The sequence below is a fragment of the Anoplophora glabripennis genome, unplaced genomic scaffold, assembly GCF_000390285.2.
Source record: "Anoplophora glabripennis isolate ALB-LARVAE unplaced genomic scaffold, Agla_2.0 scaffold17, whole genome shotgun sequence".
NCBI classification, from domain to species: domain Eukaryota; kingdom Metazoa; phylum Arthropoda; class Insecta; order Coleoptera; family Cerambycidae; genus Anoplophora; species Anoplophora glabripennis.
Window position 1 is genome coordinate 681,196 of NW_019416231.1, and position 60,948 is coordinate 742,143.

The 60,948-nt window shown below is 37.8% G+C and overlaps 7 protein-coding genes across 16 annotated transcripts in view; 4 read left to right on the forward strand and 3 right to left on the reverse strand.

Moving 5' to 3' along the window:
• The window catches only part of LOC108917842 (probable JmjC domain-containing histone demethylation protein 2C), a 322,212-nt gene extending 298,190 nt beyond the window's left edge, over window positions 1–24,022 (forward strand). For 2 of the 8 annotated variants that reach the window (XM_023455245.1, XM_023455254.1), the window contains 12 exons: window positions 8,260–8,820; window positions 11,715–12,133; window positions 14,942–15,294; window positions 15,358–15,562; window positions 15,734–15,895; window positions 16,239–16,908; window positions 17,138–19,167; window positions 20,527–20,677; window positions 20,736–20,866; window positions 20,919–21,240; window positions 21,918–22,363; window positions 22,433–24,022. In XM_023455245.1, the coding sequence (XP_023311013.1) occupies window positions 8,260–8,820; window positions 11,715–12,133; window positions 14,942–15,294; window positions 15,358–15,562; window positions 15,734–15,895; window positions 16,239–16,908; window positions 17,138–19,167; window positions 20,527–20,677; window positions 20,736–20,866; window positions 20,919–21,240; window positions 21,918–22,363; window positions 22,433–23,605 (6,623 nt within the window). In that variant the 3' untranslated portion in view covers window positions 23,606–24,022. The remainder of the gene's footprint in view (window positions 1–8,259; window positions 8,821–11,714; window positions 12,134–14,941; window positions 15,295–15,357; window positions 15,563–15,733; window positions 15,896–16,238; window positions 16,909–17,137; window positions 19,168–20,526; window positions 20,678–20,735; window positions 20,867–20,918; window positions 21,241–21,917; window positions 22,364–22,432) is intronic. The other 6 variants (XM_023455246.1, XM_023455247.1, XM_023455252.1 and 3 more) reach the window with 6 other exon arrangements.
• Window positions 24,023–28,865: 4,843 nt separating this feature from the next.
• LOC108917844 lies at window positions 28,866–40,748 on the reverse strand. 3 transcript variants are annotated; one of them, XM_018724626.2, is made up of 6 exons: window positions 40,620–40,748; window positions 39,688–39,899; window positions 39,447–39,632; window positions 37,300–37,431; window positions 33,387–35,162; window positions 28,866–32,521 (listed from the first exon to the last, which is right to left on the reverse strand). In XM_018724626.2, the coding sequence occupies exons 3-6, from the start codon at window positions 39,624–39,626 to the stop codon at window positions 32,171–32,173; spliced, it is 2,439 nt and encodes an 812-aa protein (XP_018580142.1). In that variant the 5' UTR covers window positions 39,627–39,632; window positions 39,688–39,899; window positions 40,620–40,748; the 3' UTR covers window positions 28,866–32,170. The 3 variants fall into 3 exon arrangements, with proteins under 3 accessions (XP_018580142.1, XP_018580143.1, XP_018580144.1); XM_018724627.2 differs by lacking the exon at window positions 40,620–40,748 and adding an exon at window positions 40,333–40,549; XM_018724628.1 differs by lacking the exon at window positions 37,300–37,431.
• Window positions 40,749–41,239: 491 nt separating this feature from the next.
• LOC108917885 (mitochondrial proton/calcium exchanger protein) lies at window positions 41,240–47,400 on the forward strand. The gene is made up of 4 exons (XM_018724686.1): window positions 41,240–41,500; window positions 41,611–42,375; window positions 43,158–44,341; window positions 46,598–47,400. Exons 1-4 carry the CDS (start codon window positions 41,443–41,445, stop codon window positions 46,937–46,939), a joined length of 2,349 nt encoding a protein of 782 aa, XP_018580202.1. The 5' UTR covers window positions 41,240–41,442; the 3' UTR covers window positions 46,940–47,400.
• A 536-nt stretch (window positions 47,401–47,936) lies between these two features.
• LOC108917810 (INO80 complex subunit B) lies at window positions 47,937–49,160 on the reverse strand. The gene is made up of 3 exons (XM_018724570.1): window positions 49,093–49,160; window positions 48,619–49,031; window positions 47,937–48,568 (listed from the first exon to the last, which is right to left on the reverse strand). The coding sequence occupies exons 1-3, from the start codon at window positions 49,094–49,096 to the stop codon at window positions 48,173–48,175; spliced, it is 813 nt and encodes a 270-aa protein (XP_018580086.1). The 5' UTR covers window positions 49,097–49,160; the 3' UTR covers window positions 47,937–48,172.
• An 80-nt stretch (window positions 49,161–49,240) lies between these two features.
• On the forward strand, window positions 49,241–50,519 carry LOC108917891. Its single transcript, XM_018724703.1, has 2 exons — window positions 49,241–49,339; window positions 49,528–50,519. The coding sequence occupies exon 2, from the start codon at window positions 49,538–49,540 to the stop codon at window positions 50,123–50,125; it is 588 nt and encodes a 195-aa protein (XP_018580219.1). The 5' UTR covers window positions 49,241–49,339; window positions 49,528–49,537; the 3' UTR covers window positions 50,126–50,519.
• Window positions 50,254–54,359, reverse strand: LOC108917892 (myosin light chain alkali). The gene is made up of 7 exons (XM_018724704.1): window positions 54,188–54,359; window positions 53,050–53,077; window positions 51,849–51,989; window positions 51,623–51,790; window positions 51,441–51,527; window positions 51,061–51,114; window positions 50,254–50,516 (listed from the first exon to the last, which is right to left on the reverse strand). Exons 1-6 carry the CDS (start codon window positions 54,188–54,190, stop codon window positions 51,089–51,091), a joined length of 453 nt encoding a protein of 150 aa, XP_018580220.1. The 5' UTR covers window positions 54,191–54,359; the 3' UTR covers window positions 50,254–50,516; window positions 51,061–51,088.
• Window positions 54,360–58,043: 3,684 nt separating this feature from the next.
• LOC111691805 lies at window positions 58,044–60,633 on the forward strand. The gene is made up of 2 exons (XM_023455168.1): window positions 58,044–59,589; window positions 60,377–60,633. The coding sequence occupies exons 1-2, from the start codon at window positions 58,044–58,046 to the stop codon at window positions 60,631–60,633; spliced, it is 1,803 nt and encodes a 600-aa protein (XP_023310936.1).
• Window positions 60,634–60,948: the final 315 nt, after the last annotated feature.

Sequence of the window (60,948 nt, forward strand, 5' to 3'; positions counted from 1 at the left end):
GTTCGCGATGGAGGAAACGTGACTCGATCATTTTTCGAAGGGGTCGACGACGGGCGGTTTTCGAACGAGCCGAGTGGATGGTCTTTACGATCGAGGTGACTCACCGGGACATTGTGTGTGTTTCACAGTATGCGAGCGCGACGGGTGATAAGAGCGCTATAAATTATGTAATTGTGTTTGTTTAATAAAGCCATTGTGTTCAGGTCCCCCTCGTCCCCAGTGTGTATCCGTGGCTGTATGTAGTATGTACACGCCTAAGTTGTAATTTTTTTTGTTTGGCATCTCCAGAATGTGGTTTAGATACAGTTCGAGGTTCGAGGTAAAGGTGGACAGAATAAGATCGTTACCTTAGATTCCAAAAATTGAATTTGCTATTACTTTTCAGTAGTAAAAGTTTATATATTTAGTTTCATTGACTTACATTTCTGAAAAAATGGATCACAAACGAACAATATCGAAATAAAATTTAAACATTTTCTGTCCTATCTAAAATGATTGTCTCTCTTATTGTGACGTCAACTCGTATACATGCGCAATCGAGACATAAACAAAAATACACAGAAAACGAATGGACATTTTGATTCATGACAGTTCTGATACTTTATAATTTGAGGTTAATATCACAAACCTAGTAGATCTGTTATTTTTTATTTATTATATAGTGACTGTGGCAGTGATAACTGATAAGTATATTGTAATTTCCCATTCTCTCCATGTTAATTAAAATTATAATAAGCAAAAATAACACACAAAAACACAACCGGTCATCAGCACAACAAATTGTAAATGGTAAATGACATAAAACGTGGCTGTTCCAGCAATGACATAATAGCCAACTTAATTTGTTATAGCAACTTAAATTTAAAGCGTAATGCGCATGCGACATAGTTGACGTCACAACTCCTTATAGAAAAGGACGGAAAATGTTCATATTTTAAAGTTATATACATACTCAGTTAATATTAGTAAAAACAAAATTCTGAAAAAAGCTACATATATTAATTTTGAAACATGCTGAATTCAAATAAATAAAAAGAAATATATGTGAAACGACCCTATTGCCAGAAGAAATAGAAAATACTGTTCACTACAAGAAAATCACTTGTTTTACCCATACGATAAATTAGCATGGTAATAGATACATTAAATTAACTGTGTATTAATAGTAAAAAAAATATAGGAAGGTAATTAATTCGCCTATTAATTTTGTGTGTTAACTATAAATAACTTAGCGTTAAATTTAGGAAAATATAATTTGAAATTGTACCAAATATGTTGTTACATGCAATTTTAATATTTAATCGTACATAGTTAATGAGCAATTTTCTGAAAAAAAAAGGTTTAACATACAGGGTGATTCACAAATGGAACCTCGCATTAGGACAATTTTAAGGGGAGTCTTCCCTTTCGAAAAACATAAAAGAGTAGTAATTTGTAGAAAATTGAAAGACGAATCCGAATATATCAGCGTTGTTACCGTAAAGCAGTGGCGTACTATTTTGTTTAGAAAAATATGCCACCGGTACCCTGTATCTCCGCCACTGGAGCATGTAAATTTTAACAAAAGTCCTCAGATTTTGGAAAATGTTTACATAAATACATGCGCCCAATACCAAATTATTTCACTTACTAGTTTTTAAATTATTTAAAAAAATTAAAAATATATTTTTAAGTTTAACACCCTGTATCTTTTTAACGAAGCGTCCTAGATAAAAACTTTATAGGAAAGACTTAAAATTCACCAACGAGGTTTCATTTTTGGGCACCATTTGTGAATCACTGTATAACGCGTAAAACTAGAGATTACAATTGCATATCAAATCCGCAAATACACTTGATTTTTTTTTTAATATAATAATAAAGAGGATAAATATCGCTATGGCGTTTTTCTAATATCGAAAAAAATTCGAATTTCCAGATAGGAGTTTTTGGATTAGTTGTAAAAAAATTTATTTTTTTTTAAGAAAGCTTAAGTATGTAAACAACTCGGTAAAAATTCAAGATTTGTGGAATGAACCAAGGCAGTTACAGTGGTCAAAAAAATCAACTAAAATTTGTTTGACGATTGTGAATATGTTAAAAAATATATATTTTTTTACAATTATTAACGTTTTTTGTTGATTTCATTGCTTAAAAAAAACACTTTCAACTTACGTTACATCAATTTTGAGCAACAACCACAAATTTAAACAATCCGGGCACTAGGAAAAAAATCACAGGGTTTTGAAACTATCACGGTTTTTTACGATATTTTAAGTTTGAAAAGTTACAGTGAATATTCTTAGTTTATCTATTATGTATTTGCAAAGTTATGCCAAGTTATTCAAATATGAAATTTTCTACCTTTTCCAATCAATATATTCATTTCGAATTTTTTTTTTATCAAAAACCAATAATTACGACCTGTTGAGAATACTCTCCAGTTTTCAAAACCCTACTTGGTTCTTATGTACGATCAATATTTTCCGAGTAATTGGTTACCAAAGTCAAAAATTACTTAAATTATTTAAAAGAGCTTTACGGTGAAATTACCAAAAAAAAAAGTATTATTTAAGTCCATAGAACTTTTTAAAGACAAACAAAAATTTGGAAAAAAAATTTCTGCTGGTTTTCTTATGATCACTCAAAAACTCCAGATCCGAAAACTAGACACTGAAGCTTCAATTTCCTTTATTTTTATTCTCTTTACGACCATTTCCCTCCAAGTTACAGCTCTTTGAAAATCAATAAAAAATGTGAGATTTTTTTAACATCCGTCAGTTTTGTGACTAATTTATAAGACAAAAAATGTCGTCCAAGGTGATAGAATACATTGTTTATATTTATTATGTTTCACACAACGTTTCTTTTTTGTCTCCATCCTCAGGTACTACGTTTCTGAGGCTGAAAACAAAAAATTGTCAAACAGAAGTTTCACTTACACTCACAAAATAAATAATCTGCAGCCTAGATTTAATCCTCAAACTGACCGTGCGCGTTGCGAATATTTTTGTAACTCGTGGCTGCCTGCGATTTATTCGTTAACACTCGCTCGCGAGTTGCCGCTTGCATAACTCGTTTTACGACTTCCGGCTTATCGCTGAAATATGTCATTGTTTGTTATGCTGTTTGAGAATATTATATTGTTACGCGTTTGTTTTATTCACTAAGGTCACTTTGGAAATATCTGTACCCGAAAATTGCTCTATTATACCCTAAAAATATGTATAATGGGCGTTTTTATATGAAGGGGCACAAATGCTTCCCGATAACGTTGAGGTCAAAATGTTATAATTGGGCCAAATGCACCCCAGTCCAAAATTGTTCAACAAATACGAAGTAGGCTTGGATAACCGAACAAAAATCCAACATCCTTTTTTAAAGGGTGGGTCGCACTTTATATTTCAAAAAATTAATCTAATATTACGAAATAATTGAACCGTTCAAGTGAACCGAAAGTAAATGCAGCTGTTGTTATACAATTACATGAAAAAAAAAAACGTCCAAAGCAGGCCCTGAAAATAGTAAAGCACACGCAACACTGTCGACCCAGCCCAGACGGCGGCGGGCGCTCGGTGGGTGGGTAGCGGCAACCAGTTACCCGCGTATCGGGTATCTTTTGTTCCGGACAGGAGCGAACGCGGCAATCGCCGGCCGCCATCTTGGAGAGAAAGAAAGAGGAAAAAAATCACGACTTAAAATTCCGCACGTAGGTGAAGCCTCACAATGGGACGTGTTTTTACAATGCTATAACCTGATTATCCGGCCACCTACCCGCAATTCCGTTAATATCGCAGCGACCCACGCCTGTCACGGAGTACACGATGTCGAAATTAATGTTCGACGCGTCTCTGAAAACGTTATGCGTTTTTTATGGTCCCTCGCCCGCCCGTAGACGTTGAGCGGGGTGGTTATTTATGCTCGGGACTGTTATTTCCGAAGTTGAATTATGACGGCTCACGGTCTTTCTTTAGGCCAGGAAAATAAGCTGGGAAATTACCATTTCGCAACTTTTTATTTCGGCAAGCTGAATTTATCACTATAGATGCTAAATATTATGTACAATAACATCTTAGTTTCCGCAGTCATAAAAATGGGGGGGGGGGATTGTTTACAGGGTGGTTAATTGTATAATTTTTACGTAAATTCACGTTTTTCGCTTATAACTTTTTTCCGTTCATTTCCACGAGAAAACGGTACAGCACTTTTTTTTCGTCTTCAAAAGACTTACAAAAGTAGCCCTCGAGCGTCAAAAAATATTGATTCGATCAAAAGTTATAAACAGGAGTTTATTTATGACTTTTGAATTAAAATAAACTGCGTTTTGGCATCGTATCCTTATAACTGTCTCATAACTCACACGAAATCTGGAATCGGTAAGTTGAACAGTTTACAAGTTATGGCCTTATAAACAAATTAACTAATTATTAGTCTGGAGGATCCCGAGCATCTTCCATAATCGCACTGAATTTTTTCATGGTAGATTTCATAATAATAGATTGAAATCTATCATTTCTTTTTTATTTTCAAATTTGCAACCTGCAATTTTTTATTTTTTAGCCTTAGTTGCAAAATGAAATATACGACGCACAAGCGTGATATAGTTATATGTTATTACATATTCGGAAAACTTATGAAGAGTTTTAAGTAAAAAAAAATCGTCAAGATTGGTTGAAAAACAACGGAGTTACAGACTGTCAAAGTTGACGGCCTATTGTTAAACAAATTAGATTGGTAGCGGCAAAAAAAATACTGTCATATCCGGCAACCCGAGTACTTTCCCAGATAAAAATATTTTATTTGTGGAAGTATGTTAAGTGCATAAGAAATATTGTCCAAAGTCAGTGGGTCGCTTGATTTTCGGCGAGCCGTGGCGCGGCGGAAGGGTGGGGGGAAGCGAACGACAGCGAGTCCGAAGAAAATGACGATAATATCCATAGTCCTGCCGTTAAATAAGCGAAATTCGCTTGAAAATAATATATTTGACAGTCTGTAACTCATTTTTCAACGAATCTTGACGATTTTTGTTTTTAACTTAAAGCTCTTTTCATAAGCTTTCCGAATATGTATATATGAATAATATATAACTATATCACGCGCGTGCGTCGTATATTTCATTTTGCAACTAACCTATTTTAATTTAAATCATGACAGGCGGTTCTAATTCGTTGTTGCAGCTGTTCACGTGAGGTGATCACACTTTCATATACGCCACTGGCTCTTTCTGTCGAGCTGAGATTTTGTGTATTAGTACTAGTGCACTGTGGCATTCACCACACAAAATTTGAGAACAGTTGGTTTATAACTCTAAGAATATTATCAAAAAATAAAAAAAAATCAACTTTAACACCCTGTATTTCGGAAATGGTTCAGATCTCGAAATAAGTTTATAAGTATAGCAAAGTCCCTTTAATTTTATCGGATCTACCTTTTCCTGAATTTTTTCAGAACAAAAATGGGACACCCTGTATAAATTCTCTTTTCACTAACAGCGATCTCCGAAACGGTAAGAGATACGACTAGCTTAAATGGGGGAAAAGATGCGGAATCAGGAGACCAACATTATGTTTCTAAAAAAATCAAGGGTAACAAAAACCGAAATTTTGGAAATCCGTTTTTGTTTCATTTCAGCCTTGTTTGAGGTAATATTGAAAAACTTTTTGCCCTCTATCGATTGGCATAATCAACTTTTATATGTAACGTTTCATCTCTCCAAGACCATCATCAACTTCATTTTTTAAATACGGCCCTCGAAATTTTATTACATTTTCCCATGGCTTCCCAGGATAAACGAAACTTTTTATCAACATACTTTTTCTTTTCTTGAAAAATCAACAATAAAAAAGTTCACAAGGGTGTGGTGGGGACACACTATATATTTGTTTTCTTATTTTCGTTTTAGGGACTGAAATAAACCGAAAATAACCGGAAATCTTGCTTCGCCACGGACGACCTTGATCGCGTTGAATTCCCCAACCGGCGCATTACGATTATCGTCTTCCAAGTTCCAACTATTTCCCTGTCGGTCGCGAATAATCGCACCCAAACCCACTAATTATAGTTACAAAACGAGTGCCAACGATTTTAACGATGGAAAGCAAGCGCTAGCCAACTTTCACTCTACGACGTTGCGTCAGTCTTTTTGCCGTACCTCGACCGGGGGCTTACTCACGGCCGCCTAATCGAAAGAGGAATTGCCACCGCATTTTTTGCCGTTTCCACCAGATATTGCGAAGTCCGTTCGGCGATTACTGGTGTTGTGATACGGCTGTGTCATTCTTGCGGTCACCTTATGTAACGAATCTGTAGAAGTAGGCGATACGCTCGTTATAATTTCTTCGACAGTTGCGACGGTTGCAGCAAAAACCGATGGGTAGTCGTGGAAGTAATTTCGTCTAGTTTTTTTTGCAATTCGGTGCACTGACAATGAGTCACCGGACTAGACAGATGATGCTACGGTCAAATTTTTTCGATAGATTATTTTCTAAACCCAAATAATTTGCAGAGTTACAGAAGGATCCCTCTTAGGTGCAACACCCTGTACAATACAGAATTCCTAAATTGTGATATGGACTTATAACGAGCGTTCAAATAAAAACGTGGTCAAGTTGGTTCTGAAAATTTGGACGTAGGGCGTAGCGTATAGCAAATGAACTTAAACGTCATCTGTCAAAGCGCTATATTGCCGCTATCAATTTGGATATTTTCGTTTTAAAAAGCGTTTAAAATGGTGTTTTCTCAAGAACAAAAAGTGTTTATCATAGAGTCCTACTTTAGAAATGGACGCAAGATTGATGGAATATGGAAGTATTCTATTGAGGAATGTTTCATAGAATTTCAAAATCAATTTCCCGGCGTTGTTGAGTACAAAATTTTTCAAAGTGCAGTTCAGCGTTGTGTTAATGTTTTTCGTGAAACGTGCAGTGTAACAAGAAAAGAGGGAAGCGGCCGACCTAAAAAGCGGACTGAAGAATTAAAAGAAAATGTCCAACAAATAACGGAAAATGCGCCAAGAACTTCTGTACGTGTTTTATCACAAATGGTGGGAGTATCAGTCGGTACCTGCCACACAGTGTTAAAAAAAGATTTGCGTTTGTTCTCCTATCGTTTAACTTGTCAGCAAGAACTTCATGAAGTTGATTTTCCGCGACGGGCTGTATTTTGTGAATGGATTTTAAACAACTACGGTGAACTTCATAATATCACCTTTTTTTCTGATGAAGCATGGTTTCATTTAAGTGATTACGTAAACTCACAGAATATGAGAATGTGGTCTTCTGAAAGACCAGATAACTTTTTTGTCGAGGGCCCTCTACACGCCCAAAAAATTGGAGTTTGATGTGCTCTCAATCGAAGGAGGATTTATGGACCTATTTTTTTTTAATGGTACTCTTACTGCGCAAAGGTATAGAGAAGAAATTATCGCTCCTTTTGTTAACCAGCTGGAAGAAAACGAAATTACAAACTTTTACTTTCAAGAAGATGGCGCAAGGGCACATACGGCAGGCGAGACGACAAATATGTTGAGGGAAGTTTTCCAAAATCGACTAATAAGTCTCAATGCTGAACATGAATTTACAACGAGGTCATGTGATATTACGCCGTGTGATTTCTTTTTGTGGCCTTACCTTAAAAACACTATTTTTGAACTGCCTATTCTGATTTAAACCATCTGCAGGCTCGACTTATAGACAAGATTCGTGAAATTAACAATACCCCGAGCATCTTAGAAAATGTCTTTAATTCTTTGAGGAACAGGTGTGAAAAGTGCTTGGAACAAGGAGGGGGACACTTTCAGCAGCTGCTTTAATTTGTTGTTATAACAAGGAGGGGGACACTTTCCGCAGCTCCTTTAATTGTTTTTTATTGTTATCACGATTATTCTTTAAAATAAAGTTATATAGTCATTAACGTTATTGAAACTGAAATGAGGTTAAGTTGGTCGCTATAAGCTACTCCCTACGTCCAATGTGTCAGAGCCAACTTCGACCACGTTTTTATTTGAACGCTCGTTAAAACATATGTATGTGATTCTAGAAAATATTTTGCATAAAATTAATAGATTATACTATGTCACACCCAATTTTTGTAAACCCTCTTCATTGTTTTACCTTGAAATGTTTCGGGAAAAAAACAATTTTCAAGGGCTTAAGTACCTTTAAGCTGTCTTCTAAGGTTACAATTCAAAAAATCCTTTTCGCTATTTGTAGCCTTAGAACGTACACGTGCAAAACAACGCACGCTAATTTTCTATTCCTCACGCATGGTTTCTTGTTGCAGGATCAGCGGGCAAGTCGCGCAAACGGAAACCCAGCGAGACAGACGCCCCCTCGACCGCCAAGTCGCGCATAAGCAGCTTCGCCGGCCCCAAGGAGGACTGCGAGAACAAGCAAACGCGCACCAGGAAGAACTTAAACCAGCGCGGCTCGAACAAGAAGAAGGTCTTGGAGGAGGCGAACAACAGCAAACTCCGGGAGATCGAGGTTAGAGTCGAGGACTGCCTGCAGAGCAACCCGGCGCTCTCCGAGCTTTGTAGGCGAAAATTAGAGGAAAGCGGCGCCGAGGAGGAAGAGGAGGAGGACGAGCGGCCGGAACACCACGAGGAGCCGCCGGCCGACGGTCCGGATCCGCGTCCCATCGAACCCGCCGAGGACAGTAATGGCAGCAGTGTCGAGTTAGTGAGTGTCGTTGTGCGAAGTGACGATGCGACAGTGCAGTGTGGATCTATGCCTGCGTCACAAGTGGTGAACGGTGGTCTCAACGGTGAGGAAGACTGTGTGATAGTGGCTCAAAGAACGAGTACCCCCAGTAAGGCTGAGGAGCGGGATTGCTCTATCAGAGGTGAGGGAGGTAATGCATGTCTATTAAAATAACGATTGTGTGCATAAGAACTGGTACACACTCATAAGCGGGCTTATTTCATTAATCCTTTCCTAGTATAGCAATTGTTATTTATGACGGAGGTTTATACAGGGTGTAACTTTAATTGGGGGTCAGTGTTTTTAGGGGTAATGTGTATGCCGACACTAATTATGTGTGGCAAATACATACATGAATTGTAGGCAACCTACAGTGCATTTGAAGGAAGATAGTGCCGGTAAACAGTAACAAATTGAGGATTCATATTTAAAACGTGCTATACATATTGCAACTGGCACACTACCTACCAAATATAGGCTAACCAATACAGCATCATGTATTTCCTTTTGAAAAATACTTAGTAATCGAAACCCAAGTGATTTCCCCAGCAAATTCATGAACAATTTTTTTTAAACAATAAAAACTGCAAAAAATGACATGGTTTTTTTTATAATATCTCCAAAAATAATGATGGAATCGTCTTACTCCCAATAGGACTTTTGTAGAGAATAAAAAAAACTATAAAATGGTTTTTTGTGCGACCCGACAGGTTCATTATTTACAGAGAAAATCCGGAAAAACCTCTAAAATAGACCTTTTTTCAAAAATTCATAAATCTGTCAAATTTTAAGCTAGAAAAACAATCTTGCAGAAAATGACAGATAATAATATGTAGTTTAATCGTGCGCAAGATGGTTTCTGTCCGATGCATAGTTTTTGCACAATTACATTATAAATAAATTCACAGAGTCGGGTAGCGGTAGTGGGGGAAACAGCGAGCGGAGGACTCATTTTTACAATATTTCCCATCACCCAAGTGAAAATCCGAGATTTACAAATTGGAGATTTTGTCGTCTATTTTCAGATGCCATTTTCAGAATTTAAATCGGACCATTTTTGATAAATCGCCACGCTGTGCAAAAAAACCCTAATTTGTTTATAATGCAATTGTGCAAAAACTATGCATTGGACAGAAACCATCTTGCGCACGATTAAACTACATATTATTATCTGTCATTTTCCGCAAGATTGTTTTTCCAGCTTCAAATTTGACGGAGTTATGAATTTTTTTAAAAAAAAGGTCTATTTTAGAGGTTTTTCCGGATTTTCTCTGTAAAAAATGAACCTATCGGGTCGCATAAAAAACTATTTTATAAGTTTTATTATTCTCTATTGAGAGTAAGACGATTCCATCATTATTTTTCGAGATATTATATAAAATACAAATGTCATTTTTTTGCAGTTTTTATTGTTTAAAAAAAATTGTTCACGACTTTGCTGGGGAAATCACTTGGTTTTCATTTACTAAGTATTTTTCAAAAGGTAATACATGAAATTTGCTGTAATATTTACTCAAGTGTGCCAAAAAATCTCTATTTGGTTGGCCTAATAGGAAATATCAGAACCGAGATCAGAACTAGATGTAAAGTTGTCCTTATCAAATATCGCCTTTTCATAGGTCGTTCAACAATTTTTATTTAGATAGACTTATGACGCAGATAAGGGCCTCTTCTATGTAACTGGATATAGAAAATAAGCTACTATATAGTATATCCTGACAACTAAACTGATGCCTAGGCCACAGACAATAATAAGTATACCAAATTTTTGATTGATCATCATAATTGTCGATTGCTGTATTAGGTAACAAAAATTTGGAAAATTTTCAGTGAATATTAAGAAGTATTTAACACAAAAACGTATTAGCGGGATATTTACGGGAAGAAAAGTCTGGGAAAAAATTAGGCAAAAATTTAAGCATGTGATAGTAAGACGAAACAATCTAAGTGTATGAAACAGAAGATAACTTTTTTTTTTATTGTCACAATTTTAGGGAGATACCTACATGGAAAAAAAGTAATATTTGTGTGTTTATAAACAAATTTAACGAAGGTTGGCATTTTATATACGAGAACTCGCAAGACAATGATAGAATAAAAATATCTATATATCTAACCTATAGAAATGTTGAAAATACAAGAATTACGCTTAAAAACGCCCCTTTTAACAGAATTTAAAGTATAACTATGCTGTTTTTGCAATGTCGTTGTTTTTTGCCGATGATGTATTTACTGTGTATTTGCTACTCTTGAAGTGCTATGATGTAAACAAAACGCTGAGGCAACCATTGCAGTAATATAATACGATATACATTCAATTGTATTCGCTACAGAGGTCGTTCCAATTGCGAGCAAAATTAATTAACGTTCTATTCCTTTGTAGTTATAATATAATAAAAAATATTCGGTATACAATCCTGGGATGCTTTGCTATTGTATTTTTAATGAAACGCGCAATTCTTCACGAAGTTATTTCTCACGGTCTTTGATTATTTAAAAAATTGCGTATCGGGTTTGTCGAGTCATCAACATTTATTGTTTTCGTACTAATTTATTGACCGAGGTCAGTTAACGTAATAGAAATAGTCCGTGGTTCAATTTTCAATTCAAATTTCCGTATAATAATGACACGACTACTTCGACATTGAACAGTTGCGATAAACCATATTTTTCCATTTACGTTTTTAACATCAATATGTTTATGTAGATATGCGAGTAATTGTTAGATACTCATTTAAGTTATTATAAATTAACGGAGCTGGCAAGTTAGGTAAATCAAGTTTGCTTAACTTGATTATATACAAGGTGACTCAAAATTAAAGACTGCTTTAAGAATAGTTTAGGAGATAATGGCCTAAGGATGGGGTTGCGCAAAAATACGGCTTGCATGAGGGAAAACTTTTGTTATTTAGATTTTTTTAAATTAAATCCGTAAATAGGTTTCGCTTAAAGGAATCGCCCTGTCTATTGTGAGTAAACGTTCTAAATGTTGGACGGAATTCAACCACCGTAGCTACAACGGCGTTTTGCCCGCAGGTGACGATGACGGACCACTGGTGTCGTCCTCGCCCTACAGCAGGATGGAACTCAACTCAGAAACCCCAACCAGCCTCCTCCGCTTCCCAGACGACCGCTCCGACTCGGGCGTGAGTTCGCTGCGTTCGGGCAGTGGCGATGAGCGGTCGGGGTCGCGGTCCAGCGCCCTGAGTTCATCGGACGAGCCGAATCACACCTCGTCGTCGTCGTCGTCTTCGTCTGGGCCGGCGGTCCAGGCCATACCCGCGCAGAACAGGTCGCCGCTGTTCATACCGGCGCCATCGTCGTCGTCGGCTTCAGCGGCGCAACAGCAGCAGAGGCACGACACCGAGCCGGTGCGCGTCTGGAGGGACCCCAACCTGCTGCTGGAGGAGCCCCACGTCCGACACATCCAAAGCGTTCAGCACCAGGTAGGTCAAGTAAGTGGTTTTTCTCTATTTTTTTTTGGGGACACGGTGGATGGGAGCAGGTTTAGGCGAATATATTTAAGCTTATGGCTATATATATTCGCTAGTGCACTTATCTGCATTAAATTTTAAAATCGCATGAGAAGAATTTGTAGGTTAGTGCGGGAAAATTTGATTTTATTATTGTAATACAAAGATTTCTTGGGAAGCCGTTTTGTGAAGAATAATTTTACATAAAAGCTTTGATAATAAGAATTATCTATACCTACTTTAACAGAATTTAATTGATTAAAAGAAAAAAAAAAAACAATTTAGCTTAGAAAGCAGTTGACCTTGGTACAGTCAATTGCGTTTTACTCGGATTCGGTACATTTTCGTAATTTCAACGTTAGTATGAGTACCTTTTTTGTATAAAATTAACTTTATTTAACCTTTAATAGGTATCTAACATGCAAATCAGAAAACTTAACCTCAAAAAAAAAAAAATATTCTAACCTCTGACGCAAATCCATGGCATTTTTCTTCAAAAAAACCGTATCAAAATAACAGCGATAGCGTTGTCACAATCATAAGTATTTGGATATACTTATAAGAATCGCAAAATAAATATTCGGTATACTTGCTGTTTATTAGACGAGAAAACTATAATTACTGTGGTGTAAGTTATAGCCGTTACTGGTAAAATCAGTCGCACAATGTGAATGCACGTACCTATAATTACAATTTTACTTACAACAATGATGTATTATTTCAAAATACCTGGGAAACTGGTATTATATTTAGAACAAAGAACACAAAAACAGTCGTTATAATAGCAGGTAGCAAGTAACAATACTCCCAAGACATTGCCACGGTCATGCTCATCAGGAATTATGTATTTATAACAATTTTAACAAGACTGGTTAGTCTCCTGAAGTTCCAAAAGTTTGTGAATTGTATCAATTTTTTCATAAATTATACCATAATTAGAAAAATATTTAAATGAAACTAACATGATAGGTAGTCCGAACTTCGTAAAACGGCACGCTAGAAATACTTTAGCAGTGGTACAATTTGCTTACTTGATTTATTAAACGCAGAACAGCAGTGACCTACTTTTATAATTTCCATGGAAATGGTTGAATAATTGAATTTATTGGATCTAGCTACCTACATTTATAATAAATCTACTACCTAGTACTTTGCATTTTATTACTCACCAACTAACTGGCTTCTCCAAATCCGACCACAAGGAAAAAAAATTACGACGAATTGCACATTATAAAAACAACTAATGATTCAACTTCCACGACGTAAAAATCACGAAATTACGGAATGCCCGGCATATTTACACTTAAAAAATGACAAATTTAAAACCGAGTTTAAAACTCTAATTAGGCACCATTTCACGCTTGCAACTGTTGCAGCTGAAGAAAAACTCGCACAAAAAACACTGGAATTTTTAAATCGCGTTTCACTAATTAGAAATTAGACACCGATACTGCATCTAGTCTAGGATGATTGTACTATTTCAGGTTTAAATTTCGATTATTTCACTAGGATTCGCCCTTAATTACCAATAAAATTTATTACATTAATTACAGGTTAATTATTGAGAACGCGTCGCGTAGTGTGACGCCTGACTTGCGCAATGTCGAAGCGCTTTTGTTTCGCATTTAACTACTTGATTGGGAGTAAAATTTTTCGTAGTAGCGTCCGACCCAAAGACAACAAATAAGAAAAGAAATGCCTATGATGTTTTTGCATGTATTACCCAACATTGTAATATGCAATGCATGACGAATATTCAAAACTGAGGCATTTCGATTTTGACTTAAGGTTTAGCCGCTAATCGAGTTATCCAACAGAAATGGGTCGGCTATTTTAATATCCAAATATTACAACATTCACGCCTGTAACTCGCAATCGATCCGACACGCTGGTTTTGTTGTTAAATTATTTTAATCATTAATCAACGGCGGATATATTTTTCATGCTTTTTCGAAGCGTTTGTTGTGATGTCCGCCGTGCCGTGGCGGTTTCAAAATAAGGAATTGAAAGGCGTGCCATTGAAAACGTGTCTACGTTACCGTAGCAACAGTTGTTTAGTTTGTTTTGGACAGGTTCCATGGTGCGGTTAATAGAAAAGTAGAAAGTTTTAAAGTGATTGTCTAGCATCTTATTAGATTCCAGCATTTATATTCAATAAAAGCTGGGTAAGAATTATGTGTTAGTGTTATTATGACAAATATTGTTTTTTTTTTTCTTCCAATGAATATTTAGAATGAAAGGAACGTTTTCTCCAACTTGTCAATTATGTGGATAATTTTGAGGTTAGAAAATTTTCTGTTCTATTTAACACTGTAACATTACTAAGTACAACGTTATCATTGCATTTTACAGTGTTATTCTATATATGTGCAATATAATGTTAAATTTGACATGGGAAACAATGAGAATAGTATTTTTTTATTATATTTATAATATTAAGGTATAAGTTATCAGTAATCATCAGTAACGCAATGTTCACGAGTTTTATTTGGCATATTTTCTGTAATATTAAGAATCTTTAGATATCTAGTGATAACATAAGTAAATATTATTATACATTTTCTTGTTTACATTCACATTGGCAACAACCGTTCAACACATAGTTTATTTCAATATGATAAACATTTGTTGATGATCGCTGGTAGAAAATGCCTGTAACACTTTACGGCAATCAAAACTAAATACACTTAAATAGTTAGTTAGAGTCGCTGGTATAATAAGTTTGTAGCTAGCAAAATAAGGATTACCGATACATTTGGCTTATACTTATAATGAATGTCTGTGTTGCAGACCTTGCTAATGTCTCATCCCAGCACACCGGCCTCGTCTGGCCCGTCTGCTCCAACGTCCGCCACAGGAACCCACCCAGCGTCTCTAGGGACTTATCCCGTAGTCCCGCCACCTCCTACCCTAATGAGCCCCCACCCGTTGGGGCACCCCCACCTGGCCGCCCAGCACCTGTACCATCACCCCCAGTTCTCCGACATGCTGTGGAAGTCCCAGAGGGGACCCTACGGGGTGTCCGCCCACCTCTTGCCCCAGCAAACCGGTCATTCGACCTCGGAAGATATTTTGGACAGGGAGCGAGTCTTCGTTCTTCAAGACCGCGAAAGGCATGAAAGGATGATCAGGTGGGTGGAAATGTGAGTGATTTTTGTAACTTTGCGTAACGTTACGTTGTATTTTTTTTTCTTGACGTTGCATAGGGAGAGGCAGAATCAGGAGCTGGAGAAGCAGCAGAAAGAGAAGGAGAGGTTAGAGAGGGACAGGCAAGAGCAGAGAGAGAAATTGGAGAGGGAAAGGGAGAGGGAGCGGCAGGAGAAGGAGAGGGAACTGGAGAAGGAGAGGCAGGAGCAAGCCCTCCACAACCACTTCGAGAAGTCGCTCAGGGCCGCTCAGCAAAAGGTATTGGTTAGTTCGATTTTTATCTAATCTACGTTTTTGAGGAGCTGCTCTCTCAATTTTTTAAAATGCTTCGTTTTGAAACGTTTAAAAAGTTAAAGTAGATCAATTTCTTCCGGTACACTTTCAGCATATTATCGTTTTATCGGGAACCGTGAACTGTGATTGTTGATTTTTCAGAGGGAACAGTGGAATCCGATAGCCGGGAGGCCTCCACAGCCAAGAACGTCGAGCTTATCGGAGGACGATAGGAAGAGGGCGGAGGAATTACACCAAAGGGAACAACAGAGGCATTTAACCACTGTCAGGCAGGATGCGAGAGACCACAGATCGTATTATCCTGTAAGTGCCCGTTCAGTTTTTATTAAATTTTTTCACCAGTTAAAATTGATTATTTTTGGCTAAAAGATAAAATAATTGAAGATATTTCCACTAGTATCCTCAGGTTAACCCTAAAGTGTAAATTGAAAGTAAAAAAAAAAAATTGTTTTTATTTTCACTTTTTTAATTTTTAGACTAATTTGCAGGACATTGTTTCCGATAAAATTGCCTATGATGTATTTATGTATTTGCTACTCTTGAAGTACCGTGATGTAAACGCCATTCTGAGGCGAATAGTTTGCCGAATCAGATCGTACCCGCCAAACAGTTGCGTCAGACAAAAATATGTTATTTTTTTTTACAGAGGCCGCAAAGTGTACCTGGAAAAACCGAATACCCCCCTCCGCCGGCGCACAGCCGCGTCGTGGCGGCGCCGAAGCAACCGACGGAGAAGATCTCCTCCATGGTGCCCCAGTCCATGCCCAAGAGCGAGCTGAACATGTACGGCTACCCCGTGTGCCACCCGCAGAACTCGTTTTTCGAACCAAAGAAGTCCGACCTACACAAGACGTCGCCCAGCGGCCTGGTCGTGAGCAAATCGGGGACCATGGACAGGGAGAGGGAGATGACGGGCCAGTCGCTGGTCAGCGAGATCAAGAATTCCGTCATAGTGAAGCACGACGCCAAGAACCCCCATCACCTGGAGTCACGGGTGACGATGGCCCATTCGCCCAGTCCCAAGCTGAGGAACGAGATATTAAGCCACTACTTGCCCACGCCCACGCAGGGCGGGCAGGCCAAGGGCATGTACGAGTACAGGAGCCCGACGCAGTCGCCGCTCCACCTCACGCACCACCTCGAAGCGCAGAATCTCGGCAAGGCGCAGAGCCACCACAGGCCGACGGGGCAAATGTCCAGTCCCCACCACCAAAGGCAGAGCCCCCATCAGCACCCTCACAGCCAGCCGCATCCGTCCCCGGAGATGAGGTTCCCGAGGGGATCCGAGGCACAGACCATGATTTATCAAACGTCTGGTGAGTTTTCGTTATTAATTTATGAATATTCCCGTGTATACTTTATTAATTTTTCGTGTAACAGAACTTAAATCATGACTAGAGTGGTGCCATCTTCTTTTTGAAAAATTTTGCACTTTAGTTTTTTAAACACCCTCTATGCAAATGTTTAATGTTTTCCAAAAAAAAAGTCTGAATCACGGACGTTCAGATTTTTTTTTTGGTTGTCTTGTCATTGTCTTGTTTTCAGGCAAAACGAGCTATCCCTTCACCACGGCGGCATACACGATGTCCACGACGCCCAGCGTTTCGAACTCAAAGCCGAAAGTGAGCAGTCCCGCGCCCCCGCAGATATTCGGCAAGCCTCCGTTGGGTGGGGTTTCCGTGGTGCCAGTGTCTCGCCCTCACGAGACCTCCGCCCCCATCCAGCTGACCGCGAAGCCCCCCTTGTCGTCGTCCGTATCCCCTTCCCCCTATCAGCAAGTGTCCCAGTACCATCCGCCCCACAATCAGGCGCCCCCGATGATGACGTGTCCCCCGCCTCCCGCCCACAGCAGCCGTACCACGTCCAGCTTGGACAGATACGATAGAACACCCGGATACGTCCCGGGCGGCCTCTCCGTCAAGCTGGTCGGCCAGCAGGGCACTTCCCCGCCCTCGGCAGCGTCGGCGCCCCTGCCCATCTCCAGATCTCATGCTCAGTTCCTACTGAACCTCAGCGGAGTGTCCCAGCAAACGCAGCCGCTCGACTTGGGGGTCAGTTCTAATAAAATGGAGAATTCTTCCTCTGTGTCCCCGAAACGGAAGGCCGCCACACCTGTGAGCAATGCGAGCACCAGCAACCCCGTTTGCTTGGAGGTCAAGAAGCGCAGGATCGAACCGCCTCCGGCCAGTGCCGCGGTCCCCCCTAACTTGAGTATTTTCGGCAGCGTCAGCCAGCAGCCCCAGCTGGCCAGAGTGAGCGAGCCAAGTCCTTTAATAGCGAGCGCTGCCACCACCATCACGACGGTGGTGAACACGGCCGCTTACAGGACGCCTACGTCCAACGTTACATCGTTAATATCCCAAACCCCGATGATATTAACGGAAAACCTGCCCGACGTGAGTGTAACCGCAGTGACGGTGGAAACCATACGACCGGCGTCGACCGGAGAATTGAGTCCGAAACCACCCACCCCTACAGTTCCTTTGAGTAATAGTCCGGCCCCGGTAAGTGCCGCATCGACGCCTACTCCACCCACGAGCGTAACTCCGGGTCCTGCGGCGGACGAATCGCCCGGTACGCCCGTCAAAGTTAACATAACACCCAGCACGGTGGACTCTGAGAAGTCCAACAGTCCGGGCCCCCAGAAAACCTCTAGCAGCAGTTACCCCGTGAGGCATCTCAAGAAGGCGTGGCTCCAGCGACACACCGGAGAAGACATGGAGGACACGACCGGAGTCGTCGGTTCTGGCAGTTGTGTGACGCTCCCCATAAACATAAAAGTAACGGCGCCGGCGATTTTGAATAACACGAGCAACCCTGTCAAAGAAAACCCTGTCAACTCCATACACGCCGTAGGCACGATGGCAATTAACAGTATAAATAAAACGAAACATTTCCCCAGCAAACCCGTCAACAGAAAACCTGTGAAAGAATGCACGGTAAACGGCGACGCAAAAAATGACGATTCGTCCAGCAGCGATCAAGAACGGGGCAGGAAATCGCCCCCGAAACGCAAACCGCCCAAAGTAAAACGAAAAAAAGGGGGAGGAGGGTCTTCGGCGAAAAAGCCAAACGACGACAAGAAACGTAAAACGGGCCCGCAACCACCAGTAACACCGCCCAGCGAGAGCGGCAGCGACAGCGAAAAGGAGAGCGGCAGCGAGAAAGACAGTGATTCCGGCGCCAGCGCTTCCGCTCCGGGCAAGAAAAATGCTAACGCAGGAAAGGAGCCGCGCAAACGAGGGAGGAGGCCTAAGGGTTCAAAAAACGATAAAGGCGAGGAGCCACGGCCGAAGAAGATCAAAGACGACATTCAGCCCCCGCGTGACCCCTTTCGCAAACCTCCTGTGGGGCAATTGAAGAAGACTGGCGAGAGCTTCCTGCAGGACGGGCCCTGTTTCGAGGTGGCTCCCAAGCTGGCCAAGTGCAGGGAGTGCAGGTGGACGCCCAACCAGCGCTCCAAGAACATGCCCAACATCTTCTGCAGGTTTTACGCTTTCAGAAGGTTGAGGTACACAAAGAACGGACAACTGGCCATCGCCGGTTTCTCGGATCCTCACAAAGATGCTTTGGAGGTAAGCGAAACGTATCACACAATCGGTTTTTGCTGAAAGGGGCCGTTTTTGGCCACAAAAAAATTTTTTTTCAATTTTTTATATCCAATAACTAATCGAATCCATCCCAAACATGACCTCCCTTCTTTCTAGTCAGGATCCAAGGTCAATTAGAGCTCAGATTGATAAAAAGTGTTTTGGGTTGTGGAGTCCGAATCGGAGGTTACTTTGTCTGTATCTGGCCATTTTAAGGTTTTTTCAAGGTTGTTTCAAGGTCATTCCACAGTCAAATTGAGGAATAGCCGAGCAATCAAGTCTGAGCACTTGCTATACAGAATTTTGGGGTCGCTCAGTTTGAATCTGAGGTCAGTTTGTCTGTATCAAGTTATTTGAAGGTCGTCTCTAGGATATTTCAAGGTTAAGTTGAAAAAAGCCAAGCAATTACATCCAACAACCTTGAAATGACCTTAAACCTGATACATATAAACGAATCTTGGGTTCAAACTCGGAGACTTCAAAAATGATAATCGATTTCTCAGTTTTTTCTTTGTTTGATCTTTAAATGACCTTGAAATAACCTTCAAATGACCTGATGTAAATAAACTGGCCTTTTGAGGTCAGTGAGTTGAAATTCGAGGTCAGTTTGTCTGTATCAAGTTATTTGAAGGTCGTCTCTAGGATATTTCAAGGTCAAGTTGAAAAAAGCCAAGCAATTACATCTAATAACCTTGAAATGACCTTAAACCTCAAACTCGGAGACTTCAAAAATGGTAACCGATTTCTTGTTTTTTTCTTGGTTTGCCCTTTAAATGACCTTGACCTTCAAATGACCTGATGCAGACGAACTAACCTCAGATTCGAACTCACCTAACCTATAAAACAGGCGATTTTACTAAATTGCTCGGTTTTTTCAATTTGACCTTGAGACGACCTTTAAATGACCTGATACAGACCAACTAACCTCGGACCCCAAAATCCTGTATAACGTGGTCGGACTTACTTGCATGGCTTTTTCTCAATTTGACCTTGAAATATCCTTGAAACAACCTTAAAATGGCCTAAAACACAAACTAACCTTCGATTCCGACTCAGCGGCCCCAAATACCTAAACTCCGAGATCCTTTGATTTAATGCACTTTTTCTCAATCTGACCTCAAATTGACCTTGATACTGACTAGAGGAAGGATGGGGTATAAATAATAAAAAAAAAATGTTCTATTTATTTGTGGCCAAAAATGAATGAAGAGGGACTAAAAACCGGCCCAATTGACTCTTCCGCTTTAAAATATATTTTTATTTTATTTATTTTATAAGAAAAAGTGACAGTCCCTCAATTCTTTACTAATAATTTTATGATAATGTGACCATAATCACTTGCAGGATGATCTAAAACTGTGGCTTCCTAATCCCGAAACCCCGCCACCCGATCTGGACCTCGAAACGTCCAGATTTCTCTTAAAACAAGTGGGCGATCACTTCTGCGACCTGTTGGTCCAAGAGAAGGACGCCCATTCTGAACACATGTCTGAAGGTTTGTTTCCGTTTCGTAAACCGTCGATATCGCCAACTGAAAGTCGTTCTCATTTCAGATAAGACGGTAGCGTGGAAGAGGGTAGTCCAGGGCGTCAGAGAGATGTGCGACGTGTGCGAAACGACGCTGTTCAACTTCCACTGGGCCTGCAACAAATGCGGATTCGTCGTCTGCATAGACTGTTACAAGGTGAGGTTTCTAAAATCCGTCCGGGAATTCCAAATTCATTAGTTTTTTTCAGAGTCGTAAAAAGGGCGCCATAAAGGTATGGGGCGAGCCGGGGAAGGACCGCGACGAGTACTCCTGGCTGCTGTGCACGAACAGGCAGGCCCACGAGCAGGAGAAACTGATGCTGACCCAGATCATCGCCGGCGAATCGCTGATGAAGCTCGGCAAGATGGTGCACGAGATGCGCGAGCTGTGGAACATCGAGCAGTACTGCGCGTGCCCCACCAGCAAGGAGGTCACCCTCAAGCCCAACAACGTCCAGGCCAAGGAGATCATCAAGGGCATCCTCGGGGACAAGGTCAACGGTATCAAGAAGGAGATAAAGGACGAGGACGGTAAGTCATCGATAATTCCAATACGACTATTAAAAGAATGTTATTTTTTTAATTTTTAACACTTATTACTTTAATATTCAGCAGTACGGGGCACATATCGCACAAAAACAAGATACACAGGGTATAAAAAAAACACGGCCAAAAACTAGAAAAACAGACACCACAAAAAAAAAAAAAAAAAAGTCCCCTAAAAAGGCCCCAAAACAAAAAAGCAAACAACAAAAAATTTTTATAGATTTTATTACATACCTTGTCTAAATATGAATTAATGGACAAATAACAGACTTTCCCCCATTTTAACACAGATTTTCTATATAATGGACTTTGTTCAAAACTCAAATAACTCTTTGGTGTAAAGAAATTTGTAATTTACTTGTTAAAAAATGGCAAATTACAAATTTCTCGACAACAAAAAGTAATTTAAATTTCAAACTAACTCCATTTTGTAGAAAATCTGCGTTAGAACGGAGGAAAGTCTGTGATTTGTCCATTAATTCATATTTTCACAAAATGTGTAATAAAATCCATAAAAATGTATTGCTGGTTGCCTATTTGCTCTTAAATATGTTTGAAAAAGAAATCCGTCCACGAATTTATTGCTGCAACTGTTAAAAATTGATCATTAAATAAAACGAATAATTAGAGTACCGTAAACTCACCGATCAGTTGTTTAACAGATGTCCCGTTGGACCGCGAGGAGAAAAAAGAAGGCAGCAGCAGCGAGGAGGAAGGCAACTTTTCCACGTTGAGAGAGCTGCTGATCCGGCCGTCCCACAAGCCGAACGGGTCCCGTGCGGCCTCGCCCGTCTCCAAAACCGAATCAAAGAAGAAGACGAGCATTCCCACCAAACCCGCCGACTTGGACGATGTCATTTCCAGCGTGATCGAGGACAGCGTCCCTCAGAAAACTGTGGAAACCCCGATCGAGCCCAAGTACGAATTAAAGCACTTCGTAAGGAGGTACAATTGGCAGGGAAAGGGCAGAGTGCAGCTGCCTATTAGGATCATGACTTTAACGGAGAGTAAGATGCTGTATCCCGATACGCCACACAGTTGGCTGTGTGACGGGAAACTCTTGAGACTCAGCGATCCGTTGTGTAAAGAAAATCAAAAAATTTTCCAGGTCAGTACAAAAAAAAAATGTGATTTTCACGTTAATTGCCACGGCTTTATAAATACGGTTTTAACACAGGTTTTCTTCCAGGACCAGTGGAAACGAGGCCAGCCGGTGATCGTGTCGGACGTTACCCGCAACATCAACCCCGACCTTTGGAACCCGGAGGCCTTTGCGCGCGATTTCGGGGACGAGAAGAACGATCTAGTCAACTGCATGACGGGGAATCTCGTCCCCAACCAGCCCATGAGGAAATTCTGGGAGGGCTTCGACCACTTCTCCAAACGGCTTAAGGATGACCGCGGTCAACCCATGCTTCTGAAACTGAAAGACTGGCCGCCCGGCGAGGACTTTGCCGAGATGTTACCCTCGCGGTACAGCGATCTGATGAAAGTTTTACCGCTGTCGGAGTACACGCATCGTACCGGCCGGTTGAATCTGGCGAGTAGGCTGCCGGATTGTTTCGTTAGACCCGACCTCGGCCCGAAGATGTATAACGCTTACGGTTCCGCCCTGCACCCGAACAAGGGTACGACCAACCTCCACCTGGACATATCCGACGCCGTAAATGTTATGGTGTACGTGGGCATTCCTAAAGACGGCGATAGCGACGAACACATAAAGGAGGCTTTCAGAGCTATCGACGAAGCCGGATGTGATATTCTGACGAGAAGGCGGGTGAGGGACAAAGGCGAGCTGCCCGGCGCCCTCTGGCACATCTACAACGCCAGGGACGCCGACAAAATCCGAGACCTACTCAACAAGGTGGTGGTGGAGAAGGGCGGACGTCTGGAACCCCATCACGACCCCATACACGACCAGAGCTGCTACCTGGACGGGCCGCTGCGCGAGAGGCTGTACAAGGAGTACGGAGTCGAGGGTTACGCCATCGTACAGTGTAAAGGAGACGCGGTGTTCATTCCGGCGGGCGCCCCCCATCAGGTGCGCAACCTCCACAACTGCATAAAAGTGGCAGAGGACTTTGTGTCGCCGGAGAACGTGTCGCATTGTTTCCACTTGACGCAGGAGTTCCGCGACCTCAGCGACACCCACTCGAACCACGAGGACAAGCTGCAGATAAAGAACATTATCTATCACGCGGTGAAGGACTCTCTGTCGACGCTAAGTGCAATAATGAACAAACATTTGAACGTGAAGAGCGAGAAGGACTCGGGCAGCGAGAGGAGTAACGGTAGCGCGGCGGTGGACGCGGAGAATTCCACCAAATCGGACTCTAACGAGACGGCTTAAAACATTGTGATAGTAGACGCAAAACTTTTAAATTTATGAAATTTCCTGTGTGATATATAACTTCTAAAGAAATCGTACAGAATGTGTCGAGCACATTTTCCTGTTTTTTCTCTTCTGTGTACATACGTGTACAAAAAAAGTGACTCTTGAGTTTGGATGAAAATGCTGAATACGCACGGTTTACCTTCCTGTATGTAGACTAGTGGCCCAGCGCGTCACCACCATATTTTAGCCTATTTACACTCCTTGTTGGTTACTCGGTGTCCGCACGTACGGCCAGAACTGTGCCCATTGATCGAACAGCCACGCTAACCTTTTTTTTAACTTTTCAAGTTTATAGTCTAAGATGTCCGTTAATGATAAGCAGAAAAATGTTTCAAACAACAGTTGACAAATATATAAGTACAAAAAAACGTTTCTAAGACTTATTTTATTTCACGTTGCGAAGTTGGAGTTTTTGTGTTCCGAGTAATATCGTTGCGTCGAAAATTTGCTGGTAATTCATACTGGTAGCAACGGCAAGAATTCACAATTAAGATGCATATTTCACTTTTGGGGGGTTTTTTGTATATTCTGAAGAGATACATAAAAGTAGTTCAAACGTCCCGACTCGGTTATCGACAAAAATTGAATGGGAAAAAAAAAAACCCAAAAACCTGAATCAGTTGAAAAGCAAGCAAAAAAGTAGTTCAAACGTCCCTTGTTGGATTTTCAAAAAAATGGACTCGTTTGGGAGAAACAGGGTGTTTTTCAATTTTGACTGTTTCTTACGACACTCGTATAATTTTTTTTGCTTACGAAAATAATTTTTGGAAAGTTTCTTAGTTTATTTATTACAATTCAGTGTCATACGTCATGTTCCTGTACAACTTGCTTAAAACCCAAATTATATTTTTTGAAATCTAAATCAAATTTTCCTTTCAATTTACACAAAAAAATGTTTTTTAGAGTATAAACGTAAAAATTTGTACTTTGTCATTCAACTGTACTACTGTCCTTATTTAACAGGATTTAACTGACATTTTAATAAATTTTAATTTTTTTGTTCTGCTTCTATTCTGTATTATTTAAAATTACATACAAATTATTTTGACACAATTTTAGCAGGTTGTAAAATAATAAAATGTTAAAACGTCATCAAATAGATCGTTAAATCGGGATACTTTAAACAGTAGGTACTTTATCCCAATATTGAAACCATTTGTACCATTTGAAAGGAAATTTTAGTTTTTAAAAATCAAAAGTATACAGGGTCTTCGTTAAAAAATATATTTATTTTTGTGTTATTGTAAAACATAGTTACAGAAAATATCGTGTATGCCACTGGATTCTACTTAAAAAATTCTAAGGAAAATTTCTTTACAAAAATGTAAGTTTCACAAACAAAAACGCTATAAGGCGCCATAAAAAACGGCTAAAATTGAAAAGATGCCGTGTATTTCTTAAAAGAATCGATATATCGAAATGTCGTTTTCATCCTTCCAGAAAATCGAGCATCCTTGAGGAATACAAGAAATTCCCCATTAATTTATTTTTACTTGCAAAAAATCTATAATTGACAGAATTATAGATTGTGCAGACAAAACCTCAAATTTTTCAAAACTAAAGAACAAAAATGTCATTCGCTGTCTAAAAAGATCTTATTTATTGATTGATTGATTTCTTCTTAACCGCTAGTATCAGTTGCTAGCAACTTTGTTTTCAATTTTAAATTTTCAGTAATACTTTAATAAAAAGTGCTATGTTGCTCGGCGATTTAGTACGGTTCGGATAACTTTTTTACGTTTAAAAAAATAATGAACTTTCGTAGTCAGTATCGACGTCTTGAAACTTTGCAACACAAAAACCCGACTTCAGACGAGGACTTGGTTGTAATAAATATTTTTGGCTACTCCGGCGAGACGAGTCGGCTGCTTCAATGGGCACAAATAAATGTCAATGTTGTTTAAAAGTACCAATGGTTAATTTTAACTTGTAATCTGTGCCTGTCGAACATGGTATTTTTAGCAAAACTTGAATAACTTCGCTATTCAGTATTACATGTGGGTAAAAAAAATGTCAGACTAGTTAAAAAGTGTTAGACTTACGCAACTTCAAACAAAAAAATTATTTAAAAAACTTTTAAAGTGCTATTTCGAAGTGCCAATTCATTATTTTAGGCAAAAGCTTGGTGGCGGTTTCACGGTCAGGTGGAGAGCCCGTGTCGGGGGAAACGGCCCTTTTCCATGACTAGAAACATTCCGCCGCCGGTTAAAAATGATCTCGATTTGTTTTTTTCTTTTACAACGATGGATTTATTATTACTCCCACTTCCTTTAAGTAATGCATCGGCAAACTGTTGGTTTTTGTTTTTTTTTTTGTATATTTTAAAAATTCATGTCATCCTATATAAATACATATAAATATTGTATATTATTTGAAGGACACATTATTTATTTGCTTTTACAGTAATGTACAGTAGCATAGATTTTTGTACAGTAACGAATATCTGTTTCCTTTTATTACCTCTATTCGGAGGTCCAATATAGTTTTTTTGTACTATGTATATTATGTAAGATTATAGGTTTGAATAAGAAAATGTTTATTACACACGTCTTTGTTTAATTGTATTTCTGTTATTCCTAGTCCTACCCATAACCGGGATGTTATATCAGAGCTGCGAGAAATTATTAGAAAAAATAACACAGCCACACAAAAAAAAAATTGTTTTTTCATGCGACATGTTATCCGAAATATTTTTGCCTCCTGATCACGAATCGGGTGCCAGAATTGAGCTATCACATTATGAGAATTCCCTGACCTCAAAAAACAGGTCAAAAATTGACGAAAAAGTGCTAGGAAAAATACAAAAAAAAAGTTTTTCCTGTATTCAAATGTTCGTTCATATGGCTAAGGCCCTGGCGAACGTGAATCTGCGGTCAGAATTGATAGTTCTCTTACTAACCTAAAAAAAAAAAAAGTCAATTGAGCTCAGATATCACGAATTTTAAAAAAATTACATATTCGCGCTCAATTTGGTTTACGGGGGTGCTGATCACGGATCCGAGGTCAATGTTGCAAAATTTAAGATGGTGGATACAAGATGGTCGACCAAATCTTCAAAAAATAACGGATTCGCGCCAAATTTGGTATAAGAGGGGTTTTGGGGTCACTGATCACAAATCCGAGATCAAATTTATAAAATTCGTTTTTAAAAATTTAATCAATTACCTATGTAGATACTTCATTACCTGAGATTAAGCAGAAAACTCCTGAATAGATCTTTTACAGAAAAAATGACAAGAAATAGCCGAAAAAAGATGGTTAAAAGTGTTACAACATGATTGAGTACTCAGATTATATAGTAAACATAAATATTACAAAATGTTTCGCAATTCTGACCTCGAAAACGTAATCAGTAGAGAGCGGACAATGTGTGACTTTAACCCGAAGTATAGGTCAAATTTTGGTAGAGATGTGTACGCATTCAAAAATGTATTGTGTATAAACTATGCAAAATATAATTATTATGTATAGCAAATATATCGTATTATCCTCGCGAAGATTTGTACCCTTTATTTAAAATCCATAAATCATGTGAACAGGTTAAATAACGAGAAAATAATTAAGTTAATTTAGTTCTAAAGAAATGAAATGACATTCGCGCCCATCTCTAGTCCATCCATCGACATCGGTTGCGTTTATCGAATTCCTATTGGTCAGAATTCAAACTGCAGCCCTGTTATGAATGGAGCGTGAGTTGGACTATTCTAGCATGTGCGTCGCCTGAGGGTATTCGTTACATTGACTCCTAATTTCCAATTAAAAGAACGACACTATTTTTAACCGAACTTTATTTAATAAATATGTAGTATACAATTTCTGATTTTCTAAATATTTTATAACGCCTAAAAATGTATGTACCGTGGAATTTTCGTGAATTATCACGTAAATTTCCGATGCATACCCGACACGCCACTGCGTCATGGGTAATGTATCTAGGTTTATGAATGTTCAAGGTTAAAGTCACAAATTGTCCGCTCTCTGGTAATCAGCAACCCCGAAAAACCTCATATACTGAATTTGGCGCGAATTTTATTTATTGAAAATCTGGTCGGCCATCTTGGAATTTTGTAAAATTGACTTCGGATCGGTGATCAGCGACTCCGAAAATCCTCTTATCCCACATTTGACGCGAATCTTTTTTGAAATTTGATCGGTCATCTTGGATTTTGCAATTCTGACCTCGAAAACGTTTTCAGGGACCCCGAAAACCCCATATACTTAATCTCGAATATTATCTTTTGAAAATTTGGTCGGCCATCTTGGAATTTTGCAAAATTGACCTCGGATCCGTGATCAGCGACCACGAAAACCCCCATATACCAAATTTGGCACGAATCTGTTATTTTTTGAAAATTTGGTGGGACATCTTGGATCTACTATCTTGAATTTTGCAAAATTGACCCGTTTTTTTTGAGGTTACAAATAATCTGGCCGCGGATTCATGTTCAGCAGGGTCTTAAAATGAACAATTGAATATAGAAAAAAATTTGATTGTGTACATCCTAGCACTTTTTTGTGAATATTTGCTATTTTTTAAGGTTAGGAATTTCCTGTGATGTGATAGCTCAATCCTGACACCGGATTAGTGATCAGGACATATGTCGCATGAAAAGTACAGACAACTTATTTTCGTGTGGCTGTGGAATCGATTAACTGAATTATCTTTGCAGAAGCGTAGAGCAACGAGATAACAAAAATAGTCAAATATTCCTTATTTTATTCACAATTTAATGTAAGTTTTTTTTAATGGATCTTTTCAACCAAAAAAATTAAGCTTCCTATTGTTAGTGATGGCGTTTATCGAATGAATTCAGCTCTTGAATTACAAATTAGTAGATTTCAAAATTCCAGCAAAAGTACTGGAGCATAGAAAAGAGATATATGTAATTATGTACTGGAGCTAGTCTAGTCTGCCAACGGTTGTGTGCTTTACAAGAGAAAGATAGTTACTATGAAGGTATCTACTGTCTCGCTCTCTCGCCAAATGGGTTTGTTTGGCATATTACGTCACGTGGAGAGTGATCTAAGTAGTTCTTCTCCGCGTGACGTCATAACACGGCCGCAGAAAGCCGAGCAAATTTAAACAAAATAAAATAAGACTTGTTGAATAGCAATTTCGAGAAAATTGAAGCTTGTTTACCTAATTTATGAAAAAATAGTTGGAACGAGTGAGGAATTTATTCCAAGGAAATAGGGAGGAAAAAAAAGCCCCACGAATATGTACTTGCTTTTATTTATTCCTTGTTACAGATGATCCATGTTACAAATAATAGTTAGAAATCCACAATTACAAACATGTACCTAAGACCTAATATTATGAAGAATAACTTTGTCGTGTTCTTAAAAAATTTGACGTGAAGCAAGTACTATGATTAAAAATTAGAATGATAATTTTAAATGTAGATGAGTTTTGTTTAATGTCGGTGAGGGAAATTTGTACACTCAGCTAAAAAAGACTTTTTTTTTGTATTCTAAACGGGCTATCTAAAAACGAAGCGTCCTGCATCATTTGATTTGATAATTGAGTCATTTTGTATCTCTATATAAACATATATGGTACGATAACATTTATCTTTTAAGGCAAAGGTAGAAATTATACTATTATAATAGGCACTAACATAAAAATAACATTCTAGTTCTAAATCTAAAAGCATACAGTGATTGGCGTGTGATATTTTCAGGTTCAATCGGGTTATCTTTCACGCGGAAATTTCTCAAAAAATCGTCCAAAAATACTACTCGTGCAGTGTAAATGGGACCAACCACTTATGCCAACTACGAAAAAACCAATAAAAATAAAAACGTCGTACTACCAGCATTACTTCTCATAAATATATCTATATATATTTAAGTCGTTCAACAAGTTCACTGCCGTTCGATTATACCGAAATTTAAAAGAACCCCGACGAGGTTCCTTTAAATTCAAACACGAGCGGTACCCTTACGGTGCAACATTACAGAAAAATCACAATGCAACATCACAGTCGAACCGCATCGAATGCGACCACGATAACTTTACCCGTCCCCGGAAAAATTACCATGCAACTCTCAAATTGCACCACAACATTGCCGAACATTACAGAGTAAAACTACCATTACAAAAATTAAAAAAAAAAAAAAAAAAAAAAATGGGGGAAATCAGTGAACTAGTCTCAAGAATACATTTGTTAATGATAAACGCAACGGTTATTCAAGATTAATCCATAAAACGAAACATTTTAAGATGAGAAAGAAGTATTCAACAGCACCGAATCTACAAATCGGACATACTTAACCCCCTTGGGGGCGGGCGTCTACCTAATTTTTAGTCGTTTGTGCTCTGAAGATAGCTAGTTCATGGTGCGAGTTGAACGAGTAAACTTTACGAGTACCTAGGTGGGATGCAATTTTATTTCTTAGAAAAATTTCAAGACATTCACACGTTTACCAAATCGCAACCGCCGACGCAACGATCGCGTCCCTTTTAATTAAACGGTTTTAAAAACTAGCTGCCTTGCCCGGCACATAACATCAGAAACACAATTCTAAAACTAAGAGCGTATTTAATGTTTTCTTTTTTTTTTGTTTCTTTTTCTTTTATAGGACGTACATCCATATTTATTTAATAGGTTAGAGGTGGGCTTCGCTACAGCTATATACACTATTTAAAATTAAGAGCGCAATTTCTTTTTCGAACCGCGCGGTTCCGAAAATGTACAGCGTTATTCGTTAAGGACACGTACACGCACCGAGACGTGTACGTTTTAAATGGAAAGCGCTGTATTATAAAATACAAAGATCCAAGTTGCTCGGAACAAAGTTTTATTTACAATTTCAACGCTCCCAAGTTTCAAACATCGTCGAACTGTACTAAAAAGTTTATTTAAACCCGAGACTCGGAGACGATTCTCGAATATATAAGTTCATCCGTGGAGGACGGTACAAAAAAGAAACCTTACTAGTAATTCCTCGAATAATGGTATGTCACCAATTCTTTATAATACAAAAGTAAAAAACTTAACAGAGGACGACCACCTTAATTTAGAACATACAAATTTTGTACAAGTTCACACCTAAACAATAAAATAAAAAAGCGTTTGAATTTTTTTTGTCCGATTTCCTCCGACGGTAGCCCCCCGGTAAGTTCTCCGCTTCCCTTTCTATATATATTACATATGCCTCACTTAACCTACGCTATACAGTAAAATAATAAACCGTATCCATTAAAATTAATCCTCTCAGAAATAAACTGATAAATACAACTAAGGGAGAGATTGCTTTGCGACAAACAATTTTTTTTTTTGTAACTTTTTCTTTTCGTTAAGACAAATCCACTCTATCGCTTCCTCTCTTAGCAACTACTGGGATGTTCTGCTGCGTTATTATAAAAAAATTTCAAGAGCTATACTACTACATAACGCCCTAAATATTGTTATACACCGATACACGTCTTTCTTCCCTATGGTCGAGACAACTATAGTGAAAGGGTGGAAAAAAAAAAACACTAACTGTAAAACGTGGCGCGGGGGTGGTGGTAAGATCTCTGCCCGTACAAGAAAAATCGCAAATTTTTTTTACAGTGTGTTTCCCTACATTTATTATTTGGCAGATAAAACGAATTAAACAACAAAAACAAAAGGCCAACTTAAACGAATCGCGTGCCGGCCGATCGTAAAATTTTAAAAACGAAAACAGAACAAAATAAAATCTGGCCGGCGTGCCGTTTCTAAAACTTAAAAAATTTCCAACAAAACGCTGACCTTCCTCTAATGCGAAAAGAAAACAATTTTGATTTTACTTACGGGGTCGGTCCGGACAGGAACGTACGGCGGCCCGCGGGGAAGCGTTACGCAACATCGCAGAAACGTTTCGCACAATCACCGGAGAAATATTTCGATGCGATATTACGGCAACGTCAAACGCCGAGTTACACCAAAAAGGGGGACACAAAAAGCGAAAGCTTTGACGATTTGTTTATTTTTTATATTTTTTTTTGTTTTTCGGCGGACGCCGTACGTTCCTCTCGGGACCGACAACTTGAACTGTGAGGGTGAAGGAGTACATACAACAAAATATTTTTTTTTTAGTTGCTTCATCATATAAATCCTTGGAGCTACACTTGTTAACAATAAAAATAAAATTGGACTAAAACATGTAGGTTCGGTTAAGGAAATAATCAACCAAACAGACAAACAAAAAAAAAAAGTGATCACGTAAACCTTCCTACACACTTTTTTTTCATAAATAAACCGTATATATGCACAACGTAACAATGCCGCGCAGGGACGCCAGGGTGTTACTCAATAAACAAACGTTGACGCCTCGCACGCGTGGCAGACATGAATAAATACAGAAGCAGTGTGCGGCACGTCAGATCGTATGTCTCGAGCTCGCGGGCGGAGCTCGTACATCTATCTGCACTGAAACATATATGGCAGTTGTCATTTTGGGCGCACCCCTGTTCGGGGGAGAAAACGCAACGATACCGAGTGCCGCCGTCATCAAAGCCAAAAACCTACCTTTTTTTCTTTTTTTTTACGTTTATAAAGTAACGGAACGCAACGTGGGTAAGGTAGACATCTGTATGAGGCAGTCCTCCTCCAGGCGGGAGGCGAAGCTCCACGAGCCGCGGCTCTCCAGCCCCGCCTCGTCGACGTGGGCGGCGATGAAGGAGTGGCGACGCTTGCGTTCCTTGGGGGTGGCCGAGGGCACTATCTCGTCTATGTCGCAGCTTATCTCCGTCAGGGGGAGCTCCTCCATGTAGGTTTTCTGCAGGGAGCTGAGGTCCGACAGCAGCTGCTCGCCGTCCTGGCTTATGTCCTCGCGCAGCTGTAGGGAGGGGGGCGGGCGGCCGTCGCCTCCGCCGTTCAGGTTTAAGCACGTCTCGCATACCTGGGGAGGCAGAAGCGTTAGTGGCACGTTAATGTGGAAGTGGACGACAGAAATGCCAACTCCCTCAACTTATTTTAATCGATCGAACGTGAATTTATATTTATACAGTGTGTTCAGAAAACAGTAGTCGTATACAAACTACGACTTTCCAGGGTAAAAATAACTGATTTTAAATCAAAAAAATAAAATTGTCAATTCCATACAAAAAAATTAATGAATTTCTCTTAAAATTGCTATACTTCGAATAAAAGCTTACTAATCTAACAGATTTGAAATATTTGTTAAAACATTTAATTTTAATAAAAAGTATTGCTATTTTTTTGAAGCACTGTGTTTAGTTTGTTAATCTTAGGGTCAATGACCTCTGAATTGGCATAGTTTAGGTATTTTTGTGTCTTCATTGTTAAATTTCTGCTTGATAGGAACAAACGTTTATTAACAATCAAGGAGATTTCAGTGAATTGTATCTTGTTTATGGATTTGAAGAAATAAAAAAAAAAATTAAAAAGTATTAAAATAACAGACTTTCCTCCATTCTAGAGCAAATTTTCTATGAAATGGACTTGGTTTGAAACTCAAATTACTTTTTGCTGTAAAGAAATTTGTAATTTGAATCGTAAATTACAAATTTCTTTACAACAAAAAGTAGTTTGAGTTTCAAACCAAGTCCATTTTATAGAATATCTGTGTTAAAATGGTGGAAAGTCTGTGATTTGTCCTTTAATTCGTATTTAAACAAACCGTGCAATAAAATCTATAAAAATGCATTGCATGTTGCCTATTTGCTATAGCGCCCTCTTAAGCGTAAATAAATCTTCGAAATTTTAGGGTCACGACAAAAACGACAGTAAAAAGACTTGCTTACCTCCCCACCGTTCCATATATTCCTCAGACTCTGGCTGTCCCATTCGGAATCTACCTGCCCGCCCTTCAGCCAATCGGCGTTCCATGCCACGTTGTTGTTGTTGCATTTCTCGCAGGTCTTCGCTTCGTACTTCCACAGTATCTCCCCGATCATGCTCTCGGGACGGGCGGGATGTACCAGGCAGCCTTCGGGAGCGTTATCCATGCACGGAGCGTTCATTTTAAAAACGGGACAGGTGCACCGATACTCCTCGATAGATTCCTCGGCGTTCTCCGATTTCTGTTTGCCGCCGTTCTCTCCGACCGCCTTGAAATCCAACTCGGACATCTCCTCGGTCTGGCAGGCTTTATCGTTCTGGCAGATGCTGAACTTTAAAATGAACTCCAGGTCCGGGGAGGGGGTCGACTCCTCCAGCTTGTACTCCCAGTACTTCTTGCTCTGTCCGAACTCGGTTTCGAGCAGCATGGAACCGCTCTCGCTCCGTTTGTAATCCACCTTATCCAGGCTGTTGGAAATGACGAACGTGGCGCCGTCCGCGTACTGGCCCTGCGCTCGGTTCTCCATCTTCTCGTTTATGGGTTTGAAGTGGGAACGTTCCGAGGTTAACAGATCCTCCTTTTCCCTCTCGAAACCGACGGCGTGTCTCGAGCTGAAACTGAACATGCTCGACGTGCGGCTGAACGGGTTGAAAGCCTGCGAGACGGGCTTGGGTCTGGGGATGATCTCGGTGAAGCAGCTCTTCTCCTTGTTGTGGTTGAGCTTCATCAAACTGACGGCGAGGTGGTTCAGCAGGTGTTCGTTCTCGAAGCATTCTTCCTTGGAGGCCTTCCAGTCGTCCGGCAAGCTGCGGAAGCCTTCCAGAAACAGACTCCTCTTCCCTCGACTGCTCTCGAAGAAGCTGTTAGTCGCGTTTTCGGCGGCGGGCGTCATCGTCGGCCACGGGACGTCCTGATTGCCGTTATCAATGGTTATGGAGCTGAATTTGAAATCTAGCATGGAATCCGAGTCCGCACCCTCAACTGAAGCATTGAATTTATTATCGTAAGTGTCGTTGGACCAAATGGAGCTCGTTATGTTCGTGCCGTACGGAATGAAGTTCCTTTTGCCGTCGTCCCTCATGTTAGCCATGTTCATCATCTCGACGGTGTCGTCCTGAGGACAGGGAGAGTCCAGGAGCTCCTGAATATCGACCGGCAGATCGTCGTACATCTTCATCTCATCATCGTCGTTAGTCCAGATGTCCCTGTTAACCTCGACGCATTGGTCAAGCGTGTCCTCGATGCTGACGTTCTTCAACTTCTGACCGACGCTTTTCTTGTTATTGCTACCGAGAGCGCACAGCTCCCAATTGTTAATATTGTCGGCCCGCTCCGCGCTCCTACGACATATCCCGCTCTTGTTGCGGTTCAGATAGTTGAAGCGCGGTTTGCTCTGGTTCCTTGCCCTGATCATCTCGCCGTTACAGTGCAGCTTGTTCTCGTAGGTCGTCTGCCGGTTGTTCTGCTTGCGGACGTTCTTCTTCTTGATCGGGGAAGTGGCCGGCTTCCACTTGGGCAGCAGCGAGATCAGTTTAGAGGGCGACTGGGGACAGAGAGGGGGGAAGGCGGCGTAGTACTTCTCGGCCAACTCCTGAGGGGTAATCTTGTGCTTCTGGGTGTCCTTGAGTGCGGTCGTGGTGGATGTGGAGTCCGTCTGGCTCGCAGGCGAGCCGGGCTCGCTGTTCACTTCCTTCAGCTTCTCGCAGAGTTCGTCGACTAGAGATTCGATTTCACAATTCTACAAAACGGACAACCGCTTAGTCATTTTATCGGATAAGGGGTGTGTACACGGTGGTTGGAAATTACAGGTAAAGAATTTAAGGGGCGATACTACGCAAAAAAATAATGGTACTACTTTCTACGCTATTATTAGCTACTTTTTTGCCATTTTTTGCATTTTATTTCATCTAGAGTAAAAATCAGAGACTACGGCTGAAAACCAAAGATCTGTCAACTAAAATAAATCATGAAAGGTTTGAAGGATTTAATGACCCGAAAAATATATAAATTCATTTATTTGCTGCAGTATTTCAAAAAATTAGATAGTTTTTCTTACAAAAACATTTCGTTCAAGTAGAATTATTATCTAGAAAAAATGTTAATTTAATATTTTGGAACACTTAAAAATATTTAAAGAAATGTTTTATAATAAGTATTAAAATCATCATTAATTTATAGAAAAAATTGTTAATTTACAAATATTGTTCCTAATTCTTCCTTAAATGGTTTTGTTCTTGTAAACAATTAATGATTTGAAACAATAGAACAAGGGTCGGCAACTGGCGGACCGCGGTCCAGGTCCGGACCGCGAAAGGTAAAATACTGGACCGCCAAAAATTCTTTGAAAGTATAAATTACTCAAATAAATTATTTAAAAAATGTTTTTTACGTTTAAGTGCCAATCTTATCATTTTTTCTAGTATTTTACAATTGTGAGAGTTTTTTGAGTTCTTAATTAGTAAGCAGATTAAATTTGAGTCCAAATTAAAATAAAAAATAAGAAATATGAATTTTTTTTCTGGACCTCGTTAAAAATTTTCAAAAGTATCCGGACCCCACCTAAAATTACTTGCCTACCCCTGCAATAGAATCTTTTTGTAAAATATTTTAAAAACTTTTAACATTAAATTATTAAATTTTTTGAAATAAGGCAAATAAAAAAGATTCTTTTTAACAGAACCTTTTGAGAATTCAGAACTTTGATTTTTTTAATAGGTTTGTTTGTTCCCAATAACAAGTGTACAAAATTTAAAAAAATCACTTAAAAGTAAAACTAATTGAGAAAATAACTTTGTAGTCATGAAATTTCTAATACTGACTCCTGAAAAAGTGTCGTAGGAACATATACCATCACCACGGGTACAATTATCTCCTAAATTCTTTGCTCGTGGTTTCCAAACACCCCGTATTCGAATACAGGTAAGCATAAAACACAATGATGATTAGGTGGTCGCTAAAAAATTTTTTATGTACATAAAGGATATTGAGTTTTATATGTAAATGGTTAATAGTGTAAGCAGTTTTGTCAGCACTATAAGTAAAAGCTATGCCCCATTTTACACCAGTGAAAAAATTTTACAGTCACATGCACGAAAATTAATAAAAAAAAAAACAAATTTGAGACTGAATTTCGAATGTACAGTTAACATTTTAAGTTTTTGTATAACATTTTATACATTCCCATATAGCTGAATTTCGGTGCCAGAATATCTTATCACAATGTGTTTTATTTGATAATTTTTAATCTTCATGAGTTCGCTGAAAGTGGCAGTTCTCGGAATTAAAACAGTAGGACTTTGTAACTTGAAAGTTAATTAACGTTTACTTTTAGAGATTAGTTCAATTCATATTAGAAATAACACGGTATAGTTATTGGGTCAGATGAGAATTCACCGAGTTCTCGCAAAAATTTTAAAGCAATTTATGTGAAACTTATCGCATCTAAGATAGAGTCGTTTTCAATTAATACATAATTTTTTTCAACCCGTTTACGTCTAGTCTCCAATTCATAAACAACCAAGCTGAATGATGGAAAAACTGCCTTGCCCTCAAAAAAAGCTTTCCCAGAAGATGTTTAACTTTAATATTATTTTGAGGAATTTACTGACTTTCTTTTATAAATATTTTGCTTCTACATAGAATTTCCTCATGAAAACGACCTTATTATCATTGTTTTCGGACCCTTGAAGTACTAAACCGGTTCCGACTAGTAGCACACTTCAAGTTTGATTATGATTTCATTCCGCAGATAACACAGATAATTGCTGTTCGAGTACTTTGATTTTTGCGCAAACTCAGCGACATGACAGGATAAAAAAAAACCAAGAGACAGTCACTGGTGCAAAATAAACACAGTTTAAGAAGGCATTAAATACCTGATCAGAGGCGGACATGAGGCATTCTACAGCAGCCGAACGTTTAATCTGTTCAGCGTCAGCCTGTGCATGTCTCCACCAGTCAGATGACCTGCGGAAGCGCTTACGGCTCCCACTTGACCGTCTTACTTCCTAGGTACATCAAAACACTCATTAAAAACCGGACGCCTTACGCCAATAAAAACGTGGATTTTTTTTCGACAAAGATGGTATGGATCGATTTGAAAGAGTTCAAAAATGAAATAAATATTTCTACTGGTATAAACAAAGGTTTTCTTTCCTAAATAGTCATAACAATTAAAAAGAGTAACGACTAAGACAATTTTCTGAGTATATTCCGTTACTGCGATTACTGGTGACATAATTTATGGAAAAAGAAAATGATATGACATTTGTGCAATATTTTTATATTTTCTAGTTCTAAAAAACAAATCTCAAACCTTATATGAACCGATATACAGCAAGTTAACACAACAAAGTGTCGAAAGAAAAAAAACATATATCTAAATATTTTCAGAAATTAAAAAATTAAACTCAAATTTGTGTACACAATATTTGAAAAAACTACTAATTTGAAGAAATACTAGAAAAAAAGTTCCCCACTGGCGTGCCGTAAATTTTGAAAAAAATATAACTAACATCTTTTATTTTTGTTGCTGGTTCGGTCGAGACTTAAATTTTTCCAGGTCAAGTGTTATATTTATGTACTACACAAACAAAATTTCTTTTTATCAGAAGATATCTAGAGATAACTATTTTTTTTGCCAAAACTCACATTTTAAATCAAAAATGAGAGGATCAATTACGATGTACTCTTGTGTTACAATTTAACATTATTTCCATGAAAATTAAACACGTACATTTAGATATTGATGTCAACATATGAAAAAAGTAAAATTTGAACCTTTTTTAACAGTTTACTTGAAGAAATTTTTATTTAAAAATGCTAGATAGAACTTTTCGTTAACTATTTCTGAAAAATAACGAGTACCGGGCAAAAACAGAATATTTTACTATTTTATAAAGAGCAAAACGATTTTATTTCTAATAATATCGAAAGGTATGTTCTATCAGAAATACTTATCTCTCTGTAGTGGCTTAGTATTATCTTTAAATTCTGTGTAAGGATCTATTAAATAATTTCTAAAAAGTCTGAATATTTGTACTGTGACTGTATTAATAAAACAAACAATTGCATAACCAGTAAAAAAATTGGCAAGCTGCAGTTAGGAAGCCTTATGTATTATTTTTTTATTTAATTGCGTATTTTTGCTACACTTAAAGAGAAAGACGTTTTAAAAAAATAACCCCTTGAGCCAAAAAGGCCAGTCAATGCATCGAACTAATAAACTCTATTTTGCCTATCGGGAAATATTCCACACCAAGAAAAGTAACATTTCGATTAAAAATTTGCAACTTTTCTCAGTGTGAGAAATTTCTGGTACAAAAAATTTATTTCCACTGGTCTTTATAGAGGAAGAGGTTCTTTATTTAAAATGTTCCTTTCTCGTTGGTGTGATAAAAATACCTTATCAATTAAGACGATCAAAAAAAATGCCACAAATAAATAATTACAGTAAATAGCTTCGTGTACGTTTTCGACATTAATTAAAAGAGCGACTTCGGTTAGTGTGAACGCATGCAGTTTTAGCTTTACACTGACTGTACCTTTTTACCAAATTATTTAACCGACACTGAATTTTCTCTCACAACCTACAAAAATACCAAAAATTAAAACAAAATTGGGCTAATACAAACTTGAAAAAAATTGGGACGGTTAAAACAGCGACGAAATAAAAGCTTGTGTCCGAAGTATCTTAAAATATATTTAACTCGACAAAATTATTAATTACGTTCTTTCTAAATTATCTATAAGTTGAAGGATCTAAAAATATATTTAAATTATATCGTTTTACAAATATTCAGACTTTTTATTCAGATAAAATTTATTGTACCTAGATGTTATCTTTTATCTTTATCTCTCATACAAAAGCCGATATCAAGAAAAATGTTAAGTCTGTATCAGCTGCCCTCAGTCGAGCTGTTTTCAAAACATGTTTGTTTGTTTTGGTTCGCATATTTGCGAATCTTCCCGTCTTTCACCTCAACATATTCGAAAACAATAGCGAGTAAAGAAACGGACTCACCTTCTTCAAGCGAGAGAATTGCAGATCTTCATCCGGATAAATGACATCTACTGTGTGTGTGTGAAGCAAACTTAGGACGTAACGAGTGTAGACTACAGCATCTATACCACGAGCTTCCAACTGTTCTTCTAGCCAATCAGAAACCGCTGAAGGCATTGACACCAGTTGAGGGTACTTCATACTATTCTACAGGAAGCGGTTCGTTTTACTTCAAACGCTTTTGATATTGGAGAATACTTACAATATAAAAAATAAGAAAGAAAAGCCTTGACGTTGAGCGGTTTAATAGAGATTATATCTCTTGTAGGGGGTTCTCCGGTCACTAGCAGATTCGAATTATCAAAATACATTGTTAGAAAAGCCGCTGTCCATCCATAATTACGTTGAGAAAAAGCTTGCAATTTAGTGGTTATTACTGCACGAAATGTTCTTTGGTGCCCCCCATTGTAAAATCTGCAAAAAACGTGGTGTTATCGTTCTAAAAAAAGAAAATTCGGGTGCTAAAGTTCGCCTCAATAAGGTATAAAGCAAGTTCATAGCACTTGAGGCTAAAAATAGTACACCAAGGGCAATGATAATGGTGTACATATACCCGTGTTATTTTTTATGAACAGCCATGCTTAAATTTTTGGTAATTGTTCAGTTTCATTCGGCGACTATTAAATTTAGAAATTCGTCACGGCTATTTTCTAGCCAATAATATTTTAACATTTTCTAGAATTTTCGCAAATTGGACACCCGAAATGCATTGTTCTTAACGACCACATACACAATTAGTAAAGGAAGGTCACAAAATTCATTATCAACGTATTTTTGCAACAACAAATTTATGCGTACACTAACTAGCAAATCTGATCCACAAAACTGATCATCCTCGTAGACGTACCTTGGCTAGAAGAGTACAATGAATTCGCGAAGATCACAAGAACGATTATCACAAGTAACAGTCACGTCTGATTAAAATTATCACAGCCTTTGTACGATCAGCTCTACGAGCCTTTGTAAAAACAAACACTACTCCGACCGTAGAAAAATTGTTAAATGCGCCATTGCCATTGCATTGCACAATGAAACGTATCTTCGTCCGTTTGAATAGGCGGTACTCGACAACACTAACGCGTAAAAATATTTCAAGACGACACGTAAATAGTTTATAAATAAATTATACGTTACCTTCAACAGCGGGGTAGATGTTAAATCACAGTATTTCTTCAACACACCCCACGATTTAATAAAACATGGCAGCTAGGCGCTACGGCCACTGCCAATCAGAAATAATCCCGCTCAAACTGCGCTTGGGCAGAGCGGGCCTGATTTACGCGCTTGCTCCAAAGCTATTTTATTGACTTTCCTGGTATTTGGGATTAGAAATTTTACAAAAATATGCCAAAGGCAAACATTTTTAAAATGTCATTAGTAGTTTGTTGATAAGCAGGTATTTGTTGTGATAGTGCTCTGAGGAAACAACGACCTTCGTAAATCACTGATTAATTACCACCAAGGCTATTGGATATACACGTGGATGTGACATTTCATTACATTTCATAACACTAATTTCTTTTGAGAATTCTTTGTTGCGTCATTCGCAGAGTTCCGCTAAATTGAAATGCAACTATTCGTATTTCTGACATGCCGTTTTTTCCAATCAACAAGGTGAAAGCAGAATTAAGAAGAAAAAAATCTACTGCTTCGTTGAGGTGGAACGGACGTTGATTTGAAATTTGAATAATTTATGATGGTTCGTAGTCAGGAATGTCGTAGGGTTATTCGTATTCTAAAGTTGGTAGTTGAACTCACAGAACAGATGGTGCTCTGTGGTTGAACGTCACAACATGATGTCATTTTTTCATTCTATTTTATGTATCGGAAAATTTTTATGTCATCTAAACACACAGATCTATTAACGACGAACAAAAACTTGTAATAAATTAATGGCAAATTCAATAATCTACCCGAATCATTTTTAGAGTAAAACAAGAAAGAACAACTTAAAAAAATGTATGTTGTCTTACGATCACCTCACATTAGGCATACACGTTCTAGGCTTTTAAAAAGTGAGTTGCATATATTTTATTTTAGGTTAGACGATCGTGACACTCATTCCGGTTATTATATAATTTGTATATAATTCTATCTTTGTTTGTTAAATATAAATCATTTCCAGGTTGCCGATATTATCACCTAAATACGTATTGTTTCTGCAATGTAAATTTAGTTCGAATAGTCAACCCGAGCATAGTGGAATCCAAACGACTACATTCGATAAGTTCCCACAGTAATTCATTATTTAATAACGACTGCAAAGTATTGACTAGTTACTGTAGTATTTACAAACATGATCTGGTGCGACACATTACCATTTCTAGTATAAGATTTGACAAGGAGCCCCTCAAACCATCCTCAAAAGTCGAAGTTACTGTTCAGGAACTAAAGAAAAAAGAGGAAGAACTGAAAGCAAAGCCAACAGAAGTCGCAAAACCTGTAGTAAAAAAATCCATAGTACAAAAAGTATGGAACGAACTGGTGCACTATTACCATGGCTTTCGACTGCTGTTCATGGACGTGAAAATTTCATCTGGCTTGGTATGGCGGATACTCAATGGCAACACATTAACCAGGAGGGAATACCGTTTATTAACTCGAACTGTTGGGGACTTGTTCCGACTAGTTCCTTTCTCAGTTTTCATCATTGTACCGTTCATGGAATTACTTCTGCCCGTTTTTATAAAACTGTTCCCGGGGTTGCTTCCCTCTACATTCCAAACTGCCACAGAGAAGGAGGACAAAATCAAGCAAAACTTGAAAGTCAAACTGGAAATGGCCAAGTTCTTGCAGGGTACTCTGGACGAGATGTCCGTCCAGCACAATGATAGATATTCGGATAGTGCTAAAGAGTTTTTGGAGTGGTTTAACAAAGTACGAACTTCAGGTAAGACGAAAATTGGTATGCGCCATTTAGGACATTGAAATTTAATTGTTTTAAATCACACTTTAGTCAGTAGTTTGTTTTCATTCTCGATTTAGCGTTATATTTATTCATTTTTAACCGTCGGTTCAAAAAAATTGCGGTACTTAAATTTTTTAAGAAAACAACCATGCAACATTGAAAAACATTGAGAAACATGTTGATTCTCAATAATTTTGTTAACAAGGACATTGTATTTTTCTAATTTCATGGCCTACTTATAACTTTTCTATTTGTAACATTACATAGCCAACTTAATAAAATAATAATATTTATTTATTCTGAAAGTTGATGTTAGATATAGGGGGTAACTTTGAATTGAATGGGGTTCATATTTATATGGAGGCTACGTTTGACCTTTAGAAACAGATATCAAGTTTGTTTTCTCAACTTCCGTTGTGAAAAGTTAAGTTTTTTAACTGTGTTTCTGTAATTTTTAGCCGTTTGTCTTGCCCACTTAGTACTGTGTTCTCATATCACATCAGGTGGATTGATATTGTGTATTTCACCTAAACGAGATGAATGTTATAGGTCGTTGACACTGAGATTCACAAACTAAACACAGTGCTTGCAAAAATAGTAACAAATACTTTTTATTATAAACTAGAAATGAATTTAAAAAAAAAATTAAAATCTATCAGGTTAGCATTTATTTATTATGTACATTTATAAAAAACTGCAATAATAATTATTTTAAAACATGTTGCGTTGTTGTGTATATCAAACCCTCAAAATTGCTATTACAGGCGAGCTAGTTTCGACAGAAGAAATCATGAAATTTTCCAAACTGTTCGAGGACGAAATAACATTGGACTCTCTATCCAGAAGCCAGCTCATCGCCCTGTGTCGCGTCTTAGATGTACAGACTTTAGGCACAAACAACTTCCTACGTTTCCAACTTCGAATGAAATTGAGATCTCTAGCCGCCGACGACAAAATGATACAAAAGGAAGGTGTCGATTCCTTAACGTTGGGAGAAATGCAACAAGCGTGCCGTGCGAGAGGCATGCGGGCTTACGGAGTGAGCGAACAGAGACTGCGTTCGCAGTTATTACAGTGGTTAGATCTGAGCTTAAACGAAAAAGTGCCCCCGTCGTTACTTCTCCTGTCCAGCGCTCTCATGCTGCCAGAGACCATTCCGACGAGCGACAAGCTTAAAGCTACTATATCCGCGTTGCCGGAGACTATCGTCAAGCAAACGCAGGCTGCGATCGGCGAGAAGGAAGGAAAGATCGACAACAGGGTCAGGGCTGAAATACTACGTGAGGAAGAGAAGAAAATTAAGGAGGAAAGAGCGGAGCAACGCGAAGAAAAGAAGAAACTGGAAAAGGAGAAAGAGAAAGACAAAGAAATCCTCGTGGACAAGGCGCCGGTTATTTCAGCCACTACGACACCTATCTTAGAAGATACGGCCATGAAGATAAGTGCCGAGAAGTTGGAGAAGGTCGAGAAGAAAGAGGAACACTTACAATCCAAAGACTTCGAGATTATCGAGCACGCCATTGACGCCGTCTCGAAAGAAAAGAAATTCATTGTCGAAAAGGAAGAACTTCAAGAACTCAAAGCGGAAATGGCCGATTATAAGGAAGACGTCGAGGATCTGGCCAAGGCGGTGGCTTCACAACCCAAACCGGAAGTCAAGGAGACCAAAGCGGCGAAACGTCTGTTCAAGAGCGTCAACAAGATGATCGACAGGTTGGACAACGTACTGGTGGACCTGGAGAAGAAGGAGAAGCAGCTAAAGAAGGATTTGGAGATCGAGGCGACAGACAAGAAGAAGGAGGAGTTGTTGCAGATAGACGACATCATTTCGGCTATCCACAAGATAAAAGATATTCCCGACCAGAGCAAGGTGGACCAGATCAAGAATCTTCTGAAGAAGATGGACGCTGATCACGACGGGTCTCTCAAAATTGACGATGTCCTGAAGGTGAGTGACAATATGTTCCGTTTGACTTACTTCGAACACAGAATGACAACGTAAACGATTATTTCATAAGTAATTGCATGAATAGTTAAAAAAAATTGTGATTTAAAAAAAATCGAAAATTAATTTCATTTTTTAGAAAATTGCTCATTTTTTATTTTTTTAATTTTCTTTATTTTTGTATTCGTTTTATTTCTTGAAAATAATTGCATTTGGTAAAGTAATTTATTAAATAATTTAAATTATTCATATCGACGGGCGTATTCCAAAATTAAGTACTGAAAAAGTGATTTTTTAAGTATTACAATGCTTTATTCGATTATAATTATTAAAGGTTTCCTTTATTAATTGATTAAAAAAAAAGGGGGGAAATAAACTGTACCACAAGTGTCAGGCAGAAAATTATTTATATTCTTGGATTAATTAAATTCTTTCAACGATAATTTTTCTGAAATGGGGAATATTTATTATTTTGAAAGTTTATATGCGGCTCGAAAGACCAAATGGTGAAAATTACCTAAAAAGAGCTCAACGATGTCGACTCGATGTTGTGCTTTTTTTTAAGTATTACAATGCTTTATTCGATTATAACTGTTACAGTTTTCCATTATTGATCGAATAAAAAAGAAAGGTTTGTTTTGAATTAATTAATTAAATTCTTTCAACGATGATTTTTATGAAATGGGGAATATTTATTATTTTGAACGTTTATATACGGCTCGAAGGACCAAATAATGTGTATGGTGAAAATATAACTAAAAAGAGCTCAACGATGTCACTTAGACTGGATGTTGTGCTTTTATTATTACAATGCTTTATTCGATTATAGCTGTTATAGTTTTCTTTTATTGATCGATTAAAAAAGAAAGGTAAATAAACTGTGCCACAAGTATCAGGCAGAAAATTATTATTGTTTTGAATTAATTAATTAAATTATTTCAATGATAATTTTTCTGAAATGGGGAATATTTATTGTTTTGAAAGTTTGTATATGGTTCGAAGGACCAAAAAATGTGTATGGTGAAAATATACCTTAAAAGAGCTCAACGATGTCACTTAGACTCGATGTTGTGCTTTTTTTAAGTATTACAATGCTTTATTCGATTATAGCTGTTATAGTTTTCTTTTATTGATCGATTAAAAAAGAAAGGTAAATAAACTGTACCACAAGTATCAGGCAGAAAATTATTTATTATTTTTTTGAATTAATTAAATTCTTAAAGCGATAATTTTTCTGAAATGGGGAATATTTATGATTTTGAAAGTTTACATACGGTTCGAAGGACCAAAAAATGTGTCCGGTGAAAATGTTATTCCTAAAAATACCGTAACAGTGTCACTTAAACTCAATGTTGTGCGGGGTTCTTTGTAGGTTGTAAATTATTATACAGGGCAATTAGAATATTTTGTGCCAATAGATTTTCTTTAAAAATCATGATTTTAATTAATAATTTCTTTATAATTTATATAATAATTTAATCTTTCTATTTTTGTTTAATCCGAATTTTTATATTTCTATTCTCATTAACTAAATTGTGTTAAATGTATTAGAAAGGAAGTTACTGTGGGAAAATCAACAGCTGATTATCTAAATTGACATTGTTTATTTAGTCTGTACTCATTGCCCTTATCTATCCGTTTAACCTTGAAGCTCCCGTCCTCATTAGCGGATTATTGCCACGCTGTGTCTGACAAATATTTGTCAGGTGATTTGGATCCCTCGAGTTTTACGATATTTATTGCTTTACCTGCTTTATCTTTACTGATAACAATATGTAGATGTTACTTGATATATCCCAACGATATCACGGATGAATCAGTTATTTGTTAATTTGTACTCAATTCATATAAATAATATTTGATACAAAGGATGTTAGACTTTAGACGCGAGGAGAGTAAATAATGTTTCGTATTGTCTGGACATGCAATGCACTGGTGCCATTAAATTCTTGGATAAAGATAAGATGTTTTTGCAGCGTTATCAATATGTTGTAGATAATACATAAAAAAATTAATAGCAGCATAAATGTATAAATCGTTTGGGCTCGACTTACTTCCTTGCACTGAAATTCACAAGCTAAACACAGTGCTTCAAAAAATAGTATCAAATTAAAACCTTGAAAAATGTTTCTGGAATTTTTTAATGGGACTTCGGGTCTTTCTAAGTTTGGCCGACAAACACAAATATGAGAATGTAATATTTTGAGGAATTTTTTTTCAACTAGGAAAAAATTGCTATTTTCAATATATTTTTCTTAGGTCATCGAAATCATCGGAAAAGAAAACGTGAAGTTATCGCCAAAACAGATGGAGGAACTGATCGATCTCGTGGACAAGGAGGGGATCTTAGAGGTGGAGGACAAGATCGAGAAGGCCTTACAAAAGGACAAGGAAGCGAAGGATGCCGAGAAAGTGGCGGAAAAGCAACCGTCGGAGAGTAAAGCAGCTGCCCCGGCGGAAGAGAAAGCGAAAGACAAGACGGACGAGTCGCAGAAGAACCCGCCCTCGTCGAAGCCAAAAATGGACGCGCAGAGTATATTGACGCCACCCCCCAGTATTGATCCGAAGTCCAAGAGCGACGCCAGTTCTAAGATGCTTTAATTTAGATATGTTTAATAATATTTTTATAGAGGGAAAATATTAAATTATTTTTTTTTATTTGCAACAAAGTCGATGTAAATATTTTTCTCTAGCTGTGAATGAAGTGGTGAAACAATACATGCTGTTTTTACTTTGTATTGGTCCTAATTGCATTATTTAGCGTTGCGAGTTTTTCGCTAATACGTAAGAGATGTTTTTTTTTACACTGTACTAATTATGTGAAGGTTAAATGTAAGTCCAGTTTAAAGAATCCGAAAAGTACAGGGACACATTCTTTGCCTTGAATTTTTTAGCTTTAAACAAGAAAATGTTGCGAAATTTTTGGAAACTCGATTTTTATTGTATGATAAAAAAATTCTCGACACTGAGTGTGTAGTTATGTAACTTTTACATTGTATGAATGTTGTAGCCTGAATTAATTTATTGTTGTTGAATAAAAGTAATATTTTCCAGGTTTTTTATTAAGTTCCTTATTTTTTAAGAGGGCTCTGTAGCGTATAGGCAACCAACAATACATTTTTACAGATTTTATTACACAGTTCGTCTAAATCTGACTCCATGGACAAATAACATACTTTCCTCCATTCTAACGCAGATTTTCTATGGAATGGACTTGGTTTGACACTAAAATTACTTTTTGGTGCAAAGAAATTTGTAATCTACGATTCAAATTACAAATTTCTTGACAACGAAAAGTAATTTGAGTTTCAAACCAAGTCCATTTTATAGAAAATCTGCGTTAGAATGGAGGAAAGTCTGTTATTTGTCCATGGAGTCATATTTACACAAACCATGTAATAAAATCTATGAAAATGTATTACTGGTTGCCTATTTTCTGACAGTTATGCAACACACCAACCAAGTATATGTGTTAATGTTCCATATGAAGAAAAATATACTCGTAGAAATTAAAAAATATACTCGTATGCTTAAAATTTATTTAGTTATTTACGTCTAGGTACATAACTAATAAATTATTGTTGAATAAAAAAAGTAAAAGTTTCCAAGTTTTTTATTAAGTTCCTTATTTCTTTTTCTATAACTAATAAATTGTTTCAACACTTAGTATACAACATATATTGTTCATTAATGATGCATATCCCTTTAATTTACATACGAAGAACAAATATTTTCTTGGGATTCTCATCTTCCCTGGAACTTTCATTCTCTTAGGAATTTCGCCACGTCTTTTCTCTCGTCTCCCTTTTCCCTCACATTTTCGAGAAAACGTTCTTAGATGATCATACTGGCTATATTTTTCTTATAACACGTTAGACTACATAGCGGCGCCCCCGTTTGCGCGCATGAGTACTTCTTAATATTACCGCAACCCATACTGCAATATTTTGCTTTGGCTGGTTTCGGAGCGACCTGGGGTTTCAGCGGGTAATCGTACTCCTCAGGAAAAGACAATAACGTCATGTCTTGGTTCTGTCTATAAACGATAGAGGGCACCGCAGACTTTGTCACTTTCAATTTCGCCTGTTTCGCGGCTTTTGAGTCTTGCTTCTTGAGGAGCCTTTCCATCGTCTTCTTCTTGTCTTTCTCACGTTTCTCGTCGGCTAGTTGTTTACGTTTCAGGGACTTTATCGCTGCCTTTTGGATCGCCTCTGCAGTCATAACTTTCTCCTAAAAAAAAAAGTAAATTCATACTGAATTATAGTGAAATAAATTCTCACCTTATACCCTGTGGGTAACGACATAAGGGTTGGGGTAGTAGAGGACGAATTTCCTTCCACCCCTCTATCGTACATAGCTCTTTGCCTAGCTGTCATCAAGGCAGGATCTTTAGGCTTAATTTTCTTCAGTTCGTCATCTACGTCTTCCAGCTTCCCCGATTCTATAGCGGTTAACCACCTCTCTTCATCGCTTGAGGCACTGTCTCGTTTTTTTCGCTTCTTGTTGCTGCTGCTAGAGTTGGGTGTACTGAGAGTAGGTTTGTTGATAGGTAAAGATTTTGCTTTTGGAGTGACGACTACAGGTTCATCGGCAATGACCAAATCGTTCGATGAAGACCCATCTTCAGAGAGGGTAGTTTTTGTTTTTTTCTGTTTGCTCTTTTTCGATTTCTTTGGTGAGGATTCATCTTGATCTTTAATGTGAAAGAACACATATGAGTATTTTTATATTTGTAATCTTGACACTTTACTTACCCATAATTTAATCCAATCTATGCCCAAAATTTAAAGTGAGGTTATGTTGTAATTTGATTGGCTTGTCAAAGCGACTGGGGAAAACAGTGATGCCAAATTTGTATAATTTTTCTCAAAAAAAAATTACACTTAAAGTTGAGTTTTATACTAATTTCATGTTTTTTAATGATTATTAGGTAGATTAAGTATTATCTAAGTTATTGCATTAAATAGTTATTATTTAATTACTCGAAGATTTGAGCCTGAGGTAAGTTAACCTAAAAATTGTTGCTGCTTTTAGATACTAAATACCAAGGTTGATAGAGTAGAATAGGTGTTATCATCCATAAGTTTATCAGTTGTTACGTCATATATTTCAAAACTTATCTAATCGGTTCGGATTTACCTAATATTGTCATTAGATTAAAAGCACAATTTGAACGTATTTTTTTTTAGGTAACTGAATATGTCGGATGTGGATATGTTTGAACCTCAAGAATATAACGCCGGAAAACCTATTAACCTTGAAGACAGTGACGTGCCCGGAACATCTACGATAACAACGAAGGAAAAACTTTGTGAAACAAAAAATAAGGTGGAAGATAAAATAATTCTTGACCAAAATTACGATTCTGATTGCCAAATACAAATGACCAAATCGGGCACATTTGGATATAATAATCCGTTCGTATATCATCACCTGGAGGAAGTTTTGAGGTACTCTTTAGAATGTTTCCCCAAAAATAACAACATACACTTAATAGGCGTACATTTATTCAGCAGTAGCAAGGGACACTACCTACAAAAACACTCTGACGATAAAGTGGTGTTCCCGCTGGATTTCTACGTAGCTGATAGCATTCCAGAGGAAAATGAACTGATTTCAGTATTTGGTTTCTTAGAATTAAAAAATTCCGTGCCGATATTCATTGTTAAGTTTTTTAGAAGAGAAGTAAAAATTGTCGCTAATAAATACATACAAATGTTATTGGAGATGCGGAAATATGTGCCAAGTGATTACTTATCGACGGTATCTAACAGTACTATCGAATAAATCTGTGTTTATAAATAATAAATAACGTAATAATTTTTTACCAGTTTTTTTATTGTACCTTGTCATGTATCATAAAAAAAGATCTTCTAAGGGGTATGTATTCAGACAGACGAAATAAAAAGTTAAAGTATATTTTCTGATAATCTGTCAATAAGTTTAGCTTGTGGTGTTTTACATTTTATTTATTTATGACAATAATATACAATAATAAACGAAAGATTTTAATTTTTTACAGAATTAACGGTAAAATAAAATAAATACACTGTGTTCCGGTTGTTGTCGGTAGTGCCCAAACATTAAATGTTGATGTTCTTCAATGTTGACTTCTGGTGTTCGAATGTTGTTTGTTGGAAAAGCCGTTAATTGTCCTTAACAGCATATGTTCAGGTAACTACAGAAGAAAGAGATCAATTACATATCGAATTTCGCTTATACAAAAATAAAAAGCAAGATTTGAAATTATGCGTATGTAAACGAACACCTGTTTTGCAAAATAACGGTTCTAACAAAATGTTCATGTGTTTAGTGACTGAAGAAAACATAAGTAAAGTTAGTAAAATATTTTAAATGGATTATAAAATTTTGTATAAGCTACAGCAGGTGAACATTTTAAAAAATACACAGTGGCGGGAACGGGAAAAGAGACTGGACGACGGCGCACCTTTGGGCGGAGCTATTTCGTCGGGATAAAAAGCAAGTTTTTAGATATTAGACCAACACAACAGTGAAATAATACTTAATAATTGTAAACTGTTGTTAAAAAATATAGAATATTTAATTAATTGTAAAGTGTTTCTAAAAACAAAAAATGCTCGTATTAATTTCTTTTGCAAGAAGCTGGAAAATTGCGGAATTATTCTCGGAAGCTGCGAAAGCGTGAGCTGTTAGGCGGAGCTGCTACGTAGATGGCGAGCTAACTAAAAATATCTACTTACTTAAAAATAAAAAACTAAATATAACTTCTTACGCCATCAATTTTTTGAGGAATGCTGCAAATTGCCAAGAAAACATCATTTACATAAGTGATACTACCGACCTAGTACATACATATATACAGTTACCTCTGAAATAGGAGGATTTCATTTACAAAAAGTAAAAATTGCAAAAAATATATATCAAAGATTTTTTAAAAAAGGGGTTTCTGTATTTATCGTATACTATAGTTAATCTGGTTTTATGTATTATATAAATAAAACATTTTTGGAAATGTTTGTAATCACAAACTTACACATTTTGAGGCATTTCAAAAAGTGTAATTTTGAAAATGATATTTATGATTTTTTTTTTTGCTTTAAAAACAAAAGTAATAACTTACGTTCGTAAGGGATGAAACCATCGTCATCCTCTTTGTCCATACAGTCAGCAAGGACTTCTTCAGTTTCAGGATCTGACAGCCTTTCGCCTGAAATATTGAATATATTCGATAACATTATTTAATTTAAAAAAAGCGACAAAAAATTCTGGGATTTTACCATACGAAACCATCGCCTTACTCACCAAGGGAGAGAAGTGTGTGAGCAAGTTCAGCAGCCATCATTTTACCATTCTCTTCTTTGTCGTACAATTTCAAACATTCCAAGAAGTCGTCGAAGTTACCCTGTTCTTTGTCTTTTTTCACTTGGCTGAAGATAGGAAGGAATTCATCTACTTTAAGTTTCTTTTCGTCTGCAAGCAAATACATTCATAGAATTGTTGCTGGACGGCAAACAGACCGTTAACTTACTCTTCTTTTTGGTACCACCCAGTTTCTCGATTGTGGCGAGTGTGGGGTTGAGGTTAAGGGCGCGGAGCATGTCCCCAAGGTTAACAGCGTCGACTGTGCCATTTCCTTCGAAGTCGTAGATGGAAAAGACGAAGTTGGCCCCTGGAAACGGAAGATCCGGTGTAAAAAACGATGATACGGGAGAGGCAGCCCGCATGAGCGGACTTGCCTGCCTTTCTAGTCACATAATACAGGGTGATTCACAAACGGCGACCAAAAATGAAAGCTCGTATTGTTTGGTGAATTGTAGGGGTCTTTCCTATAAGTTTTTATCAAGGACGCTTCGTTAAATAGATACAGGGTATTTACCTTCAAAAATATTTTTAATTTTTTAAAATAATTTAAAAACTAGTAAGTCAAATAATTTGGAATTGGGCACATGTATTTATGTAAACATTGTCCAAAATCTGAAGACTTTTCGTAAAATTTAGATGCTCCAGTGGTGTAGATACAGGGTATCGGTGGCATATTGGTTTAATTTTTGGTCACCATTTGTGAATCATCCTGTATAATATAATTTCGAGTAGTTTCAAAAGTCGGCTTGAAACTACAAAGTCCTTTTCCGAAGACCGACCGCGGATTATATTAAGTAATGCAATAAAGCAAAAAAAGCAGAAATGAGACCCAAAATGAAAATATGTCAGTTATTTGGAATAAAGACGAAAATGTATCATGCTGCTTATTTGCGAAGAAAATTAATTTATTTTTGTATTATCTAAATATTTTCAAATAAGTTTGAAATGTACACGAAAAGGAACTAATTTGGAAAGTCTTACAATAAGTCAAAATTTATTTTTGATGAGACTGAGCCAACTTCTTAAAAAAATGTTGGGACCTGTACAGGAGGTAGTCTAATAAAAATATATAAATATACTCGACTATAAATATCAATTAATTAACCCTTAAACATACTGATTAAATTATAGGAAAATTGCAATGAAATAAAATAAAACTGGAGCTATTCTTTTTTTTTAAATGGGTGACTATTATGACGACCCGTAACTGAATATTCTATTTCCGTCCAGTATAAATCTGTGTTAAATATAGACCCGTTCGAACTGTTGTAGCCCCGATTCCATCCCATATATGATCCCGCTTAATTTTAGAGGATAGTATTGCATATCTTCAAAAACCAGTTAAACTAAAATAGATTTTTACTTACTTTCGACGTCTCTGGCACTAAGATCAGCCTGAAAAACGAATTAAACAGGAATTAGAAAAATTTTGATGTAACTTAGACGGGCTTGAGAGAAAAACTGACTGTTTCAATTAGCGTTGTTCTCTCAATTTCACAGGATCGTAACAAAAAAAACTTTTCCTACATTGTGTAAGCAAATTACGTGAATTCAGTTTCAAAAGAGTGGTGAAAAAAAAACATTTCAAAAGAAATTCAGCTTTTTTTTGTTATTCGCCTTTACTTTAACAAATCGACATATACATTATTAGATGTATTAAATACAGATCTATTTGTACTTAAAACACCAATTATCTACTACACAGGTATTATTTACCACAAAAAAAAAAAAAGAAAAAAGACGGCACAGGATTAGGACATAGATCATACTTGTACATATTTTTAAAATTGGTTAAATATGACAATGCAGTGCAAGGCAAGTTAAAACTGACGCTACATTAAATTTAAATCAATCAATGTTACTATAAATTAAATTTATAATAATTCCTTAACAAATTTTTTTGTAGGTAATATTCTTAAACAAATTGTTATTGTACATTTCTTGAAAGAAAAAAAATTTATCAAAAATTGGAAATGCATATTACATCATAACTTTTTTTCAAGTTTCAATTCTTGAGTCTTTTTTGAGAAATCGGTAACTTTCACATTCTAGCGATGAGGATATTACAAAATAACTTTTATTAATGTACAATTATCCTTCAGTTTTAGAAATTTTGATCGAGTTGCTCACTGGCTTGATCACTAAACACTTCTCCAAAAATTCGTAAAAAAAACGTTCGTTTAACTTGTCCGCCACTGCACATCCCTACAAAGCACATATAGAGAAAACTACATAGACACTTCACAATATAATCCCACAAATGCAAATACCTATATCGGAAACTTTGGAAAAAATCACCCTGAAAGAGAATCATTTAATATAATATGCAAAGAGTGTTAGAAGAAAAAAAGATCAATACTATTTTAGCTTTGTAAATCTTCTGCCTCCAGTATCTGAAAGCCCTGGCGTAGGCCGGCTCGCGGATTTTCAGCTTCGGCATCGAGTCCATTCCGAAAAAGGTAAAGCACTTGCAAAATAGCGTGCGCTTATGTTTACCGTACTTACCATTGTGTATGTAGTACTGCTAACTTGCCTTCTAGTAAGATTTGACCAGAAGTGGAGCAAAGAGAAAGACGGGTCGGAAGTTTTATAAGTCTAGATGGCGCTGTGGTTCTCCGGCCGCCTGAAACTGAAACCCCCGGGCTGAAACTAGAACTCCGGCAACGTCGCCCCCGTCTGAATTCTTGTCTTACGCGCCGAGTGTGCTTTGGACGCGCTGGTTTGCCGTTTTCAACTGTTTTCCACGGGTTTCTATAATTACAGCGACGGGTGGTGGGGGTGGAGGTGGACTAATGAATTTAGAACGCGCGCGAGTTTCGTTTCGACAGCTTTTTTGGTAATAATGTTACGTACGCTCACAGTGACTAATATTATTCTACCTTGTAACAGAATGGAATTCAGAGCCGTCCCGTGCCAGCCAAGTCAACAAACCGACGACTTCAATGAGAATTTGAAAAATAGTAATACAATATTCGGGGAGATTGCCCAGACGGTAAAATTTTCGGACGAATTTCCAACGCGCTTCTAATTCTGATTACCCTACTGCTTCATCGTAAAACGACTTCTCCATTTGCTGCTCCTTACTACTGTGTCAGGGCCGGCAGAAGGAATTTTTTTGTTCTACAGTCAATAGATATACAGGGTGGTCAAATGAAAACGAAACAGAGCCATTTTCAGGAACTGCGTCAAGATTGTAGAAGAACGCTCAGACCCGTCGATTTTAGATTAAAGGGGGACATTCTTTGCTGGTATTTTTGACTCCGCCACTTTCACCCCCAAGCAAGGGTAAGCATCACCCCAAAATATTTAAATGGCATTGGGGGTTGAGTAATATTTCTTTTGAAAGCTCTTACAATTCTCTTTACAACAGACTTTAAATTTTATAATTCCGCCCAATACTTTGAAAAAAATTTACATTTTAAAATTTAAATTATGTTTAGTTGCTTACTTACTACTTAGTTGATTAAATGTTCAAACTGATGACCGCCCGCTTCCATACAAGAATAAAGATTTTGTTCGAAACGTTCGCGCACATTCCGAAGCATTTCCGGAGTGATTCGACGGCATTCGTCGACGATTCTTTGACGCAAATCTTCCAGCGACGCTGGCTGTGTTTTATAGATTTTACTTTTTAGGTATCCCCACAAAAAGAAATCAAGGGGCGATAAATCCGGTGATCGTGGAGGCCACTCAATGCTGCCTCTTCTCCCAATCCAATTCCGTAGAAAACGTTGGTCCAAATACTGACGGACAATTAACGCATAATGCGGAGGAGCACCGTCCTGTTGAAAAATCAAATGATCTTCATCATACTCTGGAACATTTTCAATAATATCAGTCAAGGCAGGGTCAATAGCGTCTTCCAGTAATTGCAAATACATTTGGCCAGTCAAATTACCAGGTAGAAAAAAAGGACCCACCAGCCGGTCACCGAAAATTCCAGCCCATACATTTAATTTTTCCGGTTGCTGTGTATGCACCTCGTGAAAAACTCTTGGGTTTGAATCGGACCAATAGCGGCAATTGTGACGATTTACCGTCCCGTTCAAGAAAAAACTGCATTCATCAGAAAAACAGATGTTAAAAAGGAACTGTGGATCGTTCCCTGCTCGCTCACTCATTATTTCGCAAAATTGCAAACGGCGGTCATAATCATCCTCATGAAGTTCCTGGACTAAATGTATTTTGTATGGATGGAATTTATTCTTCTTCAAAATGGTTTGTATGCTAGTTCGATTGATCCCAGACGCAGATGCCAGCTGCCTCGTACTTAATGTAGGATCAAGATGAACTTGTCCCAAAACTGCAACTTCACTAGCTTTATTAACTATAGGTTTTTCAATTTCTCGTTTTTTATTGGCTACGTTCCCTGTCTCTTGAAATTTTTTTACTAACTCTAGAACATACTTCCTCCTGACATGTCGATCTTGATGTTGTTCATTAAATAGCTGAGCTGTTCTATTCGCACATTTATTGTTCATAAAGTAAAGCGAAATGATATCTACCCTTTCCGCAATGGAATAAACCATAGTGTTTAATTTTCAAAAACACAATTAAATAAACTACCAACCAACGCTTCCAAATAATACTAGAAAATAATTTGGAATCCACTAATTTTACGTTCATTGTGTGTGTATAGCATTCATTTCTGTTTTTTACAATTGTGTTTTTTTTTACGAAAGTGATAACAAATCGCCAAAAACCAATGTAACGCAAGAAATACTAAATTTATACCATTGGCGTACTTAACTCGAATGACTGACATTTTTACCGTTACTAATTGTTTGTACATAAGTTTCAACTTTAAAATCAAAATTCTTAATAAGTATTGGGCGGAATTATAAAATTTAAAGTCTGTTGTAAAGAGAATTGTAAGAGCTTTCAAAAGAAATATTACTCAACCCCCAATGCCGTTTAAATATTTTGGGGTGATGCTTACCCTTGCTTGGAGGTGAAAGTGGCCGAGTCAAAAATACCAGCAAAGAATGCCCCCCTTTAATCTAAAATCGACGGGTCTGAGCGTTTTTCTACAATCTTGACGCAGTTCCTGAAAATTACTTTGTTTCGTTTTCATTTGGCCACCCTGTATATATTCCTGACTTTTAATATTTAATGTGGAACTACACTAGCTGTATCTTAAAAAAATAATAAGAACGCTTCAAACTAGTGACTTAGGAACATCCTTTCCAACAAGCGCCACATAAATTTTATATTTATAAAGGCAAATACAAAAATTTACAATGTGAAAACAAGAAAACATGCCACTAGTCGGTCTCGGTCTTCGGCTGAATTTCAACGCCATCATTTACGTCTTCCTTTTTATGCTTACGAATGTAGTTGATGATTTTGGAACCGAGGTTCCACTTTTTCTTCTTCAATTCCACCGGGAACTTTAAAGTACGACAACGAGCCGCCAGGCTCAGGTTTTTCCCCGATCCGGAAGCCATGGGAAACGTCATGGTCTTCTTGTAGACGTCTCCCTTCCCCTCGCATTTACCTTCAGACGCGTAGAGCTGGATTTCGTCCATGGTCTCCTCCACGATGGTCCCCCCCACGATTTCGCGGGAGTCGCATTTTGGCAGCGGTATGCTTTCGGGGATGACGTTCCTTCTGACTTTAAAAGAAGGCTCGCCGCTGTCCAAGTCAACTACTCGCACCACTTTTTCGTTCTTCACCTCGAAAGTATCTCTGCGTTCGCTTAAAATGAGCTTCGCCAGGACGTGCTTGGAGTTCTTCACCAAATCGGTTAACCTGTTCTTTTTTTCAACCGGCGCGTATTTGTTGGTGGAGGGTTCTCCTTGGACTACTTCTCCCTCGCCTTCTAGTTGGTCGCCCACTCCTTTCATGGACAAGCAACTTCCGTCTCTGTCGCAAGATAACTTCAACGAGTTTTTGTTGTCTTCGGAAATGTTCATCTCCTGGAATTTGTTAGCCAAATTTTCCAGGATGTCTCCAACTACTTTGGCGGATTTTTCGTGCTCGCACTCCTCGACGATGTCTAACGCGTTGTCTAGAATTTCAGCGACCAGTTCTGAGGCTACGATTTGGGCCAGGTCACTCTTGCAATGTAATTTGCTTTCACAGTCACCGGTACCTGATAAAAAATATCTCACACCTGGGCTTATCTCTGGGTTAAATTGACTCACCTATTTTCTCTAGGACTTCACAGGACATTCTTTTTTAATTATTTTTAAAGGTGACAGTAAAAATAAATGTCAAAATGTTGTTGAAAATCCAAAAGCTCAGTTGTTTTTCCAGTCACGAGCAAAATTCTGACAGTTTGAAGTTTAAAATACCTACAAAATTGAGAGTTGTTTGATAAATAATGAAACCACGATGATTCCGCGTATAGATCTCAAACATGTTACAAAGTAAATACAAATATTCAGGAAAAGATGTAAGAAATAATGAAACGCAACGTGAAAAATTCCCCAAGAAAGACGTGGAACTTTGCCTTGAGGTTGAAATGGACGATGAGGTGAGAGAAATCATAACCTCGCCGGAAAAATGCGTGTCAGCACTACTAGACGTTACGGTCATCAAACCCAAGGACCTAGACCAATTATACTACTCCCAGAAAGCCACCCTTAGCGGTGAGGAAGTGAGGAAACTCATCGCTTCTATGGAACTGGAAAAACAAGACAAGCAAAAGCTCATAGATAAAATCCTCTCAGCAGAAGATCCCAAATCTTCGGGAGACTACGTGAAGAAGAAATACGTCAAGAAAGTCACAGGCCCGCCCAAGGTGGACAGGCAGAGGATCAGCACTACAGACGACACGAATTCGGACCCGGTTTACGCCTACAAACACAAACCCGGTAAAAAGGGCGACGAACGCGTACAGCACATCTACACCACACCAAAAACCTACAGCGACATAAGATCTATTTTCACCTGCAAGAACAGGAACAAGTTCGACCAAAACGAAAAACCAGACAAGCCTTGTCTGTGCAAGAACTGCGCCATAATCGGCGTTTTAACAGATTCGCAAAAGAAACCGTTCATCACCGAAAATCTGCACGATCCCAGGGAACTTCTTTCCAATAACAAAAAAGATAACAAGAGGAAGAAGTTCGTGAACTTTAAGAACTACCCCGACGACCACACCGACTGCGAATATTACTTCAAACAGCTTTCAACGAAAATTCGACAGCTAGAAGAACGCTTATCCATCCAAGAAGAAAAATCCGTTCCCAGGGACTACTTCAAGAGAATCATCACGAAATTAGTGAATCATTTAAGCAAAATTACCAATTACGCAAGCTATGATAGTCCTAGCACACGCCCTAAGAGTAAAGAAACTAAAGAATATAAAGCTAGAGAAAAGTACTGCATTCATCCAGTGTTGCTGGGACAAAAGCCCAGCAAAGTCGATATCGACGAGTTCCTACCAACCACCACCACGTTCGATTGCACCGACAAGTACCAACAAACCACGGATAACTTCTGGAGGTGGGGGGAGGAGATACTGAAGCCCGGGATAGACCTGAAGAATAAAATCGTGATGCTTTTGGAGGAGACCTTGCATAACCTGAAGAAACCCAGATCCGTTCCTTCCAAACTGAAGGTTACGGAGAGGGCAATCGCTGGCAGCGTAGAAGCGCCCCAGAAGCTTCAGGTTGAAGAACCGGTACGTGACTTGCCTACTAACGTCTGCAAGAATTGTCCTCTTGTGAATAATAACGTTTCGGGGTCTATTATGTTCAAACCGAAGAAGTGCAGGAGCTGCGAGAAGGTTAGGAGGTATTTGCAGAGCAAACAGGACTGCGGGTACGAGGAGTCGTTGAATGTGTCCTACTTGAATCCGCGGATGCGGAAGTGGCAGGAGGAGTCGCAGGTTTCCTTCAAATTGGACTCGTCCTTGGACTCCTTCAGATGTCCTGAAGATAGGAAGCTGAATGACGTTTGTAAGTAGTCTTAGAAAATTTTACAGTGGTACACAACTGCAACAAATTATTTTTGCAAATATCTCCAGTAAATATACAAATTAGTAGTATTTTTAAACAATAATTGATTACCTTGGTATGTTTTTTACGTACCTTCATTATGTTCTCTTTTCTACCTGCCGTGTTTAAAAAAAACTTGGTGATTTATAACTATTCGTGTTTGAAGGAAATTGCATACTTGGAAATGTTCCAAGAGAAATAATAAATGGTCCCCTTATATATTTGGCTAGAAAACAATTCTTTTAAGAAAGAGACAGATTATAACTTGGCGAAATTGATTCCTACCCCGATAATATTGTTCGTATTATAATAATTTGGTTGTAAATTATACAAGCGAGTTCTTATCACTTAATAAAGTACATTCAATGTATAAATGTAGAGAAAGTGTTATGTGATGCTGTGATTTCCATTTCAGTTTTATTGCCAATGATGTGAACAAGCTTTTGAAATCTGCCAGAAAATAGGAAAATATTTATTTAATATATTTTTTTTGACACAATTAAAAGACAACTTGACATTCACGAAATTAACTTATCATCAGTAAAAGCTATTCTAGTACCACCCGTAGTGCATAGTTCACAAAAAATTGTCTATTGTAAAATTTAGCATTCAAAGAAATGTTGAATGAAGTGATAATGGAATTCTGTCTCAGCGAATATTGCACGGACTGTAGTGTTTCCTATTTTTTGTTATTGTTCTTAAAATCTTGGTAGGAAATTCAGATCTCCTAAATTACATTTTTTTGTAGATAAAACAGAGTTCAGGGAGACGTTGTCCAACACCAAGGAATCTGACAAGTTGAAACTGTGGCACAGCGTCTGGATCCAGGCGAAGATGAACGGGCAAAACAGGGATGACAAAGTCACCATCCAGATGCCAGACAGGAAGAATTTGAGGAACAACAAAACCGTCGAGATCGAGTATACCATCGCTGAACTAGAAGAACTTCTGGTAGGGTTCGGCAGCTATAGGCATAATTCCAAAAAGAGAAACGATACGAAGTAATTGTGTTTGGGAACGTAACTTTGTTTTGAAAAATTTGTATTTCTGTTCTGTTTCGAGAAAAATGCGTTTACTCAATTCAATAAATAAATGCACAAAATTTATTTAGTATACGGGCTCTTACTGAAAAGTTGAGGTTAAAACCAGCAGAGGCTTTCAATTTAGCTGATCCTACTGTTCTTAAGTGACCCAGGTCACTTAACCAAGTTTCTTCCTTTTCGCTAAAATCAATTGTCAGATTATTTATAGTCCAAGCATTCTGTCACGGATTAATGTTAAATTTGCAAAAATTATTACCTGGACAAAAAAAATATGACT

Excerpts from the sequence above, each read along its gene's own strand:
- LOC108917844 (XM_018724626.2), bottom strand. The coding sequence starts at position 39,626 with ATGAAGTACCCTCAACTGGTGTCAATGCCTTCAGCGGTTTCTGATTGG. Across the intron at positions 37,432-39,446 it reads AATTCTCTCGCTTGAAGAAG|GAAGTAAGACGGTCAAGTGG; the intron begins GTGAGTCCGTTT and ends TGATGTACCTAG. Across the intron at positions 32,522-33,386 it reads ATATATGGAACGGTGGGGAG|GTATGCGAGACGTGCTTAAA; the intron begins GTAAGCAAGTCT and ends CTGCCTCCCCAG.
- LOC108917885 (XM_018724686.1), top strand. The coding sequence starts at position 41,443 with ATGTATGTTGTCTTACGATCACCTCACATTAGGCATACACGTTCTAGG. Across the intron at positions 41,501-41,610 it reads ACGTTCTAGGCTTTTAAAAA|GTTGCCGATATTATCACCTA; the intron begins GTGAGTTGCATA and ends AATCATTTCCAG. Across the intron at positions 44,342-46,597 it reads AAATTGACGATGTCCTGAAG|GTCATCGAAATCATCGGAAA; the intron begins GTGAGTGACAAT and ends TATTTTTCTTAG.
- LOC108917810 (XM_018724570.1), bottom strand. Across the intron at positions 48,569-48,618 it reads CGTTACCCACAGGGTATAAG|GAGAAAGTTATGACTGCAGA; the intron begins GTGAGAATTTAT and ends TTTTTTTTTTAG.
- LOC108917891 (XM_018724703.1), top strand. The coding sequence starts at position 49,538 with ATGTCGGATGTGGATATGTTTGAACCTCAAGAATATAACGCCGGAAAA.
- LOC108917892 (XM_018724704.1), bottom strand. Across the intron at positions 51,990-53,049 it reads TAGTGCCAGAGACGTCGAAA|GGGCCAACTTCGTCTTTTCC; the intron begins GTAAGTAAAAAT and ends TTCCGTTTCCAG. Across the intron at positions 51,791-51,848 it reads GGGTGGTACCAAAAAGAAGA|ACGAAAAGAAACTTAAAGTA; the intron begins GTAAGTTAACGG and ends ATTTGCTTGCAG.
- LOC111691805 (XM_023455168.1), top strand. The coding sequence starts at position 58,044 with ATGTTACAAAGTAAATACAAATATTCAGGAAAAGATGTAAGAAATAAT. Across the intron at positions 59,590-60,376 it reads TAGGAAGCTGAATGACGTTT|ATAAAACAGAGTTCAGGGAG; the intron begins GTAAGTAGTCTT and ends ATTTTTTTGTAG.